Here is a 51,014-nt window from a genome sequence, read left to right on the forward strand (position 1 = left end):
ACTCACGACTCTGAGATCAAGATCTGAGCTCTGAGATCAAGATCCAGAGTCAGATGCTTAACTGACTTAGCCACCCGAGCACCTCTCTATTTGTTTTTTAAAAATCTCTCACCTTGGGATCCCTGGGTGGCTCAGCGGTTTGGCGCCTGCCTTTGGCCCAGGGCGCGATCCTGGAGACCCGGGATCGAATCCCGCGTCGGGCTCCTGGTGCATGGAGCCTGCTTCTCCCTCTGCCTGTGTCTCTGCCTCTCTCTCTCTCTCTCTGTGACTATCATAAATAAATAAATAATCTCTCACCTTCATCCTATCTCACTTAAGACTAGTATTCACCTGATTACTCAGCCATTAGAAACAACAAATACAAAAAAAAAAAAAAAAAAAGAAACGACAAACACCCACCATTTGCTTCGACGTGGATGGAACTGGAGGGTATTATGCTGAGTGAAATAAGTCAATCGGAGAAGGACAAACATTATATGGTCTCATTTATTTGGGGAATATAAAAAATAGTGAAAGGGAATAAAGGGGAAAGAAAAAATAAGTGGGAAATATCAGAAAGGGAGACGGAACATGGAAGGCTCCTAACTCTGGGAAACGAACTAGGGGTGGTGGAAGGGGAGGTGGGCAGGGGGTGGGGGTGACTGGGTGACAGGCACTGAGGGGGGCACTTGACGGGATGAGCACTGGGTGTTATTCTATATGTTGACAAATTGAACACCAATAAAAAATAAATTTATTATTAAAAAAAGACTAGTATTCACCTGGAGTTGATTTTTTTTTATACTAGGAGATAAGGATCATGATTCATATATCATTCCATTTAGAGATTCACTTTCCTAACACCATTTGTTGAGGAACTGTTATTTCCCCCCTGTTCTACAGAGCCATATCTGTGATAAATCAAGTGTCATATTTGCAGGGGTTAATTCTGGACCCTCTGTTATATTACTTGTTCATCCTTGCACAATATTACACAGCCTGTAGCTTTGCTTTTTTTATTTTGAGATAGGCTCCACACTGGAGCCTAACATGGTGGGGGGCTTGAACTCATGACCCTGAGATCAAGAGTCAGATGCTTAACCAACTCAGCCAACCCAGTGCCTCCACAGTCTGTAGCTTTTTTTTTTTTTTAAGACTATGTATTTACTTGAGACAGAGCACGCACAAGCAGGGCTTGCTCCCAGGACACTGAGATCATGCATGACGTGAGCCGAAATCAGACACTTAACCCACTGAGCCCCCCAGGCGCCCCCCAGTGTGTAGCTTTACAACAAATTTTGTTATCTAAGGCAAGTCCTCCCACTGAGTTTTCAAGAGTGTCCTGGGTATTGTATAATGATCAGTATTAAATGTTAGGAATAGCCTGTACAGGGGATCCCTGGGTGGCTCAGGGGTTTAGTGCCTGCCTTCAGCTCGGAGTGTGATCCTGGAGTCCCGGAATCGAGTCCTGTGTCGGGTTCCCCGCAGGGAGCCTGCTTCTCCCTCTGCCTCTCTCTCTGTGTGTCTTTCATGAATAAATAAATAAAAATGTAAAAAAAAGGAATAGCCTGTACAAATTATTTTATATAAATATTAAAAATAGAAAGCCCAGGGCACCTGAGTGTCTCAGTGGTTGAGCATCTGCCTTTGGCTCAGGTCATGATCCTGGAGTAGTCATGGGATCGAGTTCTACATTGGGCTTCCCATAGGAAGCCTGCTTTTCCCTCTGCCTATGTCTGCCTCTCTTTCTGTGTCTCTCATGAATAAATAAATAAAATAAAATAGTGATAAAAAATAAAAATAGCCTAGGTTGTTGTAATCTTTTTCTGAATAGTTATTCCAGTGACTTTTTAATTTAGTAGCTGGTCATGCTGTCCAATAGAGTAGCCACCAGTCACTGTGGTTATTGAGTACTTGACATGTGGCTGGTCTGAATTGCAATGTTTTGTAAGTGTAAAGAACACCAGATTTCAAAGACTGTATGAAAAAAAGAGAATGCAAGGTATCTCAGATATCTTGTTAATAATTTTTGTGTTGGGGCAACTGGGTAGCTCAGTGGTTGAGCGTCTCCTTTGGCTCAGGGCGTGATCCCAGAGTCCTGGGATCGAGTCCTACATCCGGCTTCCTGCACGGAGCCAGCTTCTCCCTCTGCCTATGTTTCTGCCTCTCTCTCTCTCTCTCTCTCTGTGTGTGTGTCTCTCATGAATAAATAAATAAAAATTTTTTAAAAAATAATTTTTGTGGGGATCCCTGGGTGACGCAGCGGTTTGGCGCCTGCCTTTGGCCCAGGGCGCGATCCTGGATACCCGGAATCGAATCCCACGTCGGGCTCCCGGTGCATGGAGCCTGCTTCTCCCTCTGCCTGTGTCTCTGCCATTCTCTCTCTCTCTCTCTCTCTCTCTCTCTCTCTCTGTATGACTATCGTAAATAAATAAAAAATTTTTAAAAAACAATAAAGTATTTTAAAAAAATAATAATTTTTGTGTTGATTACATGTTGATATGATATTTTGGGTATATTGTGTTAAATGAAGTAGATTATTAAAATTCTTTTCACCTGTCTCATTTGACTTTTTTTAAAATTCCAGTGTATTTAACATATGGTGTTACATTAGTTTCAGGTGTACAATATAGTGATTCAACAACTCTATACATTACTCACTGCTTATCATGATAAGTATACTATTTTATCCATTCCCATACATCTTCCCTCTGGTAACCATCAGTTTGTCCTCTATAGTTAGTTAAGAGTCTAAGAGTCTGGTTTTGGGGGGTGTGCCTGGGTGGCTTAGTTTGTTAAGTGTCTCATTTGATTTCGGCTCAGGTCATGATGTCAGGGTCATGAGATTGAGCCCTGTGTTGGGCTTTGTGCTGAGCGCGGAGCCTGCTTAAGATTCTCTCTCTCTGGGTGACAGAACATGAGAGACTCCTAACTCTGGGAAACGAACAAGGGGTAGTGGAAGGGGAGGTAGGCGGAAAGATGGGGTGAATGGGTGACGGGCACTGAGGGGGGCATTTGACGGGATGAGCACTGGGTGTTATGCTATATGTTGGCAAATCGAACTCCAATTAAAAAATATACAAAAAAATAAAAGTAGGGCAGCCCCGGTGGCTCAGCGGTTTAGCGCCGCCTTCGGCCCAGGGTGTGATCCTGGAGACCTGGGATCGAGTCCCACGTCGGGCTCCCTGCATGGGGCCTGCTTCTCCCTCTGCCTGTGTCTCTGCCTCTCTCTCTCTCTCTCTCTCTGTCATGAATAAATAAATAAAATATTTAAAATAAATAAATAAAATAAAAGGTACTTAATATTAAAAAAAAGATTCTCTCTCCTCCTGCCCCTACCCCCCCAAAAAATAATATTTTTTTAAAAAGAGTCTGTTTTTTGGTTTGTTTCTTTTTTCTTTGTTTTGTTTCTTTTTTTTTATTCTTTGTTTTGTTTCTTAAACTTTACATATGAGTGAAATTACATGGTGTTTGTCTTTCTCTGACTGATTTATTTCTTTAGCATTATACTCTATAGACCCATCCTTCTTGTTTTATTTTTTTTTTATTTTTTTAAATTTTATTCATTTATGATAGTCACACACACAGAGAGAGAGGGGCAGAGACACAGGCAGAGGGAGAAGCAGGCTCCATGCACCGGGAGCCCGACGTGGGATTCGATCCCGGGTCTCCAGGATCGCGCCCTGGGCCAAAGGGGGCCGCCAAACCGCTGCACCACCCAGGGATCCCCTCCTTCTTGTTTTAAATGGCAAGATTTCATTCTGTTTTTATGTCAGGGTAAATATTCTTCTGTGTGTGTGTGTGTGTATGTGTGTACATACACGTACATCTTTATTCATTCATCTGCTGATGGACACTTGGGCTACTTCCATAATTTGGTTGTTATAAATAATGCTGCAATACACATAGTAGTGGATATATCTTTTTGAATTGGTGTTTTTTCTTATTCTGTGGGTTCGTTCTGTGGGGTTTTTTTTTTTTTTCAGTCTGTTTCCACATTGTTGCTTAAAACTCTTGACTACACACTTGGCCTACCCCAGCCCAGCCCAACCCGAGGACTTTGAGAGGACTCAGTGCCTCAGGACTGGGCTGACCAAAGGGCCCTTCTGTCAATGTGGAGGGAGGGAGACCTTGGCTCTGCTTGTCACCAGCTGGGTCAGGGTAGTGCCCCATGCAGCCGCCCCACCTCCACGAAGGCCTCCACACAGCGGTCAATGTCCTCCTCGCTGTGCACGGCTGAGATCTGCACCCGGATCCGGGCCTTGTTCTTGGGGACCACTGGATAGCTGAACCCGATAACAAAGATGCCTCGCTTTAGCATGTCAGCTGCCATGCAAGAAGCCAGCCGAGCATCACCCAGCATCACAGGGCAAATGGGGTGACCGGCTCCCAAGACAGTGAAGCCAGCAGCCTCCATCTTTCTGAGGAAACGCTGGGTCTTGGCTGCCATAGGCTGGACAATGGCATTGCTCTCCATGAGTAGGTCCAGGGCCTTGGAGGCACAGCCTACGACAGCAGGTGACAGACTGTTGGAGAAGAGGTAGGGCCGGGTGTGCTGCCGTAGCAGGGACACCGGGGGCCCAGGCCCCGTTGTGTAGCCCCCTGAGGCTCAACCCAGTGCCTTCCCCAGTGTTGAGTTGATGATGGTGACCTGGTCCATCACGCCCAGCAGCTCATCTGTGCCTCATCCTGTGGCCCCCAGGAAGCCAATAGCATGGCATTCATCCACAAAAACCAGGGCACCATATCAAGAGGCAAGGTGGCAGATCTCCCACAGGGGTGCGATCTCCCCATCCACGCACGGAAAAGGCCCCGTCAGTGGCCACCAGGCGCAGTCGATGATTCTGGGCCTCCTGCAGCTTGGCCTCCAAATCAGCCATGTCCAGGTGGCGGTAGCGGTACTTATGGGCCTTGCACAGACGGATGCCATCGATGATGGAGGCATGGTTCAGCTCGTCTGAGAGGACTGCATCCTGTGGGCTCAGCAGGGCCTCAAAGAGGCCAGCGTTGGCATCAAAACAGCTAGGATACAGGATGGCATCCTCCCGCTGGTGGAAGCGGGCTATCTTTGCTTCTAGATCCTTGTGGATGCTCTGGGTCCCACCGATGAAACGGGCAGAGATACAGGCAGAGGAGCCTGATGTGGGACTCGAGGATCACGCCCTGAGCCAAAGGCAGCCGCTCAACCACTGAGCCACCTGGGCGTCCCAAGGATATGGACTTTGAAACAAGATTATCTTGGATTATCTGAATAGACACTAAATGTAAATCACAAAGGTCCTCATAAGAAGGAGGCAGGGTGAGATATGTCAACCAAAGGGCAAATGTATTTGACTATAGAAGCTGAGATTGGAGCAATGTGAGAAGCTACCAGAAACTGGAAGAAACAAACAAAAGATTCTTCCCGGGAGCCTCCAGAAGGAACCAGGCCTGCTGACACCTCAGTTTTAGTTCTGTAAGATTTTGGCTTCCAGGCTTCCAGATTTCTGGCCTCAAACTATAACAAAATAAATTTGTATTGCTTTAAGCCACTAAAATTTTTAAAAAGATTTAATTTATTTATTTGAGAGAGAGAGAGTGCAAGTGGCAGAATGAGCAGAGGGAGAGAAACCTAAGCAGACTCCTTGCTGAGTGGAGCCCAATGCAGGGCTCAGTCCTAGGCCCCTGAGATCGTGAATTGAGCCAAAATCATGAGTTGTACACTTAACTGAGTGAGCCACCCAGGCACCCCTTTTAGCCACTAAGTTTACAGTAATTTGTTACAGCAGCCCTAGCAAGTGAATACAGATAGCATTGGTCTAAATTTTAAAAAACGTATATTTTAGAGCAGCCTGAGTGGCTCAGCAGTTTAGTGCTGCACTCAGCTGAGGTTGTGATCCTGGAGACTGAGGATCGAGTCCCACATCAGGCTCCTGCATGGAGCCTGCTTCTCCCTCTGCCTGTGTCTCTGCCTCTCTCTCTGTGTCTCTCATGAATAAATAAATAAATTTTTTTTTATTTATTATTATTTATTTTTATTTTATTTTATTATGAGCCAAAGGCAGGCGCCAAACCGCTGCGCCACCCAGGGATCCCCTGTATTTTTCTTTAGTTGTTTATGCTTTTGGTTTCCTAGCTAGAAAACCATTGCCTAAGGGCAGCCCCGGGGGCTCAGCGGTTTAGCGCCCCTTTCAGTCCAGAGCGTGATCCTGGAGACCTGGGATCGAGTCCCACGTCGGGCTCCCTGCATGGAGCCTGCTTCTCCCTCTGCCTGTGTCTCTGCCTCTCTCTGTGTGTCTTTCATGAATAAATAAATTAAAAAAAAAAAAAAACATTGCCTAACTTAAGGCCACAAAGATTTACTCCAATGTTTATTTTCTTCTAAGATTTTTATATTTTAAGTGCTTACACTTAGGTCTTTGTCCCATTTTGAGTTAATATTTGTATATTATATGAGGTGGGGTCCACTTTCATTTACTTGTATGTGGATATACAATTGTCCCAGAACTGTTTGTTGAAAAAACTATTTTTCCCCTTTGAATTTTTGGCACTGGCGTTGAAAATCAATTGACCATAAATGTGAGGATTTATTCTGGCCTCTGAATTCTATTCCATTGACCTGTATATCTACCCTTATGCCCACACCACACTGTCTTGATTACTGTTGCTCTGTAGTAAGTTCTGAAATAGGGAAGTGGGAGTCCTTTGAATGTTATGGCTTTTATTTATTTTTTTTTTAAAGATGTATTTATTTATTCATTCAGAGAAAGCGAGAGAGGCAGAGACACAGGCAGAGGGAGAAGCAGGCCCCATGCAGGAAGCCCGATGTGGGACTCGATCCCGGGTCTCCAGGATCACACCCCAGGCTGCAGGCGGCACTAAACCGCTGCGCCACCGGGGCTGCCCTGTTATGGCTTTTAAAGGTAATTTGTCCATTTACTTTGAGTGTTTTTACTATTTTCTTCTTGCAGAAAATTGGTTTTCTGCAATTTTACGGATATATAAGTTTCTTTTTTATTTATCCTTCTTAGTATTTGTTAGATTCTTAAATGTATGATTTCTTGTGTTTCATCACCTCTGGAAATCTTTGAACCATTTTTCCTTCAAATATTGCCTATGCCCAGTGAAAAACTGCTGAGCCACCCAGGGATCCCCATCTCAGTTCTTAATTTTGGTTATTGTGTTTTAATTTCCAAATTTACATTTTTTCCCTGTTTAACATTTGCAATATCGTTTTTTAAAAATTTCTATTTCCGAGCCAAATTTTCCATTCTTGGCTTTTACTCCTTGAACATAACAAGCATAATTGTTTTGTGATCTATACTGATCATTTCAGTATCTGGAGGCTCTGCGAGTCTGTTTCTATTACATATTGTATCTACTGTTCTTATTCATGCTGTCTGATATCCTTGGGTTATCTTTGTGTACTGGAACTTGTTTTAGAAAGTTATTTATAGAAATATCCTGGCGTTCAAGATAATATTGTCTTCCTCTAAAGAGAAGTTATCCTTTGCCAGTTCCTGAGGGCACTGCCAGTCAGAACCACTTGACTTTGAAATTTCCACCCTAGCCCCTGGAGGCTGCCAGAATTGCAGCTCAGCCTTTTCCAGAACAAAGCCCTAAGGCATGAGGAGGCTTCACTTGTCCACTTTCCCATCCTCTTCAGTAGCTCAGCATCTCAATTCAGCAATTCCTCAAATCTTGTTACTTCTTTGATTCTTTTAAGATGACTTTTGAAAGTTTTATTGGTATGAAGTTTTATTTATTCAGATTACCTAGGTGTCCATATACAGAATTGATAGACCCTTTGATTCTCATTTGAGGGATCCAGTAGGCAGCAATATATTCAGGAAAGGTAGGGCCTCACTATGCTATGGGATCAGTCCTGATTGGTCTAAGTCAATCATGGTAACCCCTTCTCTTTATGCCTGGGGTGGGCTTATGATCCACTTTCGGGAGAAAAAAACACAAGAGAGAAACTCCTGGGAATTTATGGATGAATTTTGTGCCCATTTGAAAGAGAGCTGCTTGGGAACCAGAGCCTTTTGTCTTCTTTGTGCTTTGAAATGATGTTATGCAAGGAAGTCACACTTGAATCTATGGCAACCCTCTTATGACTGAGGGAAAAACCAAGAAAATTGTAGGAATATCAACTCATGGCTCTTGATAATCTTGTTGAGCCACCTAGAGCCCTGAAACTCTTTGCCTCCAGGCTTCTTAAGGAAATAATAAACATCCTTATGGTTTCACTGTTGGTCAGATTTTCTGTTGTGTGCAGCCCAAAGCATTCCAAACTGACATATCATCCTTTGGGACTCTGCTGGAAATGCTGCTTCCTTCAGGGGTCCTTCCTGAAACCTCCACATCAACATATTTGACAATATCTCTCCTTTCCCTTTAGTGTCTCTCATCAGATTTGTAATTATTTGCGGAATGATAGTCTTTCTCTCTGGGCTGGAAACTCCAGGAGAACAGAAACCATGGTAGGGTCCTCAAGCACAGCCCAGTGCCAGGCATGGTAGCCTCTAAACAAATAATTATCCAAATACATAAACAAAATAAAGGGTCAAGAGCCCAAGTAGAGGGAAAAACTGGATAAAAGTCCTAGAGGATGTGAATTAAAATTTGTGCAATTGTGCTTCTAACACATGAAAACTTTTAAAGCTCAAAGAATCATTACAGAAGGGTTGGAGTGGCCATTGGGAGAATGGGTGTGAGTTTATCTGGTACAAGTAAAAGCTGTCAAGCAGTGTTAAAGACCCAGCTGGGATTAGACCCCATAAATGTGCATTGGCATAAATCGGCAGAATTCTGAGATTTTCTCCAGCAGTGTTCAATTGGCTAGATGTGTGGAAGATGTCGGGTAATTGAATTGATCCAAAGATGGGAACTCTCAGGACAGGCTGCTTTCTGTTCTGTTCACTAGTGAAGTATATAAAAGTAGCTATGGAATTTTATTTCTATTCTCTCAATAAAGTAAATCTCTTAGAATTCAAAGTCTTTTGACTTTTTGTTCTAGACTGGAGACTATCCCCAGCTGAAACACTCACCGAGAAGTCTTCCTCCATCACCCACTTGCCATGGGAAGGCTTGTGTGGGCATCTGTGAATTTCCTAAGGGGTGTGGGTATATGTACACCTGCATGTTTTTCTGGGGAGGGTGTCCAGAAAGGCAAGAACCACTGACTTGGGGTTGGTTCCCAGCCACAGACCACTGTGTGGATCAGGGCTTGATGGACGAGTGGTCTTGGCTCTGCTTATTGACAAGAGGTGACGTGGCACAGTTCCTCATCTCAGAGGGCTGATACTAAGATTAAATGAGTTAATACATGCAAGTGCTTAGTACTATGCCTCACACTTAGCAAGAGCTGGTTTTTATAATAGCTAATTGTTAGTGATGCATCGGGCCACATATCGTCGACAAAGATCTTGAATCAAGAAGCAGCATCCGAGGGTGCGCGGTTGTTGCTGATCTTGTGCAAAGCAAACAACGTAAGCATTCTCTCCCCTCTGGCAAGTTCCTTAACTGCCCTGTACTTCAAGTATCTCACCTGTAATATGGAGACGATAATAGTAACTACCTCAAAGGACTGTTGTAGGGGTTCCATGCAGGCTCAGAGCAGTGACTCCAACTCAGTAAATGATGGTTTTAATTTTTTTAAAGATGTATTTATTTATCCATGATAGACATAGAGAGAGAGAGAGAGAGGCAGAGACACAGGAGGAGGGAGAAGCAGGCTCCACGCCAGGAGCCCGACGCGGGACTCCATCCCGGGACTCCAGGATCGCGCCCTGGGCCAAAGGCAGGCGCCAAACCACTGCCCAGCTACATACAGTCTCCTCATTGGGGGGAAAGAGGCCCTTTCCAGGTGATTCCCACAGCCTTCCCTCATGCCTCATGCTGAAACCTTCATAACTCACGTAGCACCTTCACGTGTACCATGCATGTCTGCCTCCCAGCAGCTCTCCACAAAACAAGTCAGTGACTAACCTAAGGCCACTCCACCTGCCCCCTGCCTTATCATCTTCCCTCCCAAGAGTCTCCCCCCATCTCTCCCTAGGTCCCATCTATAACAGTCCACTCCCGAAACCCCACACTGACCACACAAAGCCTTCCCAGCTCAGAATACCCATGCCAGACCGATCCTGGGACGGGTGGACAGCTCAGTTCTTGGCCCGGCCTCCTCCTCTTCCTGCACCTCACAACCTTCCTTGAACAGCAAGGACCTTCACTAGAGAGCTGCTGAATGCAGGAAATCGAGCACGCAGGGATTCTACTACCCCAACATGTTCACACACTTGAAGGAAGGAAGGAGGAGTCACCGAAAGACTGATCTGCACTGTAAATTAAGAGACCTTGGCCAGACCAGATGGAAAACAGAACTCCAACCCACGCCCTGCAGAGACCTGCCCATGGAGCTGACTCTTTGTCAACAATAAATCACTCAGGCAATCTGTAGGTCACATGTGTAAGACCACCTCTAGTAACAATTCGGAAAGCTAAACACTGACTTTCTGGAACAGTCTGCTCAAGAAGGCCGGGACTGACAACTTCCACAAGTTTTGTGCCCACTGCAACTTCCTACCAACCAGAGAAAGTTAAATCCGCACTCCAACCAGTCCTACAGGATGCCCAGCTTCTAGTCACCTGCCTTACAGCTTCCCACACCAACAGCCTCCAGAGGAGGCACATCCGCACCCTTCCCTTTCTTTTTTCCTGCTGGAGGTAAAGCCTTCCGATTCCTCTGCCTGCCCTTGAGCCTCTTTTAAAACATCAGTGACCATGGCTGACTGACTCCCTTGCTGCAGCAAGCGTTGAATAAATAGCCTTTGCTTTTCTCCTTCGCTTGGTCTTCATTAGTTCTACAAGGCCCAGGAATGGCAGCAGAGTGGGCAGCGAGGCTCCAAGCATCCTGTCAGTACCCTGGTTCCGCTGGGGATGGAGCTCTGAGCCCTCAGACAGTGGAGCTGCTGGCTAGTCCACTGGAAACGCTGATCAGACCTTTGGACTCAGCGGAGCCCGAGCTGGAGAAGCCAAATTGACTCAGATTAAATCCCCCAGGCATAAAATCACAAAGAGTTTTTGTTAGATGCTGATTGGGAAGGAGGAGCCCCAGAGGTCTGGGGAAAGGGTAGGACATCTGGGAATAGAGAAATGAGGGAGAGGCAGGAACTGTGCCTAGAACATTAGCCAGGGATTGCCTGGAGCTGCTTTGGTGGGATGGAAAAGTGAGTCCAGATTCTTATCTGACCTCCACCAAGATTCTTTCATTCAGTCCACAGACATTTATTAAGCGCCTAGGATGTGCCAGGCCCCGTTCTGGGTGCTAGAGATGGGGCAGACAAGGCTGCCGACTTCCCAGCGCTCACACCCTAGCGGGGGAGACTGTAAGGCCAAAGAAGTTAAGATGTCAGAAGTGGTAAGTGCCCTGAGGACAATGGAAGGGGCTGGGGTGCCCTAGAGGGGGGTGCCAGGAGTGGGGCATGGCATTAGGATGGGTGGCTGGGGAGGGCCTCTCAGAGGAAGGACACTGGGCTGACACCAGAAGGAACCAGCGATGCAACTTTTAGGGCAAATAGTTTTCCAGGCAGAGGAGCAGCTGAAGCAAAGACCCTAAGGTGAGACCTGGGTTTGTTCAATGAGGATAGAAGTAAGGTCACCATGTCCAGAGCTGCCTGTGCAGAGAGTGATCCTTGGGGGATGACACCAGGAGGGAAGTTCAGGGATACTTGTTCAGGGCCTTCCAAGCCATTCTAAAGAGTTGAGATTCTGTTTTGTCCTCAATCTAATAGGAAGTTACTGAAAGACGGCACTGGCTGGCTGGCTGGCTTGCTGAAGCTACTTTGTCAAGGCCTTTGAAGCTCTCCTTTGTCGAAATCTTGACAAGATCTGGGCAGGTAGAGGATGTGTGTATGTGGGGAGACAGTGTTAAGGAGAGAAAATATGAATCAGACCCACTCGCTACAAACCAGAATCCCTTGCTGAGTAGGACAAAAGGGGCCACAGAGTACATAAAAACCCCTGAAATCATACACTAATTTTGTGTGTGTACCCTATTTTAGGGAGGAACCCAGAGTTTTTCCAGACTCTAATAGGAATCTCTACCACCAAACCAAACCAAAGCAAGCAACCAAACAAATAAACAAAAAAACCTCACAAAACCAGAAAAGGAGAATATTGACCTATATGCTTGTATATGCATGTGCCATCTCATGCACATGTTGGCCTGAGCAGGGGGAAGGATGGCAGGGCCGGACGGGACTTTTCACTGTGTACCATGTGCTTTACCTATTTTTAAAAGCCCACGTCAGGGATGCCTGGGTGGCTCAGCAGTTGAGCATCTGTCTTTGGCTCAGAGTGTGATCCCAGGGTTTTGGGATTGAGTCCCACATTGGGCTCTCTGCAGGGAGCCTGCCTCTCCCTCTGCCTATGTCTCTGCCTCTCTTTCGTCTTTCATGAACAAATAAATTAAATCTTAAAAAAAAAAAAATTTAAAGCCCACTTCAGCATAAAGGACCTAAGCTGGAGAGGAATGGATGGGGTGGAGAAGAAGGTGCCAGAGACTTGGTGTGGCCAGGGAAGGGCAGAGACACATATCTGCTGATCCTGACTTGACTGCCCGACCCCTAGCCTGCGCGCACATGCCTCAGTGTAAAGCGAGTCCCAGAGAGGGCCACACCTCACCCTGCAGAGGGCTCAGCTGCCCAGCGAGCACCAGTTGTGCTGTTCTGGGAGAGGCACAAGAACAGATCCTCTGGAGATGCCCTTTGTTCAGGTCACTGAAGCCACTGTCCTCCTCTGCCCATGCCCCAGGATCTTCTGATCCCCACACCTTCATAGAGAGAAGCCCGGGCCTCCTAAGCATGCACTGAGCCCCCCCAGGAGCTCTTGGCTCAGATCTGAACACATGTCCATTCCCAACGTCTTGGTTGGTCATTTTGCTTTGAGTAAAAGTTCCCCTGGCTCTGCCTGGTATCATGCCCAGTCCTTGCCAGACAGATGGAAGCTGAGATGGGGCTGTTTACTCAATTCTCTCCATCTCAGCTTGGATGTGCTTTGCCTCCCCACAAATAGGGCTGGTCCTGCCTTCAGGACCCACCTGTTCTCAGCAATCAGCCAGTGGGTGGGGACCAGCCTCCCTTGGGCATTCAGGTCCCTGGTAATCCAGGGCCACAAGGCAGGGAGCAGAGTCAGCTGCTGAGGACAGGTCCCTGGCAGGACACGGAGCAGGCGAGGGCCTCCTGGGCCACACTTGGGGATGGTACCAGGGTACCAGCTTTGTGCAGCTCAGTTAAATCACAGAGCTGCTCTCTCCTTCTGTGGAACAATTCAGACCTTTCAATACCTTCCTCCTGAGGCCTCTGGACCGGACAGGGGTACAGGCACAGTCATTTATACTTGCACGGCCTAACCAAATTTTACTGCCTCTTCTTCTAACTCTAGAATAAGTACATAATAACATCAACCAATATTTGTGGGGAGTTACTGTGGCCGGGCACTATACAGTTAAAGACTTTATGTGTATCACCTCCTTAAAAACCCCACAGAACCCTGAAGCGGTGGCATGGCCAAGTCCCCTGCACACACAGCTGATCAGTCAGGGAGCTGGGACGTGAGCCCAGGCAGGCTGGGAACACCGGGCGGGAACACGCTGCCTAAAGCCCCTGCTCCCAAGTGAAAACAAAATGATCTGTGGGAGGGCCCCACAGTCTCGCACCAAATGGGATCCCATCCACAGCCCAGTCACCAGAGAACAAAGGCACGGGTTCTTGACTGTTCCACCCGGAGCTCAGTGCAGTGTGGGGCACCTGCCCGCCTGGACCAAGGGTCCCCGGGCTCTCCCCCTGCCCTGCACGTCAGGACCTTGTGGCCCAGGGCAGCTCACGGCCTCCTGGGCCGTGTCTCCGGTAGAATAAGAGGACAGCCTGTTATTCTCTGGCGCTCCCAGCTTGGAAAGGCTGCTCCTCACTTTGGCTAACAGCGTCCCTCATCCCCTCCGGCGGGTGCTCCCAGCTGGAGATTCGGGCCGAGGCTCTGAGCCTTCTCCCGGCCCCCAGCCCCCAGTGCGGGGAAGGTGCGGGGAAGGTGCGGGGAAGGTGCGGGGAAGGCCCCGGCCAGGCCAGGAGGCGGGAGGCCAGGGCTCTGCTGGGCCAGTGCTTGGCGTCTCCTGCCTCAGGTTCCGCACCTGACACACATGGCAGGATGTCCGCGTGCACCCCCACTTTCTGAGGTTTGGGGGAAGATCCGGTGAGATGATGAACCTGGAAACCCTGTGGAGACTGTGAGGCTCAGGACGAGTTGGAGAACTTGGGGGTGCGGCGTGGCCCCCCTCCCCTGAGGGAAGCGGCAGGCGGGGCAGGGGAGGCGGCGAGGGGGCCGAGCGCGGTTTTCCTCCTGGGCTCGCTGCTCCAGGCTTCAGAGGAAACGCCTCAGGGCGCTGCCCCCCCAAACCGGCTGCTGGGGTGGGTGTGATGGTGCACCCGCTGCGTCCCCAGGCCTGGAACCGAGCTCCAGGTGACCAAGGCCGAGGCCCCTGCAGGTTAGGAGCGCGGGGGCCCGAGGGGCCGGCGGGGCCCAGCCGGGGCGCTGTGGACGGGACAGGGCGGGCAGGCCGAGGCCGCACCAAGGAGGCAGCAGCACGCAGCTCAGCCGCTCGGTGGGAAGAGCAGCCATCACCGGAGGAGAGCCCGGGAAATGCCCCCGGGGCAGTGGCTGGTGGCCGCAGGAGCAGAGGACCTCCTGCCCCAGCTCGCTGGCACCCTCCCGGCTCTGGCCCACCGTCCCCTATGTGGTCTCCCTCTTGTCCTGGGACACCTGCCGGCCTGCTGCCCCTCTGCGTCCCCCCAGTTCTTCAACCGCCCTTGGAGTTCGCTCCCCCACCCCCGCAGGGTAAACGTTCCCCGCTGGGCTTGTGTCCCCATTTCTTTTGGCCTAATGTCTCTGTGGCCACTTGTAAGCCTTGTGCTGAAGCTTCCCTCGCATACAGCACAGGCAGGAGGTGGCTATCCCGGGGCCTCAGCCCAGCTGCAGGGGAAAGGACGTCTGAGGCAGAGCCCCTGCCCCCATGTGAAGCTACTCACTGAAGAGTGAGCGGCAGGAAGATGCAGCCTGCCCGCCGGGCACTCCACGAGCCTACCAGCGGCAGGGACCACCAGAGCCGAATGCAGCTGGAGGTTGGAGAGGTCATGTCCCACCAGCATGTGCTCCCTGGAGGAGGTGGTATTTGAGCCGACCCTGAAGAGTCGGGTGTGAGGAATGAGAAGGAGAGGAGGCACGCCATGGAGGCTCTGAGCACAGTGTGACGTCGCATCTGCATTGATCACTGCCACCGTCATCCATGTAGGAGGTGAGGTGGTGGCCACAGAAAGGACGAGGGCACATAACTGTGTGAAGGACAGGAAGTCTTTGGGCTAAGAGCACTGGATTTCAAGTCTGTGACCTGACCTGAGACTTAACTCTGGGTTTGCCAGGAACTGCCACAATCTCTCCACCTGTAAAACAGAGGACTGGGCAAAATGCTTCTGAAGTTCCATGCTACTCTAGATCAAGGAGAGAAAGGACTACAGATAGATGATTCTGGGATTTTGAAGAACAGTCCAGACAACAGGAGGTGAGAAGAGGTAAGAAGTCAGGAGAGGAAGCAGATTTGAGAAGACTTCAGTTGTTTCGTGTGTGTGTGTTTTAATTTTTATTTATTTGAGATTGAGAGAGGGTGAGAGCACAAGGGGCAGAGGGAGAAGCAGGGAGTTCTGATACAAGCTTGAGCCCAGGACCATGACCTGAGCCGGAGGCAGATGCTTAACCAACTGAGCCACCCAGGCACCCAAAGAAGACTACAGTTGTAAGTAAACTGAGTGGACCTCCCCATGATGCTTCCTTCCACTGGGTTCCAGGTCACCATCACCAAAGGCTGACCTGGTCTGTCCTGCTGGCGCATCCACTGCATCCCTCTTCCAGGACTGTGACCCTGGCTGCAGCAAGGTCAGAGTAAGAAACAGGAACTGGCCTTTGCTGCACATTTGTCAGCTTCTCCCTCAGTGAATAAACCTCTATCATCACCAACACACAGTTTGCTGGAAGAGGAGCCAGTGCTGTGAGGGTGGGATCCCCTAAATCGACAGTTAAGTTTCCATCACCCCAGGGTACTGGAAGCCTGAAAAAGAAATTATTGAGAAATACACTGAAATGTGGTTTCTTCACACCTGGGTTCCTGCACCCATGTTAGTGCCTGGTTCACAGGCAAGCCCCCCAGAGAGTGGGTTAGACAAGGGGTGTCACACTTGGCTGCACACACAACCCCTATGGAGCTCAGGAACAAAATCGCAGAGGCTGGGGACCCGGCTCCAGTCATTTAATAATCTGTGCATGCTGGCAGGCTGTTGTCGGGTGCATTTAAGTGAGAGGCTCCCTAGCTTGGAGAGAACTGCCACAGCCAGGGGTATTGGCCAGGGAGGGGCATGGACGGAGATGGTCCTGGGAGACGAGGATTTGGCTCAGAGACTGAGCTGGGGCTCGGGGTGGGGTGGGTAGATGCTGCAAGTGCAGAGGGGAGAGGGGGCAGAGGGCCTTCCAGGCGAGGAGACACACAGGCCCTGGCTGAGGGGCTCAGTCTGTTTGGGGTGGGTGAAGCTGGAGGGGCAGGCTGGGGCCACAGGGCAAGGCTCTGGATGCCAAGCTCAGAGCCAGAAGAGATCCCAAAGCTGCTAAGGGCAGGAAAGGCTGTGAGCAGAGGAGGGAGACCCTCTCCAGTACCGTGCAGATGGGGCCCTTGAAAAGGTGCCTGAATGAGCCACGGCCTGTGGTCAGAGGGCAAGCCTGCACTATCTCCTGCCTCGACTTGCCTTTCCTTCACGTCATGCCCCGACTCTTCTATTTCTGACTTCAAGTACTTGGTATGTATGAAATTCTTGCCTCTCCTTTGGCAGCCCTGCCTGCCTCTCTGGCCACAGTTTTGAGTTTGTACCCTTGTTCTTACCCTTTTATGTCTGCTTTCTTCGGCCTTCAGCACAATCTGTCAAGATTAATTTGACACCAAACTGGCTTTCTCTAGAAAGGCAGGGAAAACTCTAGGCATGAGAACAAGATCCATGTGGGGAGAATTACCATGGCCCCTTCCCTAAGGCAGTTAGTGTCCTCTGTGTTCAGGGACAGACAACCCATGGACCTTGAGGTGCAGGCAGCAGAAATAGTTGTTCAGATTCTGGCCCATAGAATCTAGCGCTTGGCGGGCCCTTCCCTGCTCTGCTCTGTAACTGTGAATTCCTCAAACCATGAATGGGACCCCCATCACTTCCAGAACCTGTTCTCTCTGTCTACCCTTGCTCTGCTGGGAAAATTCTTAATTTGATTCTGGAATTAGGTGAGGAATTGGGAATTGGGTCCAATTTTATCCCATAGACCTTTACTCTCTCGTAGGAGCCTCTCTGCGCTGGGAAGATGGGTTTCTGTCACCTTCCTTACTTGTAACAATGCACTATTTCCTGCTCTTCACTCACATCTGTAGTTGATCTTGAAATTTGTCACAGTACCGTGTGTGGCCAGGACACTGAGTGCACTTCCAGAGACTCAAGAAGGAAATAATGGTTGCTCTGTTTTCTCAGAATGCTTGGAGTCCTGAAGCCTTGTCCCCACCACCACTAGGCAGCACCTGCCCTGCTTTTTATGACCCGGCCCATCTTCCCAGAGCATCTGTGCCCTCAGCTACTGCTGACCCCAGGCCAGCCCACTGCACCTCACTCTCTGGTCCGGGAACCCCCAAGGGAACCAGGAGCCTGCCAAGCCGGGAAGCTATCACAGAACTCAGTCCTGGTGGCGTAGCCGCTGCCAGATGTCTTAGCAAGGAAGACAGCTCCTGCCCAGACAGCAACCTAACTTTCTCCCTCAACCCCGGGTGCAGAGGCTGGGCCACGATCTCAACCTGCTGTGAAAACCTGAGAATGTGTACATGTGCGCTCTGTCGCTGGCAATCCTTGCTGAGTCCCACTGGGCTCTGAGGGTCCCCTGGGCAGAGAACTGACGGGCCAGCTTGTACATCTTCACAAAGTGCAGAGTCTCGATCTCTGTGGCACACCAGCTAAAAACCAATTTGAACAGCACCGTTAACCATAACACTGACTCACTTCTCTATGGGACTCTAAGCTTTCACATACGTGCTATCATCTTTGTTTTTTTTTTTTTAAAGATTTTATTTGTTTATTTATCTACTTCAGAGAGAGATCACAAGCAAGAGGAGAGGCAGAGGGAGAGAAAGGGAGAAGTAGACTCCCCACTGAGCAGGGAGCTCACCCCCAGGCTCCTAGGATCATGACCTGAGCCAAAGGAGATGATTAACTGACTGAGCCACCCAAGCGTCCCTTGATTTTGGTTTTTATGATAAGCTATGAAGTAGATAAGCTGGGTACTGTTGTCAGTCCATTTTTAGAGATGACCAAGCTGAGTATGCCTGAGGCCACACCAGTCCCCAAATGACAGAACTGGAACTGGAGTCTGGAGCAGTGCCAGTTCTCCTGCACTTCATCCTTCGGGCCCCAGTGCAGTGTCACCAGCTCATAGCAGAGCGGCAGCACAGACCAGCGTGGGCTCCCTAGGCCCTGGTAGCTGCAATGTCCTGTGGATACTTTGAATGTTCTCTAAGATCCTAAAGACAGGGTTGAGTGGAAGCTTCTGTCAGAGGGACAGGCCCTGGCCAATCAGTCCCTATCCCTGGTGATAGGTACCATTTTATTAAATCTGTAAACTGGTTGTATTGAGACTATATCAGAGGGATGCTGTCTGAGAAATCTTCCAACCTAGCAGACAATGAATATCCGCAAACATCTTGGAAGCCTGTTCCAGAAGCTCTAGCTGATGGCCACGTCTCCTAAACACATATGAAAGAAGATATGCACATGAGCCCAAACCACTTCACACAGTTATAAAATACAGATGATGCTATAAACCTAATGACGGCCAAGTTTATGTCCAATCAATTCATTCAATTCCATTAACATTTACTGAGCACATCTTGTCTGCTGAATGCTGACGAACAGACAGACGTGGCTCAGGGAAGTACTGAGGCAGGCTGTCACCAAGGACCCCAGGACCTGCCTGAGAGGCACTATATAGACTGAAGCATGGAAATCAAATTGAGAAGAATTCTGACCTTGGGAGTTTTCTGACCAAATTTAATGTCTCCAGAGCAGTAACTAGGAAACCAGAGCGTCCCATCCGTGTCTTGGTCCTCATTTACCAAACTACTCACATTCTGTTTCTGCATCATTTTATTACCCTAGAGCCAGTGGAGCCATGCTAGGACAAGACTGCACCAAAAAGTACTGGAATGTGGCCAGAGCTGAGACAGTACTCCCTATCTCTCATTCGTGGGCTCATCCCACAAGCTTTTAATAAATGCCTACTATGTGCAAGGTGAGGTGGGAGATAACAAGGTAAACATGGTCCCCACACTGCAGGTTCGGTTCTCATAACTTGTGGGAAGTGAGCTAATGGGCCAAAGGCAAAGCCTGATGGTCAGAAGAATGGCATCAGTGAAAGAAAACAGCGTGAACCAATGTGACAGGACATTAGAAATCAACAGTTGGAGACCAGCCTGGTGTGTAGCGATTGGGAAAAGAGTGGCTCTTCTGGAACAAAGGAGTTGAGCAAACTGTGATTCTGAGAGGCAGAAAAGCCAACACCAGGCTTTCTGAAAATGGTTGCTATGACCACAAACCAAAAGACAGTTTCGTGTGAGCTCCTGGGTCCCATCTGTAGGCATCAGCATTATCTGGAATAGGGACAATGTCTCACAGGAAACATTAGTTAAAAATGCTACTTAATTTAACACAACACTCCTTTAATCTACTACCAGGGGAGAAAAAATGGTTAAGCCAACTCAGCCGAGTTTCTCAAAGATCTCCCTTGCATACAACATATACAGATAGTAGCTCCTACCTGTGAGATTTGGGGGCAAAGTACTGCATTTCTGTGTCTTTGTTTCCAAATCTGTTAAGATGAGCACTGTGCACAGAGTAAGCACTCTATACATGTGAGCTATCTCACTGTGTTAAACCACAGTGTTAAGGTCAAAGTCAAACGAATACTCAGCTTGTCCCCCTCTTTTTCTTTTATCTGTCTTATCTCTAGAGGTACTTTAGGGTAAACATCTAATTATCCCATAATCTTTGAAAAACAGTTCTTTTCATCATCGAGGCAGTGTCCACAGATTTAATATGGTACTTCCCAAGTTGCTGAGGCATAGGAAATTCTTTCCTTTGTACAGTATTTTCAGACCACCAAGTCATGGGAGGTGACAGCTATAGTAAATCTTGTGAGCTCTTCTTAGCAGAAAGGACTATTTCTGACCTTCAGTTCATGAAAGTTGCAAATGTCAGAGGCAGACCTTACCCTTCTCCCAGGCTCCCTCCCCCTCCACTGTGTTCAGGGGCACCCTTCTGTTCTGCAGCTTGCCTCCTCCTAGATAAATGACTGTTAATGGGATGTCGTTCCCAGGGCACTGAAAGGTCCAGGCCCTAAAATATCTTGTTCTGGCCCTGTGGGCTGGTCATTTCATCACCTGCATTGTACTCTGAGGTCTCAGCAAAGGGGCTTCCTCTCCAAAACCAGGTCTATAAATATGCCTCTGGGTTAGGGCTGCTTGTGGGCTACAGTCCCTAGATAAACTAGACATGTAGGCAGGGCAGATTAACCCATGATCTTCCCAACATCTTTAGGAACACAGAACCATCACTGAGGATGTTTTAAGGAAGGGCACAAACTCGAGGTTTGTAGACAAATCTGATCAATAGTCATGTTTTGTGGAATGTATTTACTGTCCTAAGAATTTTTTTAAATGGCTTTTCAATATTTTCAAACCAGGTTATAACTTCTGAAAAACAAAAACAAAATATAGAAGCTCTAGCAATATTGTCCTGCATGCCCACAAAATCACAGGAGTCTCTTGTGTCCCCAGCCTGCTCACCTATCTGCCCACAGGCCTCTGAGCTTGGGTGGAAAAGTTGGGAGACCAGGCCTGGGCACCTAGGACTCATTTGTCTGTTCTGTAACATTCCAATTCAAATATGTATTTTAGGGCAGCCCCGGTGGCGCAGCGGTTTAGCGCCGCCTGCAGCCCAGGGCGTGATCTTGGAGACCCTGGATCGAGTCTCACATCAGGCTCCCTGTATGATGCCTGCTTCTCCCTCTGCCTGTGTCTCTGTCTCTGTCTCTCTCTCTCCTCTCTGTGTATTCTCATGAATAAATAAATAAAAATCTTAAAAAAAAAAAAAAAAAGAATTGTTAGGAGCGGGGCGCCTAGGTGGCTAACTGGTTGAGTTATCTGCCTTCGGCTCAGGTCGTGATTCCGGGGTCCTGGGATCGAGTTCCACATCGGGATCCCTGATCAACAGGGAGCCTGCTTCTCCCTCTCCCTCTGCTCCTCCCCCTGCTGGTGTGGTTTCTCTGTCGTGTTCTCTCTGAAATGAATTTATAAAATCTTTAAAAACAAAAGAATTGGGCAGCCCCGGTGGTGCAGCGGTTAAGTGCCGCCTGCAGCCCAGGGCGTGATCCTGGAGACCCTGGAGCGAGTCCCACGTCAGGCCCCTGGATCGAGTCCCACATCAGGCTCTCTGCATGGAGCCTGCTTCTACCTCTGCCTGTGTCTCTGCCGCTCTCTCTCTCTGGGTCTCTATGAATAAATAAATAAATAATATTTAAAAAAATAAAAATAAAAAAACAAAAGAATTGTCAGGTAGGAGCGTCTGAAACCCTGTGATTTTGTGGAGTTGTAGGACAATGTTGCTAGAGCTGCTGCTTCTACTGCTGTTTCTTTACTTATTTAAGAGAGAGTGTGAGTAAGAGAGAGAGAGAGAGCACGGGCAGGGGTGGAGCAGAGGGAGAGGGAGAGGCAGACTTCCTGCTGATCAGGGAGCCTGATGCGGGGTTCCACACCAGGACTCTAGGATCACAACCCCAGCCCAAGGCAGGCCCTCAAATGACTGAACTCCCCAGGCTCTCCTAGAGCTTCTATTTTTATGTTTTTATTTTTCAAGAGAAGCTATTAACTATCTGGTTTTAAAATATTGACAAGCCAATTAAAAAAAAACCCCACAAAGCTTGAAAATACTGTGCACTTGGGTAGCTCAGTCAGTCAATTAAGCCTCGGACCCTTGTTTTGGCTCAGGTCATGATCTCAGGATTGTGAGTTTGAGCCTGGAGTCCAGCTCTGCGTTCAGCAAGGACTCTGCTTGAGTTTCTCTCTCCCTCTCTCTCTGGCCCTCCTGCTCTTGCTGTCTGTCTGTCTCTCAAATAAATAAATAAATCTTTAAAAAAAGAAAAAGAAAATAGTCAACCCAACAATCTGTGACTATGGTTCATGAGTAGATGGCAAATAAAAATCTTAAATAGTAGTAACCATTTATTATCTACTCTATGTCAGCCATGTTGTATAAATTATTTATTTATTAACGTAACTAAACATAGAGCTTCTGGGTGAAAACTCAAACAATACATAAGCGGACAGGGTAAAAAGCTAAAGCCTTTTTTTTTTTTTTTTTGCTCCCCAGGTGTGACCACCCTGAGTCTGGGGTGCATTCCTCCAGATCTGGGTGGGCAGCCCTATCTCCAAGCCCATCAGACACATCAGATTAGTTCCATTTTACAGACAAGGAAACTGCAGCACAGAAAGGTTGAAGTCTTCACCCAGGATCACACAGCTGGCGCCTCCTGGAGCTAAGATTCACATCCAGATCCTCTGACTCCTAAGTCAGCGCGTTTCTTCTGCTACACGCCCTATATGTGTAACATTTTTTAAAAATATTTTATTTATATATTCATGAGAGAGAGACACACACACACACACAGGGGCAGAGACCCAGGCAGAGGGAGAAGCAGGCTCCCTGCAGAGAGCCCAACGCGGGACTGGATTCTGGGACCTGGGGTCACGCCCTGGGCCGAAGGCAGACAGACGCCCAACCGCAGAGCCAGCGTCCCTGTGTGTAACATTTTATGGATGAAGAAATCGAGGCTCGTCGAGGTCCCCGAGCCGTCACACCGCGCGGTCACAGCCCCACCCGGGACAGGCAGGGCTGATCCTCCCGCACGAGGCTGCGCGCGGCGGGGGGGAGCCTCAGCTCAGAGCCAGCGAGCAGGCCGGGTCCGAGCCCCGCGTCCCCCGCCGCGGCCGCCCAGCGCTCGAGCCAGCGACCCGCGGGGCCCGCACGCCGGGTGGTCGCGGCCCGCGGCGGGGGCTGGGCGGCCGCGGAGGGGCGCGGGGCGGGCGCGGCGCCAGCAGGCAGGGGCGGGCGGGGCGGGCGGGGGCGGGCGGGGGGCGGAGCCGCGGCCGGAGGCCGTGGTGTCCCAAGCGCGGCTCAGGGGCCGGAGCGGCCGTCGCGGAGCAAGGCTGCCTCCAGACAGCGCTCGGGCACAGAAGGGTTAACGGGCCGCCGGGGCCGCGCGGAGCAGGTACAGACCCCCCTCCCCGAGACCCCGGCCGCCCTCCCTCGGGGGCCCGGTCAGAGCCCCCCGCCGCGCCGCCCCCGCGTCCCGCCGGCCCCAGCTCTGTAGTCTCCGGAGATCTTCCAGTTCCGGGGGTCGAATTCCTGGGGAGGGGATTCCGATCCTGCGGAACTCTGGCCCCATCACCCGGCCGGAGAATCAGCCAAAATTCCTACTAAGTCGCGGGAGTGAAGTTGGAAAACACACCCAGGACCTCCCCGCACGCGCTGGCGCCTCCTGCCCTCCTCCTCTGGGAGGGTGCTCCTTCGAGGATGTGTGCCTCTGCCACCCCCTGAAGTCTCGGGGTTGGGGCCAGGGACGCTGGGACCGGTGCCGAGGGTTGCCCTTGATCCAGCTCAGCCCGAAGACTAGAAAAGGAAAGACACCTGTTTGGATGGTCCTCCGGACCAGGGAATGGAGGGCACAGTGAGGACCAAGAAGTTCTGACCCAGGAGAGGGGCTCTCCTGGAACACGCTGTCCCACCCCTCCCCTGCAGCAGCAACCCGTTTCCCAGAAGTGGGTCCCTCTGGGGGTGAAGGCGTTAGCCCTGCCTGGGTCTCTCCTTGATCCTCACTGGCCAGTGTGGAGCTGTGGCCAGGAGGAGCCCAGGTTTGTCCAGACCAGTGTCTAGCCTGGTGCCGGGGTGACCACTTCTGACCTCTCCCTTCCTCACCCTGGGCAGTGAGACACCCCACATGAGGAACATGAAAAGGGGTGAGAAGCACAAATGTATGTCTGTCTCTGCAGTGGGGGGGGGGGGTGTCGGCCCCTGCCCAGCTGTACAGGGGGTGGGGTAGGACTTTTCCAGAGAGGGAGCCAGGCCTGGCCAGGGCTCCAGGAGTTCACGTCACCCCCACCCCCCACCCCTCACTTCTCCAGGGAACTGCCAAAGCCAAACCCAGCTCAGGACGGGATTATGTGTACTGGGTAGACCCGCAGAGAGAGACAGCAAGATACAGAGCCGGGGTAGCAGAGAGAAGCAGAGACTGTCCAGAGGGAGTGGAGAGGGTAGCCAGCAGCAGAGAGGGACAGATGGTGACCATCACCCCCATCTCTCCTCTTCAACCACAAGGAACAGAGGCAGGCCAGAGCTAAAGGTTTGGGTGGACCGTTGGCTCTTCTCAGAGCCCCTACACCCCCATCAGGGTGGAGCAGCCATCAGCAACCCCTTCTCAACCTAAAGCCGCTGAGGTGACCCTGAGCACCCAGGCACAACCTCTGCAAACCCTCCCACAGACTTCCAAGTCTTGGGGTCTCAGGGAGGAGACTGGGGCTGAGAGTGTCCTTACCGCCAAGTACATTCCTGCCCTTCTGTCTCATTCTCCTGCCCCCGAGCTGGCCCACCTCGGCATCAGCTCCTTGGATTCCTCTCCTGGGTGCCTTTCAGATCCAACAGAAACATTTTTTTTTTTTCCTGGAAAGCAGAACCAAGAGCAGGTTGAGGAGTGGGGGTGGGAAGGGCTCAGAGTGAGCAGCAAGGGGCTGGAGGGCTGGCAAAGCCGCCCCTTTGAGACCAGGGGCGGGTTCCATGCTCTACTTTGCTGATGATGAAAGGTAGGATGGACTTCCTTACTCCTCAGAATGATAGGCCTGTGACTGGGGAGCAAGGGCAGCTCTAGCTGCATCTTTCCTTCCTGGGTACCCCCAGCCTGTCATCGTTGGGCCTGACATAAGCTCTCATTGCCAGTGCAGAGGGACGGGGAAAATCACCTGCTTCTCCAGAGATTAAATCATCAGCCCACTTAGTTTATCTCTTGGCTACAAAGTGTTTGAGTCCGGCAGAGATGCCTGAGTGTTCCAGAGGAGCTTCAGAGCTGGGTGGCAGGTAGGGAAAGGAACTCCCATGGGGCTTCTGGTCCACTGCTTGGAGTGGGTGTCCCACATGTTGTCACCCATGCTTCCCTCGGCCATCGGGGTCCTCTGGGAGGGAGGAGGGCAAACCAGATCAGAATCATCTTCAGGAAGAGCGTGTGCTGTGTGGCCCAAGCTGTCCTGTAAACAGTCCCTAGTGGGGAGGAGGGAGGAGCTGAGGAGTTCCTGCAGGCTGACAGGAGGGGACTGAGCCACTGAGCCACGGTCTGGAGGCTGAGGTCAGCCCCCCACCTTCCAGCCTCAGTGGCCCAGGAAGGGCAGCATTCCTTCCTGCTCTCACCCTTAAGGTCAGAGGGGGTGGACCACTCCCCCCACACCCCTCCATCCTTTCTCAGAGATGCCCTTCTGAGTAGCCCTCCGTGCCAACCCCCTGGCTTTCTGGTGCCTGGAGAAGTGACCACATGGCTCCTGTCCCCACAGAGCGTGCCCTCTCAGTGCCCAGATGCCGGAGTAGTGTGTTTACTTCCAGTCCTCTGTCCCCTGCCCCCGGGCATCCAGGGAGGAGCGATGGAGAAGTGGGCGGGCAGGTAAGTGTGGGGCTGCCAGCCGGAGGGCCACTCTGTCCCTGGAAGTGAGAGGACGGCCACTGCTGGGCAGGGCGGGGGCAAGTGATGGGCAACTTCTGCTTTCTGAGAAGCTGGCGCCAGGATGCTGGCTGCCCGCTGCGGGGCGTGGGGGGTGGTGGTGGTGGTGGTGGTGGTGGTGGTGGTCACAACACCTCCTCTGGCTGGTTGGCAGGCCCCGGTTATGTCTGATGCTGCTTCTGTCCCTCCCGGAGCTCTGCCTGGAGCAGGAGGTAAGCCAGGGGCCAGAGGGTGTGATCCTTTCTTCCTCCCTGGCTCCCACCCCACTTCTCCAGGCCACGCGGCCGCCCTGCACGGCTTCAGATGAGCCGGGGCGCCTCTCACGTTCGCCCTCCCAGCCTCCCTTTCACCCTCCTGGCCACATCTCACCCCTGCTACTGAATGTGACCTCAGTCCAGTAACGACTGCCCGACCTTCGGGTACTGGACCAGCCGTCCAAACAGTTCCCTCGAAAATCCTTCTCATTTTGTCTGGTCTTCTTGTCTACATAGATATCGTCTGGACGCTCTCTTCAGACGCCCTCGGAGGAGGGTCAGGGGCCTGAGGGTGTCTGGGGTCCTTGGGACCCGTGGACCTCTTGCTCCCAGCCCTGTGGAGTCGGGGTGCAGCGCAGGATCCGAACTTGTCAGCTCCCTACAGCTCAACTGCACCAGGGCCTACCCTTCCCACCCCGGCCCCCAAGACATCCTGAGTCTCTGCTCCCCAGGGGTCAGAGCCCCAGACCCCAGCCTTCCCAAACCCTCCCCCTGTACAAGCCACAGCCCTGGGGAGCTGGTGGCCCACGCCGCCTAGGCCCTGCTGCCCAATCAGGGAGAGCTGAGGCCGCAGAGATTCCAGGCGCTGGGAGGTGAGGGGCGGGGCCTCGGGGGGCGGAGCTCGGGAATGAAGGGCCTGGAGCCAAGGATGTGTGGCTGTGGCTTCCGGAGGCCCCTCTTTGGTGCTAGGAAGCTAGCCAGGGAGACAGGGTCAGAGGTGGCCAGAGCTGTGACCCCACATCTGCTATACCTTCTCAGGTCCCGGGTTCGAGATCCCATCAAGCCAGGAATGTTTGGTTATGGGAGAGTGCCCTTTGCTTTGCCGCTGCATCGGAATGGCCTGCACCCTCGGAGGCTGCCCCGATCTGAGCTCTCCCAGACCTCAGATCTTCCATCCCTGACTCCAAGAACAGAACCATCCTCTACAAACCACACAACTCAGACTCAGCTCCTTCCTAAGGAACTCTCTACCCGCCCCCCATCCTCCCTTGCAGAACCCCCAAACCCTGAAACTGCTCAGACAGAGGTGCCCTCCAGAACCAGGCCTGCCCCCACATGGCCCCACTCCAGAGCCCAGGGCTCTGGCACAGAGCCCCCCTCATCCATTTCCTCCCTGGGAGAAAGTAGCTCCTTCCACGTGTCCCCTCAGCCAAGAATACCAAATTCCCAGGGTTGGGCCAGTCTCCGGGGGGCCGAGAGACACCCTAATCCCTTCCTTTCTGTCCCTCGGGGCAGAGGCCACCAGAGCCAGGAGCACTGGAGACCCGGGGGAAATCTTCACAGGCCCGTCATGGAGTCTGCTCCCCATTACCCAGATGGCTGGTTGCCTCTGCTGAGTGATGGTCCCCACTCCAGTTCCCTCTGGAGTCTTTTTGCTCCCAGTAACCCTGTCCCAAGATGTTCTGGGGAGAGTGAGCAGCTGAGAGCCTGCAGCCAAGCGGTGAGTTCTTCCTCAGACCATCCCCTCCCCAGACTTGTAATTCTGCTTCCCCGACCCTGAGTCTGGGTCCTCAACTTGTCAGATCTGGACCTGAGGCAGAAGGGCCTTGGCATCTGACCTCCTCAGGGTAGGGGCCTTGAGCTCTTCCACAGACCTGACCTGCCCTTCCATATCCCCAAACCCAGCCCTGACCCACACCCCCATTTTCCTCCCCAGCTTTGACTCCTCTGTATCCCCCCACCTCAGCCCTGTCCCCCTGAGCAGCCAGACCCCCGGGCCCTGCAGTGTGCAGCCTTTGACTCCCAGGAGTTCATGGGCCAGCTGTACCAGTGGGAGCCCTTCACAGAAGGTGAGGTTTCCAGCCCCCCACCCCCTGCCCCGGGAAGCTGAACTGGCTTAAGGTTGGGGTAGATGGAAAGAGGGAGACACCAGCCCCTCTATTTCTCTTCTGTAGGCCTTTGTATTTCCCTTATGGGTAATGTTTTCTTTCTCATTTCTCAGGGTTGAGGTGAAGAGACAGCAGGGCCTGGAAAGGGGAGTGGGTTTCAGACAGGGCTGATGGGTAGCTCAGTAGAGGGATCAGGCTGCCGAAGGGAGTGTCAAGAGGAGCCCTTTGTCTGGCTTCCTCTGGGAAGAAGTCCGTTGTCCCAGGAGGTGGGGTGGACATGACAGGAGAGGAGCATACTCAGGGAGACCCTGCCTGGTGGTGACAGCAGGTGGGGGTACCCTGTGGGCCCTAGCCAGTGTTAGACCACTTGCTCCCAAGTTACCATCCACTTAATTTTAGGCCTGTGTTAACCTGATGCCAAGAAACCCCTTCATAAGCTCACATAATCATAGGTTTCAAGAATCTCTCCTCTCTCACAATTCTCAATCCCTTTGCTGATCTAAGTGACGTCAACTGACCTGAGTCAACTTTTGTGTGACCCTCGAAGCAACCTTTCAGAATATAGAATTGTCATATTCCCTTCATCCATAGAGACGTGGGCCACCTCCAGATGTCCTCTAGCTAATATGGGACCTTTGTCAACTAACCTCCCACCAGGGACCCCAGCTAACTACTCTCCCACCCTGTTTCTTAGTTCAGGGTTCCCAACGCTGTGAACTGAACTGCCGTCCACGTGGCTTCCGCTTCTATGTCCGTCACACAGAGAAGGTCCAAGATGGGACCCTGTGTCAGCCTGGAGCCCTAGACATCTGTGTGGCTGGACGTTGTCTGGTGAGAGAGGATGGAGTATATATGTGTATGTGTGTATGGACACACATGCACATACACACGCACACATGCACGCACACAGTCTCCTTTGTCATCATCACAGAAACAAACCACTAGGCTGAGATTGCAAAAAGGAAGTTCTCAGGCAGCCCAGGTGGCTCAGTGGTTTAGTGACGCCTTCAGCCTAGGGTGTGATCCTGGAGACCCGGGATCAAATCCCACATCAGGCTCCATTGGAGCCTGCTTCTCCCTCTGCCTGTGTCTCTGTCTCTCTCTCTCCCTCTGTGTGTGTCTTACATGAATAAATAAATAAAATCTTTTTTAAAAAAAGGGAAGTTCTCACCTGCCCAGGTGGAGGTGAGAGCAGAGCCAGTAGGTGGATGGAAGGAAGGCCCCCCCCAGGCTCATTCATGCTTCCTCGTTGGGGTTGGTGGGCTGGTGGGCTGGCATAGAAACACCTTCCCACTTGGAGCATACAGATTAAGATGCAGGGAGAGCAGGTGTGTGTGTGTCAGGGGGTGGGTCTCAAGAGGGCCAGGCGGGGTTGTGGCGGTGCCTGGTTTAGGCAGTGCCTCTTCACTCTCCCTCAGAGCCCTGGTTGTGATGGGATCCTCGGCTCCGGCAGGCGTCCAGATGGCTGTGGGGTCTGTGGAGGTGATGATTCCACCTGCCGCCTAATCTCAGGGAACCTCACTGACCGGGGGGGCCCTCTGGGCTATCAGAAGATCCTGTTGATTCCTGCCGGCGCCTCCCAGCTCCGGATTGCCCAGCTCCAGCCCAGCTCCAACTACCTTGGTGAGCTCTCCAGATCCGAGTGTTGCGTGCCTATGCCATTCCTGGTCTCTTGGTTCAGCCCTCCACACCCCTTGGAGCCCAGCAAGTGGGCCAAGAGGAGAATAGTCAGGGGCTCCTTCCCATGTGGCAGTGGTGTGGAAGCCAAGAGAGTGTGGGGTGCCCGGGGCTCAGCGTGGCTGACCTCTGTCCTGATCCCTGATTGGCAGCCCTTCGAGGCCCTGGGGGCCAGTCCATCATCAATGGAAACTGGGCTGTGGATCCCCCTGGGTCCTACACGGCCAGTGGGACTGTCTTCCTGTACAACCGTCCTTCTCGAGAGGAGGGCAAGGGGGAGAGTCTGTCAGCCCAAGGCCCCACGACCCAGCCTGTGGATGTCTACGTGAGCTTGGGGCCTGGGGAAGCTGGACAGCTGGCGGGGAGGGAGGGAGGGCCTTCCCTCTGGGACACAGCTGTGGGTCACGAGATGGGGGAGAAGGCTAGCCGTGTGCCCTGGCCGCCCCCACCCCAGACAACTCCTCCCAACTCTCTCTCCAGGTGATCTTTCAGGAGGAAAACCCAGGCATTTTTTATCAGTACATCGTCTCTTTGCCTCCTGCAAACCCTGAGAGCACCACCCCAGAGCCCCCCAGCCCCCAGCTGCAGCCAGGTGAGGCTCTGCTACCCTCACCTAGGGGGCAGAGAGGGACTGGAAGGGGAGCTGTGAGGCAGTGGGCTGTATCTGATCTGCCTGCATGACTGACCACCCTACACAGAGATCCTGAGGGTGGAGCCCCCACCCATGTCAGTGCCCCGGCCGGCCCGGACCCCAGGCACCCTCCAGCGCCAGGTGCGGATCCCCCAGGTGCGCGCCCCACCGCTGCCCAGGACACCCCTGGGGTCTCAGGCTGGGTACTGGAAGCGAATGGGACACTCGGAGTGCTCGGCCTCCTGTGGAAAAGGTGAGACTTGATGCACTAGGCCTGTACTCCTGGCACCTTTAGCCTAAGACCCTGACAGGGCACTCCTGACCCCACACCCTGGATTGAGGATCCATACCTTGACTCTGTGCGAAGATGAATTCCAGTGTCTGGAGCTGCACGGATGCTGGGCTCTGGGCCATCCCGCCTCCCCTGGCTTCCCTGTCATCTCTTCAGGTGTTTGGCGCTCCATTTTCCTCTGCATTTCTCGTGAGTCAGGGGAGGAACTGGACGAACACAGCTGTGCCATGGGTGCCAGGCCCCCGACCCCCCTGGAGCCTTGCCATGGTCCCCCATGCCCGCCCTAGTGAGTATGACCCACAGGGAGGGCTGGGGTCCTAGGAGCACAACAGTTGTCCCCGGAAGACGCATCCACACCGCCTTAGCGTATTGCCCTGGACTCTGCACCCAACACACTAGGCCTCCTGGCTGCAGAGACCCAGTGTTTGATTGGAAAGGCTCACGCTCCCTGGACAGGAGGAGAAACCTGGCAGCCCGAGCCCCACAAGGGAAATTGGGCTCCAAGTGATGAAGACACCCACCCCTGCCCTGCAGGGTTTCCCTCCCCCAGGACTGTCATCCTTTGCCCCACCCATGGCAGCCCTGCACACCTGTGTTTTCTTCATCCGTGTCTCTGCTTCTTTCTTGCCTTGTCACCCCACAGCTGGGAGGCTGGTGAGTGGACGTCCTGTAGCCGCTCCTGTGGCCCAGGCACCCAGCATCGCCAGCTGCGCTGCCGGCAAGAATTTGGTGGGGGTGGCTCCTCTGTGCCTCTAGAGCGCTGTGCACATCTCCCTCGGCCCAATGTCACCCAGACCTGTCAACTGCGCCTCTGTGGCCACTGGGAAGTTCGCTCCCCCTGGAGCCAGGTGAGTGGGGCCCGGCAAGGGAGCTGCCAGGGTGGGAAGGACCCTAGGTAGTCCCTGAGACTTTTCTAGGCTAAGAGGAAAGCAAGTTTGCAGCTTCTTAGTAATCCAAACTGCCCAGCAACTGGCTTCCCCATCAACCCCTACTCTGTGCCCTAAACTTATGTTCAGACCTCACATCTTCTAAACTGTCCATCTGACCCTCTGGCCCCTTCTCCCCGTTCTTAGGCTATCCCTACCTCTCACAATCAGCTTGGGATGGGGGTCAGCCATTGCCAATCTTGCCTTACCCCAGGAAGAGACCACTTACCCAGAGCAGGGAACAGCTGGGCAGAGGGTGCCAGTAAGCTAGAGCAGTGGTTTTCCCGATCCTTTTTAACTGGCAGAAGCTTTTTTACTGACAAGACCTGAGCATGTGAAACCCCAGCATATAAGTCAGATGAGACCCTGAATCGGGGATTGGGGGCCCAGAGCCACCTGTTGAGTCTGCCCCTCAGCCCATACAGCTCTATAGGCGCTGAGTTAGGGAAGAAGGCAGGTCGTGGTTGCAAGGCCCTGGAGCCCGAGGCCGGAGGCCCGGAGGCCCGGAGGCTGGGCTCTCACAAGCTCTCCTCCCCAGTGCTCAGTGCGGTGCGGGCGGGGCCAGAGGAGCCGGCAAGTTCGCTGTGTGGGAAACAACGGCCATGAAGTGAGCGAGAGGGAGTGTGCGTCAGGCCCTCCGCGGCCCCCCAGCAGAGAGGCCTGTGACATGGGGCCCTGTACCACAGCTTGGTTCCACAGTGACTGGAGCTCCAAGGTGGGCCCCACACCCCTTACCTGAGTCATGCATCCCTGGTGCCCACACCCAGGACCTTTCCAACACATTTTGGTCCACATTTACCGAACAAGCCCTGGTATGTGCTAGATGTTGCTGATGCTGGGATTCCGAGTTAAGTGAGAAGAACTCACGTTAGGGTCCCGGACCCCCATTACAGGTTCTTCGTACCTGGGTGGTACCCGGGGCACTCCCCAACTCAGGGGATCCAGAACGGGCCCCCCTCAATTCCTTTTCCTCCTCCCCTACCCATCACCTTCTCAACAGTGCTCAGCCAATTGTGGGACTGGAATCCAGCGACGGTCTGTGGTCTGCCTTGGGAGTGGGGAGACCCAGGGGCTGGGCCAGGAGGAAGCAGGGGCAGGGCCCAGCAAGCAGAGCTGTGCACCGGGAAGCCGTCCCCCAGACATGCGTGCCTGTAGCTTGGGACCCTGTGAGATGACGTGGTGCTGGTACACGGGGCCCTGGGCCGAGGTGAGCCAAGAGCTTGGGAGGGGGCTGGCAGGAGTGATCCCTGTTCTCCCTCTTTCACACCCTGCCCTTCCTCTGTATCAGTGCTCCTCAGAATGCGGTTCTGGCACGCAGCGTAGAGACATCATTTGTGTGTCCAAACTGGGAACTGAGTTCAACGTGACTTCCCCCAGCAACTGTTCCCACCTGCCCAGGCCCCCTGCCCTGCAGCCCTGTCAGGGGCAGGACTGCCAGGACCGATGGTTTTCTACTCCTTGGAGTCCGGTGAGTGCCTGACTCCCGTCTTGTTGAGCTTCTAAGGAAAGTTTGGAGGCTCCACTCCTGGTATCCCCACTGTGTCCCAGCATGAGGCCAGCTGCAGCTGGTTTATTATTGCCCCACTTCCTGTATACATGGAGGACAAGTGGGCCCTGTCAATGTGGGATTGCATAATGTTCCTGGTGAACCCCCCCCCCCAACTTTCAGAGAAGGAGGTGGCCTGAGGTTCAGGAGGAACCTGGGTCACAGCAGAGGTCTGATTTGATAGTGGGGTCTCCGCAGTGTTCTCGTTCCTGCCAGGGCGGTATTCAGACCAGGGAGGTCCAGTGCCTGACCGCCAACCAGACTGTCAGCATCCGATGCCCTCCTCACCTTCGGCCCTCCAGGAAACGACCTTGTAACAGCCAACCGTGCAACCAGCGTCCCGGTAAAGAGCCTTTTCCCCCCTAATCCCCAGTACAGTAGAGTTAACTGAAGTATGGGGGAGAGGAAGGAGAAAGCAGCAGCAAGAGTGGACAGTGCACCTCCAGAGGGAAGGGTCTGGGTGACACGCCCCCTGGCCTCCTCTGTCCCCAGATGATCAATGCAAGGACAGCTCTCCACATTGCCCCCTGGTGGTACAGGCCCGTCTCTGCGTCTATCCCTACTACACAGCCACCTGTTGCCGCTCTTGCGCCCAGGTCCTGGAGCGTTCTCCCTCAGAGCCTGCCTGAGATGGGTCCGAGAGACCCTCTCCTCATGGTTTCCTCATGCTACCCTCAGTCACCTGCCCATCAACCCATGCCATACCCTCTGGCTCTCATCAGGGATGTCCCCGAGTGTGGCTGAAGGTGGTAAGATGACTATCAGGATGTGTGGCTGGGTCTCTGTGTGGTGTGATGGTTATGTGTGCACATATGCCTCAAATGTGTATCGAGGGCCTGCATGGATCCATGTGCTCATACACATATATTACTTCTCAAAGAAAGAAGTTAAACATTAAGACTGAAGAGGAGTGGGGAGGAGACAATGCCTGTTTCCCTGAGACTTTTCTAGGCTAAGAGGAAAGCAAGTTTGCAGCTTCTTAGTAATCCAAACTGCCCAGCAACTGGCTTCCCCATCAACCCCTACTCTGTGCCCTAAACTTATGTTCAGACCTCACATCTTCTAAACTGTCCATCTGACCCTCTGGCCCCTTCTCCCCGTTCTTAGGCTATCCCTACCTCTCACAATCAGCTTGGGATGGGGGTCAGCCATTGCCAATCTTGCCTTACCCCAGGAAGAGACCACTTACCCAGAGCAGGGAACAGCTGGGCAGAGGATGGGGGAAAAGAAGGAAAATTAGAACAAGATACCCTAGCCCCTGTTCCAGCTCCCCACCTCCTAAAATGGTTCCCACCTCAGAACTAATTTATTTTTTATTAAAGATTATGACAAATGAGACACAGGCTCTTTATTGTCTTGATAGGCACCCAGTCGCCTGAGCACCTAAACAAGCAGTGTGAGGCCAGAATGAGGGGTGAGAGGGGGAGCAGCACCTAGAGCTAGGGCGGAGAGAGTCTGGGCCAGATTGAAGGGGAGCCCCTGTCCGGGGAGAGGTCCCTGGCCGCCCGGAGGCCCTGCAGGTTGCTCATCGGCCACTAGAGGTCACCACTTCTCCCACTTTAGGTATGGAGTTGGGAGCTTGGTTCCGAGGCTTAGGAAAAACTGCACGGCCTATAGTGGTTTCTCCACAGGCTGGGTCTTTCTATAAAGCCACTTAGAATCCAGTAGCCCTGCTTTCAATCTGGTGAATAGCAGTTGGCTTTTCGGGGTCTTTTCTCCTGTTCTCTCTTTGGCCCTCCCTCTCTGCCTCCCTCCCCCACGCTTTCTGCTCTGACCCATTTCCCCACTGGGTTCTTGGTTTATTGCTGTCGCTAGGGTGGGGGAGAAAGGAAGTGATTACGCCCCACCCCCTTCCCTCCGCGGAAACGGCTGGAAGGGGAGGAGCCTAGCCTGGCTCTAGGGGACTTAGTGACTTAGGGCGGAGTCGAGGGCGGAGCCAAGGCAGTACTGGATGTTCTGCCAAAAACGCATTCTTCAGAGATGTATCATGTTAGTCTCCCTTCCTTCCCTCTTGTCATCTCTCAAGGTAAATAGGTTACTGGAGGTGGTATAAGAGCGGGCAGCCTTTTCCATGACAAATCCTTTCCCTGACCCCTGCCGTTCTGACGTCTGAGTGCCAGGTCTCTGCTTCTAGAAGCCAGACATCTTGGGGTTCCTGTGTGTAGGAGAGGAAGGGGTGACAGTGCAACAGAACCAGACTGATCCCCACTGGAGGCATCTCTCTCCTAACTCTGCACCTCCACAAGTCTGACCGTGTAAGACCCTTAATAAAGGCCTGTGGAAACCGTTGAACTCAGTGACTACCATTTCCTGAACTCACCAAGACCCTGTGAAGACCAGAGTTGTCTGAGAATAGAGGATTTCTACTCCAGCAGCTCCCTGGTGTCATGCTGTTGCCTTGGGACTTAGACTTTCTCTGGATTGGTAGTGGCTGAGAAGGAAGACTTTGGGCAACATTTTGGGAGGAGAGTCGGTGAGGAAGGAGGCCAAGGGAGTGGAGGGGGAGGAAAACGAAACTGACTAGCCGAGGGGAAGGAGTGAGGAAAAGGGGTGCAAGGCAAGCCCAGTCGGTGTCAGACCTGGTCCTCTCTCTGGGGAACCTGTAAGGGGGTCAGAGATGCGGGGGCCAGGGAAGTGGAACCTGAGCCAGCCCAGTAGATACAGAGGGCTGAAGGCGGAGTCCTAAGACTGAGGGAGGGGTGGCAGTGAATAGCTGGGCCCTCCCAGCGATTCCTGGAAGCTGCTGCCTGGGCGGTGGCCCCCGCTCAGCTGACTTCTCCGAAGTTCCCTCCCTCTTAGGGCCTCTCAGGGCTGTTGCTGGGCAGGTTTGGAGTTTGGCCTGAGCCTGAGAACCAATCACAGGTGGAGAATGCAGCCACAGCCCCTCTTAGGGTTCTCCCAGCTTCAGTACCTCCTGGCTCTTTGTGGCTGCCTCTGAGCTCCCTCACAGCTGCCAGCCTCTGACTTCTCAGGATATGGGCTTTCATTTGGGGGATTGCCCCCTTCCCCTTTCATTTTAAAGCTAGGATTCAGTGCAGCCCCCAAGGATTCTTTCCTGTGGTCACTGAAGTCAGTATGGGGTCAACGTGGATGCTTTCAGGAAGGGGAATTTGACCCCTGAGCAACCCCTTCCCCTGGTCCGTTAGAGGGGAATCCTGTGGCCAGACACCTCTCTGTTGACCTCTGAAACCCTTTAGAGGGACTCGAGAGAGAGGAAGCTGCAAGCCAAGGCCAGAGAGGGGCCCTGAGGTTTGGTGCACTAGGGGGAATTTAGGGAAGGATAGAGGAACTGGACCCCTGAGAATTGAGGTGGGGGTGGGGCGGTTATAGGAACAATCTTGATATGCACAAGAGAGCTCAAGCGTGCAGAAGCCAGCCAGTGTCTTGCTGAGTGCTTCTTTACTGAGTGTTTGATGGGGAAGGGGATTGTGGTTCCATATCAGTGTACTTGGGGGTGCACTTGTGAGGTCTCAGTTTAGCTGGGTCAGAATTCCTCTCCCCTACCCCCCTTCCAGCTTCCCCCCTCCCGGGGTAACTACCCACTCCTTTAAGCTACAGCCTTCAGACTAAATTTATCTCCTAGACTTCCCCCACCCACTGGGCCTCCCTGAAAGCAGGTGCTCACTGCTACAGGGGTGGGTCTGTGGAGATCCATCCTCTTCACTCAACCAGCTTCAACCTTCCTGCTAACTAGGAGTGAGGCAGAGCACAGGCCACCTTGCTGACCTAGGGCATGAATGTTCGGACATGAGGCTCCCTCTCTCAGGAGCCCTTGAGAGCAGAAATATGGTCAGAGGGTCTAGACGGTGGGAAGAGGGCAGGGGGATAGAGTGAGAACAACATGCAAGGAGCAGCTCCCCTCCAGGTTCTTTCCAACCAGATACTTTTACTTCTCACTCTTCCCCTCTGCCTAGTTTTACAAATCGAGACTTCGTTTTCTTTTTATTGATTATTTAGAGACTTAACTTCAACATGCCCTTGATCAGAGAGAACTGAATCAGGGAGACCTCCCCTCTCCTTGAACCACACAGAATCAGGCAAAACTAGAGATTGTAGTTTGGGTGTGGAGGTTCCCATGTTCCTACCCTCTCTTACCAACACCCCTCAAGTCCACCAACTCTGGTGCTGGGAGGAAGCTGGGTGGGTGGGTGGGAAAGTTAGAGCAGAGGGGGTTTATTTGTCACAGGTTGGTGATGAAGAGGTGTTAGCTTTAAAGGGAGGGGGGCAGGGGCATCTTCCACAGGAAGTAGAAAGTCTGAGGAAAGTACCTAAGTCTGAGTCTATCAAGAGCAATAAACAGTTTGGTTAACCTCAAACTAGACAGCACAAGTTCTGAATCTGACTTTGGGTCCTTGACCTGGAAGACTGGGGAAACTAGAGGGTGTTTCGGGACTGAAGTCTGAAGGTAGAATTTGAGGGAGGAATGTGCAAGACTAGGCCAAAATGAGGTTATGCATGAGCCATGGCAGTCAGATCCCAGGGAAGCAACCAGGCATATCAGCTGAAGGGGATGTGCAGAAGGAAGCAGACAGACCAGAGCATTTTCTCAGCACTAGAGAACTGTTGAGTGGTCTGGGAAAAAACCTCAGTAGTTAGAGGAGGGATCGGCTCAACTTCAGAAAGATCCTAGGTTGGGGTTGGGATGTGCAATGCTAAGAGTATACTCTTCTTTGCCTTGCCTGAATCTCTTTGAGACACAGCTCTAGAGGGGCACCTGGCTGGCTCAGTCTGGCTCATGTTTAGGGTTATGGGTTGGAGCTCCACATTGGGTATAGAGCTTACTTAAAAAAAAAAAAAAAAAAAACAGCTCTATAGAACTTTGAATGAGGTGGAAAAGAAACCAGGAAAGATGGTAGGATTGCTCCTTAGAAGGAGCAGACCATGTCCCTGGAATCCCTAGGCTAGAAGGCATGGTGGCAAAGGCTCCGTCATTGATGGCAGGGACAGAGTTGATCTGCCCTTGGCAGCAGAGTACCCCTCCTTTCATCTTTCCCTCCTAACTCTACTACTGATTCCTGGTTGCTTGCTTCTTTTTATCACATAATGAGAATCTTTTTTGGCTCTAGTAGAGTGAGCAACCTTTTTCTCTAAAGGACCAAAGTGTCAATATTTTGGGTTTGCAAGCCGTAGAATCTCTGTTGTGACCAATCAACTGCTGTTGTAGCACAAAAGCAGCCAGAGACAACATGTACACAAATACGCATGGCTGTATTCAAATCAAACTTATGACACTATTTTAATTTCACATAATCGTAACATGTCACAAAATATTTTTCCAACCATTTAAAAATGCAAAAATCACACTTAGCTTGCTGGCCATATAGGCAGTAGGGCAGATTTGGCAGGCAGGTAGTTTACTGACCCCTGGGACCTTTTCCATCTGGCTGAACTTGCGCTCTGCCCAGCCATGGAGAATCCTGTTTGTGTCACCTCTGGCCTTCAAAATATAGCTGTAGAACCTTTTTAAGGTCCCATCTACTGATGTCTGCTTCCCAGTGGCTTCTTCCAGGGATCTCAGTAACTTGGAAATGGCTAAGAATAAAGCCTTAAGGGACGTTTCCTCAAATTCCTTGTTTTGTTTAGTGCGTTAGGGTAAAGCATTCGTATATATTCTCTAAGTCATCACGATAATAAAATAGGGAAGAGGGCAGCTCTGGTGGCTCAGCGGTTTAGCGCCGCCTTCAGCCCAGGGCCTGATCCTGGAGACCCAGGATCAAGTCCCACGTTGGGCTCCCTGTGTGGAGCCTGCTTCTCCCTCTGCCTGTGTCTCTGCCTCTCTGTGTCTCTCATGAATGAATAAATAAAATCTTAATAAAATAAAATAGGGAAGACAATTAAATCCAGTTTATAAAGGAGGAAAAAAAGGCCTGGGACCTAGGGTAGTCTTTTCACTCTTTAAATTCTACCTAATTCCTTTGTTCTGTTACTCAATTCATCCCCGACAAGGCACCCTTTATCAAAATACTCAGTAATTTGGGCCACTGTGATCTAGAACTTGGATGGCTTTAAGTGTTTTTGTTGTTTTCAAATGCCTTTCATGACTTGCCAGCATTTTATGAAAAATCCTGTCTAAATTTTATTTTTCAACCCAGTTTCAGGGAATTAAAATAGTTTCAAATGTATTCAGCATTTTAGGTCCAAGGAAATAATATACATGGTCTGTGTTTAAGGTACACTGTCATGGGACCACACTTATTTATTACTACTTGAGTCAGTTTTTCCCCTAAGACAAACTTTATCACTCAAAGTTCTGTACTTAAAAGCAATGCAACTGCATTGCTTTTTAAAATAACCTATATCTGGGATGCCTGGGTAGCTCAGCGGTTGAGTGTCTGCCTTTGGCTCATGGCCTGATCCCAGGGTCCAGAATCTAGTCCCACATCAGGCTCCCTGCAGGGAGCCCGCTTTTCCCTCTGTGTCTCATGAATAAATAAATAAACGCTTTAAAATAAAATAAAATAACCTATATCTAGGGTGCCTGGTTGGCTCTAATCAGTAGATCATTCGATTCCTGTTTTGGGGATTGTAAATTTGAGCACCACGTTGGCATAGAGATTACTTAAAAATAATACCTTAAAAAAATAACTTATATCTGGGATTGCTTACCAAATACTTATTCTGTATTTGAAGTTGTTCTTTCATTCAGTAGCACTGATACATCCTTCATGACTCATCATGGGGAAGGAAGATACAGAGACCTCTCTTCGGTTTCGGACCTGACCCCAACTACCAAACTTGGGGGAGGGGGAGGGGAAGCAGAGGGTGAGAAACCTTCCTTCCCATGATTACCAAGTTTCTCCAGAGCTGTTGTTCCTTAAAGCTGAAAACATGCCACCTCATTTCAAAACACACACACACACACACACACACACACGCACACACACAAAACCTCATTTCATTTCAACACGAAAGTTATTTCCCTCTTTGTTTCTCTGCTTTGCCTGATGAGGGATTTCTGAGAAATGAAATGTCACCTCCCACAACCTCAGTCTGCAGTTTTGTTTTTTGTTTTTCAAAATGAGGAGAGGGTTAGAGGAAAGGAGTATACTGCCATAAGCATACAGTGCTAATTCAGAGCTTTACCACATAAGAGAAATGCCCTTCCCAAAGCCCTTCAGCCTGGGTGGGCCCACCTGGCCTTAGATCAGGGCTTTCAGGGTCTAAGGAAATAAACAAAGCATCCTCTCAGGAAATTTCCCTAAACAGTGAAACCTACCAGCTGCTCTTTATAGCAGCCCAGCTGTCCTCCTCCCCACAATTCTCACCAAGGATAGGAAAGAGGTAGGATTTGCTCCAGGCAACCTTAGGGGTGGAAGTGGGAGCTGAGGATTTGCGGGGGTGGGGGGGTGATGCACGAAAAATCTGGTCATAGACACTCAGGAATAAAATGTACACGAAGGCAAGGTTTCCCAGATAAAACCCCTACTTCCCCCTGAATTCTGGATACCCAAGAATCAGATAAGCCGAGTAGGGGAGACTGAAATGGGTAGCAAAAATTTCAAAATCAGCTCCTCCTACTAGAGAAGAAAATTAACTTTTTTTTAGGGGCACAGAACCAAAGGTGTTTCTTAATCAAAGTAAAGTGGAAAAGTTGTCAAATCCAGGATGAAACCCAACAGTTACATTCTTTTCCTCATCTGCTTTCTTGGCTGGCTTTCCCAGCACACCTTGTCCCAGGCTGACTTGAATAAACACACACATGTGACCACATGAGGGAGGGAAGAAAACCAAGTGAGGGTGGTGAAATTCTGAATGGAATGCAGCCCCAGCTCGTTAGGGGGCCCAGGCTGAGACCTCTGGCACTGGCTGTGGATTGATACAGAGAAGCCAAAACAATGAGCTCATGGGCAAGAATGCAGCCCGTGGGGGAAGTCTGGGCAGTCAGAGCAAACTGGTTTTTTAACCAGGATGGGAATAGCTGTAATCAAGTCTCCCACGGGAACAGGGTTAGGGAAAATGGAGCCACCATTCAGTATCTTGAGGTCCAGTTAAATAACTTTAGGAGGCTGTAAAAGTCTGTGCTCCAGAGCACAAGAACTCTTGGGTCTGTATTCAAGAAGTTGGTTCTTTTTTCCCTGGTTATGTGAACCCGAGTAGGTAGACCAGTAGATAGCTGATGAGATGTGTGAATGGGCTACCTATTCTAGGTGAGGCTCTTAAACCCTTAGTCAAAGTGACTGGATCCGGGCAACCCGGATGGCTCTGTGGTCTAGCACTGCCTTCAGCCCAGGGTGTGATCCTGGAGACCCAGGATCGAGTCCCACATCAAGCTCCCTGCATGGAGCTTGCTTCTCCCTTTTTTTTTTTTTTAAATTTATGATAGTCACACAGAGAGAGATAGAGAGAGGCAGAGACACAGGCAGAGGGAGAAGCAGGCTCCATGCACCAAGAGCCCGACGTGGGATTCGATCCCGGGTCGCCAGGATTGTGCCCTGGGCCAAAGGCAGGCACTAAACCACTGCACCACCCAGGGACCCCTCCCTCTTCCTGTGTCTCTGCCTCTTTCTGTGTCTCTCATAAATAAATAAATAAAATATTAAAAAAAAAAAGTGACTGGATCCAAAGCAAGTCCAGCTCCTACACCAAGATTCAGCGATGATTTATGATCCCAGAGATTGTGGGTATTCGGGGCTGCCACTTTAATGTGATAGAGGAAACGGTCAATAGTCTGTCTTCTTTACTTCCTAAATAAACACGATCCACCCAGTTGTGTGTCATTTCAGACTTTCAAGACCAAAGACACATCTTTTTTCTTTCTCCCTCCACCAGTGTTTTTTTACTATTTTTATGAGGCCCCAAATGGAAGAAACTGAAGAGATACTACATTCAGCATGGCTATGTATGGTGAAGGGGAAGGGAAGCAGGGAGGGAAGAAATGAAAAGAAAAAATACTTATATTTCTCCACCGTCACCCTATACTCCTGGAGGTTCCTTCCCAACTCCATTAATTTGTGCATGTTTGTTTTCTACTCATTTAGGTTCAACCTAAAATGTTTGAGGCCTTGACCACATCTGCTTCCAGAAGTGGTCACCCTGCTTTGTCCCACTCCTTATCTCTGGATATCATTATCATAGCATTTATGCAACATATTCTAATTATTTTTGTCCATGGTTATCACTACTAGATATTTTATAAGCTTTGACATCTTACCACAACTGCTTTCTCATTCTATGGTTTTGTTATTTGTTCAACTCTTCAACATGTATTGCCTGAGAACAAGAACGTTCTCTCATCTAATCCCACTATAATACACTCAAATTTAATGCTGATACAGTACCATTTAGCATATCGTCCATATTAAAATTTCCCCAATTGTGCACATGTCCCTTATAGCTCTTTTCATCTAGGATCCAAAGATCATTCTACAATTAGTTGTCATTTTTCTTTCCACTGTTTCCAATTTTTAAAAAAGTAGTCTCCATGCCCAATGTGAGGCTTGAACTCACAACCCTGATATGGAGTTGCATGCTCTACTGACTGAGCTAGCCAGGCACCCCAATTCCCTAGTCTTTTTTAACCAAGTTTCTTGAGGGGAAGAATTATTCTCTTTAGAATTCCAGTGTCCAACACTGCATGGTAAATAGCAGGCAGTCCACAGCGATGTAATGAATAAATGAAGAGACTCAACAAACATATGGCTGCCTAGAGCTCATTAAATGTCCCAGATCATCACAGAGTTGAAAACTTCTTAATAAACTAAGGTAATCCCTGAATAGGAAATAAGAACAGGCAAAGAATACAGAAATCAGAGGGAGAAACGAGCCATGGAACTGGGATACCTGGAAGAGGTAAAATCTGTAGTGTTTTGGCCCTGACAGATTTCCCACCAGTCAGGAACTATCATTCTATGCAGGTTAAGAAAGGAACAGCAAAAGGAAACCAAGTATAGTGGGAATAAAAGCCTGCCATATGCATTTTTTTTTTTTTTTTACAAGAATCATTAGTAAAGAACTCTGAATTCCCAGGGCACCTGGCTGGCTCAGTCGGAAGAACATGTGACTCTTGATCTCAGGGTTTAAAGTTTGAGCTTCACGTAGGATGTGGAGATTACTATAATCTTTAAAGAAAAATTTACTTAAGTAATCTCTATACCCAACATGGGGCTCAAACTCATGACCCAGAGATCAAAGAACTACACTCTATGATTGAACCAGCCAGTTGCTCCTTCTTTTTAAAAACTAGGCTCGGGGTCCCTGGGTGGCGCAGCGGTTTGGCGCCTGCCTTTGGCCCAGGGCGCGATCTTGGAGGCCCGGGATCGAATCCCACGTCGGGCTCCCGGTGCATGGAGCCTGCTTCTCCCTCTGCCTGTGTCTCTGCCTCTCTCTCTCTGTATGACTATCGTCAAATAAATAAATAAATAAATAAATAAATAAAAACTAGGCTCTCGGGATCCCTGGGTGGCGCAGCGGTTTAGCGCCTGCCTTTGGCCCAGGGCGCGATCCTAGAGACCCGGGATCGAATCCCACGTCGGGCTCCCGGGGCATGGAGCCTGCTTCTCCCTCTGCCTGTGTCTCTGCCTCTCTCTCTCTCATTCTATGTGACTATCATAAATAAACAAAAAATTTAAAAAAAAATTTAAAAACTAGGCTCTCTATGCGTGCTCAAGGTGGGGTTTAAACTCAAGACCCTGAGATCGAGAGTTGCATGTTTTCAACTGAACCAGGCGGGCACCCCAAAAATAAAGTCTTAAAAAACAAATATACAAAAACCCTACTGAATTCCCAGGTCTGTTCCATCTGCCTCGTGGCAGATTCCCAACCCTCATCTTTCCACATGCTTCACATAACTAAGATAACACTGTAACAACTCTGAAACTAAAACAGGTCCAGTTCAAATTTCGAAAACCGGGAGCCTTTGAACAGTGTGGGAGGATCCAAGAAAGTTCTGTAATCACTGAACAAGTGGGGCCAAAAAGAACTCAGGATAAATCAAGACAGCAGATCGTTTTGAACTCCAGTAATTAACGGCCCATGCTCTGAGCATTTGGCTGGAGCCATGCTACACACTAGTTGTACAAGTTATTTCACTTAAACTTTTGTAAAATTCAGCTGTCACAACTGCTATAAAATTTTCTGAAAGGAAACAGTATGAAGCAAGAGTTGGCTCTAAAGTCACAAAACAGGAACTGAAAGACAAAAAGTCTGGTTGTGTCAAATTAAGGGAAGTGTTGATTACTTTGACTCCCTCAGTGACTCATGTTAACTAGTTACCATTTGAGCCAAGTTTTTAAGGTGTTAAACTAAGGAACAGGACAACAGAAACAGCTCCACATCACAACCTGCCAATGGGAGCAAGCAATGGCACTGCCCTGTACTCAACTAGGGCCAGCTTGGGTCCTACCCTACCTGCTTTGGAGTGCACTAGTATGTAACAGCTTTGTAATGATGTAAGTTGCAGTCTTCTACTAGTTAAGCTCTAGAAAAAGAGGACCTCCAAGCAGAAATGCACTTTTAAGTGTATAAAAGCACAGAATTCCGTTTGTACAATTAGCATTTGGTGCTCAGGGCTTGAAACCAATATGCAAACTTCGTATTTGCACATTTCCATGGTGATTCAGCTCCCTTTCAAGGAAGCTGAAAATAAAGATAGGATAGGGTTTCTAAAATTGATGGGTTTATTCTCATTTTGTTTCTGGAAGAAAGGGTAAGAAAGGAAACATTTAGTACCAAGAACCTTATCAAAACTCTTTAACTGTGGGTGTTAATTCTTCTAGCTCCTTCACCTAAGGCTGAGTTGGGGAGACAGAATAGCTGCAGTAATGAAACAGCACATGATGACTAAAAGAAAAGTCAGGATACGGATTATGACTATGTTAAATTGTACAGGAACTACTCCGAAATACAGCAATACATTTCAAAACCCAACAGCTCTAATTTGAATGAAAGAAGGGGTTACTTGGAAGGGAATCATCCTTGGTCTAAAGTAAATCAGCTTTACAGGGCTTTTGCTTGTTAATTCACCTATATTTATTTTATTTGCTCAGCTGACTTCCCTAAAACGCTTGTCTAAGTGGGGGAAGGAAGACAGTCATTGATTAGAAAACACCCGTACCACACCTTGCATTTGAATAAAAGATTTATTATTTTCTTCTCAGGAAAAAACAAGAAGTTAGGGAAACATACTACATTTTACAGCCCACATTAATTTGTAGTTGGTCCTAACTCTTCCTGGCACAGCTGTCAACAGCATTAGCTGTCTAACCAGAACCAAGGTGTTTACCCCAAATAGAGTGTACATGGACACTAGAGGATTGCATGTTTTTCCCTGAGAGAAGCATAAGACAAGTTGCTGAGAGCCAGTTTCCAAGCAGCCCCTCCCTTTCCACTTTGGAGGACTTGCCTGAACTATGCAACTAGTCAGCACTTAGAACACGTGCCTCCTCTCCCTAGAAAACCACCCTCCCTTCCCTAAAGCACTTGGGCTCCCTAAGCCCTGACAGCCCCGAACCAAAGTTTCAACTAAGACCCTCCTCTATAATTCAGCAGTCACACCTAGTAAATTGGGAATTGGGTTCCTTAAAACTCCAATTTACATCTATGCACTTATTTCCACAACTGGATATGGGGAGACAGACCTCTTAGTCACCTTTTCCAGATCTTAAGATTAATTAAAAACTACATAAAGTGCTTTTAGGTCCTTAGAGATAGACATAAATAAGTGGTTCATGATCAAGAACGATAAATACATAGGTAAAAATAGTTCTAGCTAGATGACCTTATGGCTCAAAGATAGGCAGGCAGGGCAGTCCTTCCCTATTACATTCTTAGTCATTTTATTCATGCCTATTTTCATCTACAGTCCACAGATTAAAGGTCGTGTTCTGCAGATGAAGCTTTCAAATGACCCTAGGTTTACTATAGAAGCTGCCTTCAGTTTACCAGTAGCTTTTACATAACTCTTTGATGTTGAACAGAGCCCATCTTTCTGTAATTCTAAATGAGCATTTTCTAATGCAAAGAAGCGGAGACAAAGTCACATAATTTGTTGTCCCACCTTTGAAAATTCCTAAAGGGACTTTTACAACATTCCCCCCAAATATAGGATAAAACAACAACTGAAAAGGTACCAATCCAAGGAAAAGGGACTCTTGCCACCACATGACTGTTACGGTCCTGGCACCCACTGTACTACCACCTCCCAAGAATAAAATTCATTAAGGATGAAAGTCTCTGGACAACTGGGCGGGGTGTGGTGGGGTGCGGTTTACTTAGGGTTCATAGTGCCAAAAACTAGGTCTAGTAAGCGTTCAGGAATGGTGGGATAAGGATGTAGGAAATGATATAACTATCTGTAGATGGAGAACAAGCAGCAAGTATTTCAAGGAAGGACAGAAAATAAAGTTAAGTCTAATAAAATATCAAGTCTGAAATCCAAAGAGATGCCAATACAAAAATCTGAAACAAAGTGTGGGAATCATTAACAAATGAAATAAGTATTTGTTTTATTGATATACTAGGCTTAGACCTGTGTTTAACAAGCAAGCCTAATAATAGCACCATGGTTAGACTATAAGCCTGCTTTTCCAAGCCATCATTTTACAATTTATTAAGCAAACAAGGGATCAAATGTCTCTCATCCACTGATGTGATCTTTTTATATACATACTGTTAGTAAGTCCCATTTGGAACAGCTGAAAATCTTCTAGCAAAAGTTTTGAAGATGAGCTCATAAACTCAATTTAAATTTCACCAGTTAAATTAGGTCAAATGGAAGGAACTCAAATGAGTAGCTGCCCAATCAGAGCCCATTATTTTTTTAAGTTATCAACCCATACACGCCCCCTGCCCCCAAACTTCAAACTTCACCTTGACTCAATTATTGTAAACCCACATGTAATGAAGTTAAAGGATGAATTTCCATTCATCAACTTCTCAATCCCAGGTTTAAAACAAAACAAAACACCCAAAACCACTAAAGAATACTTACCAGATAAGAAAATTAAAAAGTCTGCATAGTTATGAATTGGAATTGTTCCACTACAACCAAGTTGCATACAATTACATCAATTGGTTCCGTATACAATCTAGAACTGACCAGGACAAAATTTAGAAAAGCTGTAAGAAATAGATTCCTAACTACAGAAGTGTAAATTTCAAACGGGCATGAAAAAAACTAATATATTTTGAGACTCTTCATCCCTTTACATTTCAAAGAAATAGACTTTCTGTAAAAATATACACAATTTTTACAGACAAATACATTTACAATTTGTTTTTGCCTTAAAAATTGAGGCTATTCCCACATTTGCAATTGTAATTATTGACCCTAAGTCAAGTATTGTTGGCCATTACTAGGCTAATAAACTAAACCACTCAAACCAAGCCAAAGTAGAACAGGTAAAAACGTCCTGAGCACTTGGACTTTCAAGAAGTATACTTGGGAAAGCTAATTACAGAGAAAAAGCTTTCCTTCACACTGTTGTACAGTACTGCGGCTTCTAGTCATAGTTCTATCACCTGTAGCTTAAATCCATTTCATACAGATCAATGCCATTGTTAGTGCTTCTCTTTTAACACTATATGGGAAGTTAATGAATTCAGTGGACATATTTAATGGACTCTATGACTAGCCTGGCTACTGGCCACTCTCCTGTTCTAGACAAGGAAATTAAGTCTCTTCAACCCTACCAACTTTACTAAATCTAAAAGTCCTCCTCCATGGCCTCCCAAAGTTTGCCTATTGCTGAAACTGAGCTCTGCTTCTTTTAGACAGTGACTCTTCAAGGGGGACTACTTTTCCCATGTATTTATTCCTGTTAGCCATAATCCTCTTGCCACTTGCTTTTCTACGTTGCTAGAGTAGAACTCTCCGAGGTTACAGCCTGGACAGCTCAAAGTCCAACTTCATAAATACATTTGATTTCACAGCAGTCATATGTGGTTTTGGTGCCTGGGGTTGTTTAAAAGTTAATTATTGCACTTAAAAGGCTATCTTATTAGATATGCCAAAACAGCTCCTACTCCAGCAACACCTGCAAAAGCCAGCAGCACATTTCTGATGCCACCTTCTAGGTCCTCTACATGGAAGAACTCCACAAACCCATCCTAGAAAACAAAAAAGAAAAGCACATTTTCAAGTATGGGTTTCCAATGACTTAAAAACACTATCCATAAAGAAAAGATGAATTAAAACAACTAAGGTTCTCCCCAAACATAATGAACCAATTATTTACCCCAGGCTACGAAAGACATTCAATTAAGGGGGGGAGGGGTGGCACATCTCTCAGAAATGTAGTTTACTAACATCCTCAAGTGATTCTTATTTTTTCATAATTTGAATCCAATGAAGCATCCAGCTGAATTACAATACCAAAAGCAAAAGACTCAACAACCAGTAAAACTGGGATTTTTTGATGCAACAATTCAAGACTATCATACCACACTATCTCTGTGAACCCACTACTTACATCAACTTTAGGCAAACAGGTCCTCAGTTAGTGCCTGAAACCCGAGTTGTGCATCATAGAAAGAGTTAAATAGCCCCAGACTTTCCCTATATAATCCTTCATTCCATTTCCACTCGAAGACCCCCTTTCGACCTTAAAACAAACTTACCCAGCCTCTTTGTTTGACTAGCCAGTCTCGTTTCGTCCTTACGAGAACATCTGTGATGCTTTCTGCTAATGGTTCGATGCAGCTTTCTTGGTTTATACTCTTCAAGTGTTTGGCCACAAAGGCACCAAAGGAAATAAGAGTCACAATCCTGCCCCAGTTTGTTACTCCGTCACTGAAAACATGGACAATCACTCGAGACAACGATTTGACATCGTCTTCGTTTTTGATGTCCAGTTTCCGAAGCATGCCTGAGAGGAAGAAAAGCACGCAGGTTCTCACGACCTCCTTTGTCTAAACCAGGACGTGACTTGTCTGCCCACCCACGGCGGGGGAAATCGCTCTCTGGGGTCTATACAACTCAGGACGACCCCGGTGGAAAACTGACATCCCACCCTTTCCGGGCTTTCAACAGAGCTGCCATTTCCAAAAGAATTAAGATGGGCGGAAACAATGACTAATGGCCAGAAAATTCTAGTTTCAGAAATAGATTGCGAAGTCGTTTCAACACGGACTTGTTTTCGGTTACCACCCACCTCTGCTGGGTGAGTCCGGGGCAGGCGAAGCAAGGCAGCGCAGCCGCCGCCACTCCCCGCTTACCTTGGAAGGCTGTCTCGTGGTTGCGCTGTACCCCGTCCCCGACTCGCCGGAGGGTCTCTAACGCCTTCCGGCTGGCCGCCCGAGACCCGCCCAGGGGTTTCGCGTCCTTGGCGCCCGTGGCCTGTTCCCGAAGGTACCGAGAGATAATCTCCAAGGACTGCCGGTACAACTCATCTTCCTCCTCCTCCGCCGGGGGTGGCGTCGAGGGTAGCGAGCCGTCCATGCCGGGGCCACTGCTGGCCTCCCCCACCAACTCCAGCAAAGGCAGGACCGCCGGCCGCTTCCCCAAAGGTTCCGGCTCGTACCCGTCTAGCTCCTCTTCGGGCGACATGATGGCGTCGGCGGCCGGGCCTTCCATCTCTTCAGGCGGCGACGCGCGGCAGGGGGGCGCGAGCAGCAGCAGCCTCGGGGGGGTCGCGCTGACGTTGGGGCCCTCAGCGCCAATGGGTGAGGGCCGCGCGACCCTCCGGGCGTCCGGCGCCAGAGTGGTCGGGGGACTTGCGCCGGCGCTTCCGCCAATCACCGCACCGGCTTCCCCTCCCCCTCCCTCCCGTCTGGTCGTGGCCTCCTTCCCCGAAGCCAAAAGCCGCCCTCCCGAAGAGGAGGCGCCGCCGCTGCCGGCCCCCAGCCCGGCCCCCCCACAGTAGAGGTTGAGTCCGATTACTGCGTTTCTCTTGAGGCCGAACATCGCAAGCTCCTGCCGCCGCCGCCTCCTGAGTGAGAAAAATGGGGATGGCCCCGATTCCTCAGTTGAAGGAAGCGGAAGTAAGGACTGTGAGAGGAGCTTCTATATCATGGTTTTAGGGCCAGTCCTACCCGGTGGCGTCAGCAAGTCTTTAAAAAAAAAAAAAAACAACAACCATAGTCCCATAAAAGGGGAGAGGGGCGGAAGCTTCCGGAGGGTTGCGCACGGCACCTCACCGGCCGGTAGAGGTAGAGGCGGGGCTTCAGGGCGGGGCGGGGCCTTCCGGCGCTCGAGGGGAGCGCGGTCAGTTACGTAAGGGCGGCTCGGGCGCTTGGGCTGGTGGGCTTCCGCTCTTCCGCTCTTCCTCTGGGCCGGACCGCGCGTGCTCCTGGCTGTCTCGCTGCCTCCCAGATCCCTGGTTTGCGAGCTTCTGCTCTTGCTTTTGTGGCAGAGGCCTTTTTTCCGGTACCAAAGTCAACCCAATGAATTACTCAGAGATAGAAGAAAGGGGATGGGGAAGTAACAGCCTAGACGATAAGGGTACTTAAGAGGGCACAGTTGGAGACCTGCAGTTATTTTGCACAACCTATGTTCTCAGTCCAACAATGTTTGGAAATGAGGACTTTGCAAGAGCTGCCCTATGGGTCATTTACGTGTAAATTGTTTAAACAAATTGTTCTGCCCCTGGTAAATTTTATTCCCGCCTCCGGACTGGCTTTCTCTCATCCCCCTTCTCTACTTCACACTCTGGATATTTACATGCAAGCCTTAGCCTGTTAGCATCTCTTCTAACCTTCTATTTTTGTATTGAGTATGAGGCACTCTTGACGCCAGGGGTAAAACCTCTTGAGGACAGGGATCCTGCTATGTGAGTTAACATTAATGGAAGCAGCCCCTTTTTGTTAAAAAGATCTGTAAAAATAGCTAAAATTCAAGAGCCAGGTGTTTGAGGGACATAAGCTGGAAAAGTGAGCAAGGTTCTTGTTCCCCAAAATATTACAGTTTAATAAGGAGATAAAGCTCCCATATACATAATTTTATGTATTTGGGCAAGACCTAGAACGATGGGCATTTATAATATGTGGCAGAGAGGATGGAGAAAATATCCTGTGATTGTAATGAGTAAGAAATGGTCTCT

At 50.1% G+C, this 51,014-nt stretch overlaps 2 protein-coding genes and 1 pseudogene across 4 annotated transcripts; 1 reads left to right on the forward strand and 2 right to left on the reverse strand.

Annotated features, from left to right (window-relative positions):
• Positions 1–4,082: 4,082 nt before the first annotated feature.
• LOC129501236 (2-amino-3-ketobutyrate coenzyme A ligase, mitochondrial-like) lies at positions 4,083–5,105 on the reverse strand (annotated as a pseudogene).
• Positions 5,106–23,270: 18,165 nt separating this feature from the next.
• Positions 23,271–34,375, forward strand: ADAMTSL4 (ADAMTS like 4). Of its 3 annotated transcripts, none has more exons than XM_055312572.1 (19): positions 23,271–23,394; positions 25,116–25,253; positions 25,721–25,827; positions 26,039–26,096; positions 26,376–26,731; positions 26,898–27,579; positions 27,826–27,928; positions 28,662–28,798; positions 29,386–29,590; positions 29,797–29,969; positions 30,125–30,236; positions 30,343–30,528; positions 30,724–30,853; positions 31,211–31,415; positions 32,032–32,208; positions 32,494–32,700; positions 32,782–32,961; positions 33,238–33,382; positions 33,532–34,375. In XM_055312572.1, the coding sequence occupies exons 3-19, from the start codon at positions 25,808–25,810 to the stop codon at positions 33,666–33,668; spliced, it is 3,213 nt and encodes a 1,070-aa protein (XP_055168547.1). In that variant the 5' UTR covers positions 23,271–23,394; positions 25,116–25,253; positions 25,721–25,807; the 3' UTR covers positions 33,669–34,375. The 3 variants fall into 3 exon arrangements, with proteins under 3 accessions (XP_055168547.1, XP_055168549.1, XP_055168548.1); XM_055312574.1 differs by having other exon boundaries at positions 25,121–25,253; XM_055312573.1 differs by lacking the exon at positions 25,116–25,253.
• Positions 34,376–46,464: 12,089 nt separating this feature from the next.
• MCL1 (MCL1 apoptosis regulator, BCL2 family member) lies at positions 46,465–49,994 on the reverse strand. Its single transcript, XM_055312502.1, has 3 exons — positions 49,192–49,994; positions 48,595–48,842; positions 46,465–48,084 (listed from the first exon to the last, which is right to left on the reverse strand). The coding sequence occupies exons 1-3, from the start codon at positions 49,877–49,879 to the stop codon at positions 47,968–47,970; spliced, it is 1,053 nt and encodes a 350-aa protein (XP_055168477.1). The 5' UTR covers positions 49,880–49,994; the 3' UTR covers positions 46,465–47,967.
• Between the last annotated feature and the right edge of the window lie 1,020 nt (positions 49,995–51,014).

Source organism: Nyctereutes procyonoides, unplaced genomic scaffold (assembly GCF_905146905.1).
Source record: "Nyctereutes procyonoides isolate TBG_1078 unplaced genomic scaffold, NYPRO_anot_genome, whole genome shotgun sequence".
Taxonomy (NCBI): domain Eukaryota; kingdom Metazoa; phylum Chordata; class Mammalia; order Carnivora; family Canidae; genus Nyctereutes; species Nyctereutes procyonoides.

Coding starts and splice junctions, on each gene's coding strand:
- ADAMTSL4 (XM_055312572.1), top strand. CDS start 25,808: ATGGAGAAGTGGGCGGGCAG. Junction 28,799..29,385: donor GTGTGGCTGGACGTTGTCTG/GTGAGAGAGGAT, acceptor ACTCTCCCTCAG/AGCCCTGGTTGTGATGGGAT. Junction 30,529..30,723: donor CTCGGCCTCCTGTGGAAAAG/GTGAGACTTGAT, acceptor TCATCTCTTCAG/GTGTTTGGCGCTCCATTTTC.
- MCL1 (XM_055312502.1), bottom strand. CDS start 49,879: ATGTTCGGCCTCAAGAGAAACGCAGTAATCGGACTCAACCTCTACTGT. Junction 48,843..49,191: donor CCACGAGACAGCCTTCCAAG/GTAAGCGGGGAG, acceptor TCTTCCTCTCAG/GCATGCTTCGGAAACTGGAC. Junction 48,085..48,594: donor TAGTCAAACAAAGAGGCTGG/GTAAGTTTGTTT, acceptor TTTGTTTTCTAG/GATGGGTTTGTGGAGTTCTT.